The sequence below is a fragment of the Trachemys scripta genome, chromosome 4, assembly GCF_013100865.1.
Source record: "Trachemys scripta elegans isolate TJP31775 chromosome 4, CAS_Tse_1.0, whole genome shotgun sequence".
In the NCBI taxonomy this organism is placed as follows: domain Eukaryota; kingdom Metazoa; phylum Chordata; order Testudines; family Emydidae; genus Trachemys; species Trachemys scripta.
This window is the reverse complement of record NC_048301.1, coordinates 31,842,230-31,914,318: the sequence shown is the minus strand read 5'-3', so window position 1 is coordinate 31,914,318 and position 72,089 is coordinate 31,842,230. Positions and strand designations below refer to the sequence as shown.

At 42.0% G+C, this 72,089-nt stretch overlaps 2 protein-coding genes across 2 annotated transcripts in view; one reads left to right on the top strand and one right to left on the bottom strand.

The window, feature by feature from the left end:
• The first annotated feature begins 31,735 nt into the window (after positions 1-31,735).
• Positions 31,736-50,720, top strand: PSMC1 (proteasome 26S subunit, ATPase 1). Its single transcript, XM_034768922.1, has 11 exons — positions 31,736-31,873; positions 33,855-33,908; positions 35,059-35,155; positions 38,294-38,418; positions 39,168-39,353; positions 39,619-39,747; positions 40,395-40,491; positions 41,776-41,965; positions 44,339-44,490; positions 47,287-47,441; positions 50,404-50,720. Exons 1-11 carry the CDS (start codon positions 31,871-31,873, stop codon positions 50,536-50,538), a joined length of 1,323 nt encoding a protein of 440 aa, XP_034624813.1. The 5' UTR covers positions 31,736-31,870; the 3' UTR covers positions 50,539-50,720.
• Positions 50,721-67,324: 16,604 nt separating this feature from the next.
• The window catches only part of NRDE2 (NRDE-2, necessary for RNA interference, domain containing), an 80,671-nt gene continuing 75,906 nt past the window's right edge, over positions 67,325-72,089 (bottom strand). The window contains 2 exon segments of the mRNA XM_034768103.1: positions 67,325-68,362; positions 69,064-69,135. Coding sequence (XP_034623994.1) covers positions 68,237-68,362; positions 69,064-69,135 — 198 coding nt within the window. The 3' untranslated portion in view covers positions 67,325-68,236.

The following is a 72,089-nucleotide window of genomic DNA, read 5'->3' as shown; positions in this document are numbered from 1 at the left end:
ATGATGGGGTATCCAGGATTTCCAGGTTTGTGGATCTTAGGTAGTAGATAGAATAACCCCGGTCGGGGCTCTAAGGGTATATTGATTTGTTCCTGTGTTAGTGTAGGGAGTGTCCTGAGTAGATGGTGCAGTTTCTTAGTGTATTCCTCAGTGGGATCTGAGGAAAGTGGCCTGTAGAATTTGGTATTGGAGAGTTGTCTGGCAGCCTCCTTCTGGTAGTCAGACCCGTTCATGATGACAACAGCACCTCCTTTATTAGCCTCTTTGATGATAATGTCAGGGTGGTTTCTGAGGCTGTGGATGGCATTGCGTTCTGCACAACTTAGGTTATGAGGCAAGCGATGTTGTTTCTCCACAATTTCTGCCTGTGCACGTCGGCGGAAGCATTCTATGTATAGGTCCAGACTGTCATTTCGACCCTCAGGAGGAGTCCATGTGGAGTTCTTCTTCCTGTGTTGTTGGTGGGAGGGTATCTGTGTATCAGTGCGCTGTTCAGTGTTATCTTGAAAGTATTCTTTGAGTCGGAGACGGCGAAAATAGGCTTCCAGATCACCGCAGAACTATATCATGTTCGTGGGGGTGCTGGGGCAAAAGGAGAGTCCCCGAGATAGGACAGACTCTTCTGCTGGGCTGAGTGTGTAGCTGGATAAATTGACGATATTGCTGGGTGAGTTAGGGGTACCCCTGTTGTGGCCCCATGTGGCAGGTAGGATTTTAGATAGCTTACGGTCCTTTTTCCTTTGTAGAGAGGTAAAGTGTGTAATGTAGATCTCCTGTCTTATTTTAGTAAAGTCCATTTGTGTGGAGGGTTGGTTATTTATGAAAGTCTCCAGGTTGGAGAGCTCTTTCTTGATGTTTTTCTGTTTGCTGTATAGGATGCTGATCAGGTGGTTCCTCAGTTTCTCTGATAATGTATGGCATAATCTCTCACTGTGGTCTATGCAGTATGTAGATAGCAATGGATTTTTCACCTTCAGTCCATTTGGTATGATGTCCATCCATTTGCATTTGGAAAGGAAGATGATATCTGTTTGTATTTGTGCAAGTTTCTTCATGAGGTTGATAGATTTCCATTCCATACGGCTAAATGCAGTGCCTTGCATGGTGTCAAGTATCAGAGGGGTAGCTGTGTTAGTCTGAATCTGTAAAAAGCAACAGAGGGTCCTGTGGCACCTTTGAGACTAACAGAAGTATTGGGAGCATAAGCTTTCGTGGGTAAGAACCTCACTTCTTCAGATGCAAGTAATGGAAATCTCCAGAGGCAGGTATAAATCAATATGGAGATAACGAGGTTAGTGCAATCAGGGAGGGTGAGGTGCTCTGCTAGCAGTTGAGGTGTGAACACCGAGGGAGGAGAAACTGCTTCTGTAGTTGGATAGCCATTCACAGTCTTTGTTTAATCCTGCTAGCAGAGCACCTCACCCTCCCTGATTGTACTAACCTCATTATCTCCATACTGATTTATACCTGCCTCTGGAGATTTCCATTACTTGCATCTGAAGAAGTGAGATTCTTACCCACGAAAGCTTTCTGTCATTAAATGATTGTTGTCTGATCCTCCCATAATTTTCCACAACTGTGAACATTTAAATTGCTAGAAATAAAAAATGATTAAAAATAAACACCGATATCTGTCAAAATTATAATAAAAATCAAATTCTTCCAAGTCTAAACATAACCATCTGTATTGCAATAATCCTGGGAACAAGACCTTGCTGGCCTGTGTGGAGATGGCGGGAGGAGAAAAAGGAGTTAGATTTTTTTTCTTTGGTTAAATAATGTCCATTTTATTGGTTTGACAGCCCCATTTTCTTTGCTTTTTATTATTTCTTCTTACAAGTATTTCTGCTTCAGGTGAGAAGCTGAGGCAACATTTGATACGAGACACAGTCAGAGCAGAGGGATCATAGAAGCCAACCAGAGTAGAGAGATGTATGTATTCACAGGACATTTATTAAGAAATAACTGTACAGTGATTATGAAAGGTCTGCACTCAGACTGGCTAATTATCACTTTCAGTCACTGTACAGAGATTCATGTGCTTTACAGTTATCCAGAAATATGGTGTTGCAAACCAGACACCCACAGCCATCAGAATGCAACAAAATGCTTCAAGGGTGGGAAAACTGCAGTGCATCATGAAATGTGCAGCATCCCTGCATTCTCCTGGGCTGAGAGAATTCTCCTGGCCTGAGACTTATGAGGAGAGGCTGAGGGAACTGGGCTTATTTAGTTTACAGAAGAGAAGAGTGAGGGGGGACTTGATAGCGGCCTTCAACTACCTGAAAAGGGGGAGTCCAAAGAGGATGGAACTAGGTTGTTCTCAGTGGTGGCAGATGACAGAACAAAGAGGTATGGTCTCAAGTTGCAGTGGGGGAGGTCTAGGTTGGATATTAAGAAAAACTATTTCACTAGGAGGGTGGTGAAGCACTGGAATGGGTTACCTAGGGAGGTGTTGGAATCTTAAGGCCCGGTTTGATAAAGCCCTGGCTGGGATGTTTTAGTTGGGGTTGGTTCTGCTTTGAGCAGGGGGTTGGATTAGATGACCTCCTCAGGTCTCTTTCAACCCTAATCTTCTATGATTTTATGATTCTATGAATTCCCACTTCAGTGTAACAATAATGTTCTATTTAATCTCAGTTAAATGTGTTGTTGGGAATTCTACTTTCAAATATTATACAAACTTTGCCATCACATCTCCAATTTAAAAAAAAACAACATTACTTAAAGACCACAATCTCAACAATTCTTCAGAATAAAGAAATGCCAGCAAAGGCGGGATTTTGCAGAACCAAGTATTGGAAATGAAAACGATCTATACTTCTACGAACATATCACATACTCCCCTAAAAGACAGAGATGGAAAAATACCTATTAGATAATCTAACCTACCCCACTGCCAAACCAGGGCTGTTCCTTACAATATATGTTTTAGTACTTTGTTCATTGTAATTTGAAATGTCTCGGAAGTGTGGAAGAATACCCCACGGTCTCATATTTCACACTGTCTGGAATTTTTTTCGAACATTAAGGCTATGTTCCCTTTCTTACTTTCAACCCATTATTCATAATTATACTCCCTTGTATCAAGCAAAATAATCATTCTCCCACCTTAGGGTTTATCCCTTTTAAATATTTGTAGACTGTTATCCTGTTCCTTCCCCTCCATATCACACATATACTCAATTAGACACCACTTAGCTAAGCTATAGCTATTCCTTCTCTTGAGTCCATCCCATTATTGCTTGTTCTTCCAAGCTAAACACTTCCTTCCTCATTGGTGTTTACACTTTATCAAATCCCCTTAGTCATTGTTTAGTCTCCTACTCTGCCATGTATCTAGGACAGTACTAGGATGGCTTCTATTTTCTAATTGTCTCTCACTTATTTCTCTCTTTAGCTGTGCCCTTATTGGTTAGCGAGACATTATGCTTGGGTTGTATTGCTTGCTATATAGATGTATAGCATCCAAACATAATGTCTCTAACCAGTAAAAGCACAACAAAATAATAAGCAAGGGATAATTAGAAAATATAGAACAACTTAGGGCTGTACTAGATATATAGCTAAGTGAGAGACAGTGTAGAATGCAGAGACACATCTGTTCAAGGAGGGGAGGGCAAGACACACACAAAGATATCTTCTGGCAAGCTCAGCCCCGGAATTCTTCTGAAATGAGAATAGGAAGGGCATTTCTCTTCCAACAATTTGGTGAACTTTTAGTGGTAACCATAAAATCAGAGAAGTGCCCCCGCCCCGCCCATAAACTATCATACATACATCAGATGTTATTAAATCCATTTCCCTGCCAGTGCAGGATTTTTCCTTATAATATGTTTTGTCCAGTCTAGTTTTAAAAGCCCTAAGTAATGGATTTCCACCTCTTCCTTTAGAAGACTATTCCTCAGCCTAATAATTGTCACTGTCAGGATATGTTTTCTAATATCCTGCCTATATTTTCCTTCTTCAACTTCAGCCCAGAATTTATAGCTATAACCCCAAGTACCACCCACTGTAATACAAATATTTGTAGATTACTATTCAATCCTCCCCACTACACACACAAACATATACACACACACAAGCTATATGTATTGAACTCTGTTAATCTTTCCTCATAAATCATTTCCTCTAGACCCACATTTTTTGTTGCTCTTCTCTGAGCTCCCACCAATCTGTTAGATGCTGTGTAGAATGTTACTATCTTTCTTTCAAATCCATCTATCTTTCTGATAAAATTCAAGCACTGATGTCATTGGCAGGCATTGTCCAGTGCTCTTCCCATGTGCCACTGCAGGTGTGACCTGAAGTAACCCCTGCTAGTTCTAACTCTAGGTCCTTTCCACAGCATAGACTGAAAACTAGGCTGAACTGGTGATGACTTTTGCAAGGCCTTGATGGGAGGGGATTGTTAGGCTGAGTCATCAAATTCATTTTACTTTTGGCGCTAATGCCAGCCCTCCAGAAGTAAGAGATTTATCAAAAACAACTTAATTAAGTCTGACATTCACAACCAAACCAACAGTTTGTGTTAAACATCCCATTTCAGCTGGAATTCTTCTAGTTTTGCAAATGCTTATGATTCCCCTTTAGGAATTTCCCATTCTGAAATAAAGAACCATTAACAGACTAGGTGGCTTGTTTTTCTGGGTGGCAAAGCCTTTTCCATTTGAGAGTTGACAGGAAAGTATTGATATTACTCTAAAATAACATTCCCAGCTTCACTTTGAATTTAGATGAAATGGAAGCTATCTGTCATAATTGCAGGCATAACACCCTTGTGATGTGATCATGCCACATCTTGTGTGCTAAAGATACTTGGGATGGATCAGTATTTGGATAGGAGACCACAAAGTCAGAGAAGTAAGTTTGAAGGAGAGAGTGATAAAAGACTATGGAGCCTTTCACTATTAGGCTGTTGGTTTAAATGTATCCCAGGTCAACAGTGTCTGAAAGATCTACCAAAAGATTTGCCTGTTTAATGACTTTTGCAAAATGAGTTATGTGATCTCAAGCTGTTTCCCAATGAACAGGAGCCCAAATAATAGAAAAATACCATGGCAGCAGGCATTAAGTGGCATCCTTGTTGGCAGGCTGCGAGAGGCAAAATATTAAACAAATATGGGCACTGAGCTATTCTCTTAGCCACAAGGTAGGTCCCTCCAGGACAGGTTGGGTTTGAGCCACATTGGTGGGGCACACTAGGGAAGCTAGCATTGCCACCAGCCATGTTTTAACTGTTCTGCAGGTAAAGAGGGCAGTTCATTCTGAAAAGCTCAGCACAACACTTTCACAGCTAATAAATTCATATCTGTTTAAAAAAATAGTTTTGAATTTAAAATAACTAAAGATACTTCAATTAAAAGAGATTTGCTATTGGACTGTAGCAATTTTCAGACAACCCAGTGATGGCCTAACCTACTATACTTTGAAAGCTTTCTCTAAATACCCTTGATCTGTGTGCATGCCTGCAGGGACATCAGGGGTCCTGTGCTTAGGGAAGATAATGGGACGTGCGCCAAGTTATTCTTAGAATATATTTTCTAATCTCCACATAGCTGATACTTCTCTCTAACAAAGTTTATTTACGAGGATCTTTTCAGGACAGATTGTTGTGTTCGACAGTCTATAAAACTAATGGGATTATGCCAGTTTAAATATGTTTCTATCGTTCTTGGGACTTTATGCACTGTAACCCTGATACTGAAATACCAGCCATGTGCCTGTTCACATGTACAAGTGTAATCCTTCTGCTAGGTGTTGTCAGCAGCAACAATGGTGGGGTTCAAATAGCTAGGGCACTTTTTTAAACCTTACAAACACCTCCCACTCAAGTCCCAACCCAGAATTTCTGGGATCACTAAATACCTTCCTTAATAGGCAATACTTCCCCACTCACAAACACTGATTATGTGAATGAAACAAATGTAAATTATTGGAGCTGCTCAGTATACCAACCCGCTAGAGCACCAGTAACATGCCAGGTGTACCACAACTCAGAGGCAAGAACTGTAGGCGCTTTAGCAGCTAGGCCTCATAAGTGCTAGCACTGGTGGGTCCCAGTGACCACTCAGACACATGGCTAAGGGAAATGGTATTTTACTAGGGCTGACAGGGAAGGGAAAGGTTTCATATACCCTGAGTACAGAGTCTGAAACAGTTACAGTTTAAAGTGAGCAATAGCAGTAAATGTTTGGGTCCTTGGGGCAGTCCAATCGAGAGTCAGGCCTAGCGCTTGGAGTGCCATCTCCTGCCCAGTCTCAACTGGATATTTCAAGAAATAGGTACTTGCAGGTTTCCAGACCAGACCCGGTTAGTGTCTCATTGGACCTGTTCTGCAGTGGCTCTCTGCCCAGCTGCTGCTGCTTCCCCATAAGTCCCACTCAGACCTGGTCCCAGCAGTCACAGGCTGTTCAACACACATCTCTGCATATGGTTCCCAGGGAAGTTTTTCTGCCTCCAGCTTCCCTGCAGTTCCTGGCTCTCCATGTGTCCTCTGCATCCAGCTTCCCTGCAGATCCTGGTTAGCCATGTGGCCTCTGTATCCAGCTTCTCTGCAGCTCTTGGATAGCCACATGGCCACCACTTCCCAGAGCCTAACCAGAGCCAGGACCTTTCCCCTTACCAGGCCAGGAGGGGGATGCACAGTGGGAAGGGAGCTGGTGGGAGTTGTAGATCCAGCTTAGCAGATCCATCAAACAAAGAAAACTTTCTTAGGTAGAAAGGGAACACAGCATTAACTTAGGAAAACACAGCAACAATATATCTATGATACATAAAACACTCCTCAACACCAACTTTGACAGTAGTCTAATCAGTTCCCCACCTGCTGCTCTTGTCAGGGAATGGACTCAATGATCTACGTGTCATAGGTCTCTTCCATCTCTAACTTCTATGATCTTGTATTCTTCTGGCTCAGTTCCTGCTATTATGTGAGGGGAAATGTACAAATCCTAATAAAATGATCACTAAATAACGTATTATAAACCTACTATTGATGTAATTTAGTGCTTTTAGATGACATAAAGTCAACACCAATGATCTCTAATGATGAGTTGGCACACAATGGCCTGTTGCCAAATACACTGTAATGTCACACGTTGCCATCAAAAGGAACACTATACACAGCTGTCAATTTTGTGTGTTGCAAATAAAATTCGGGTTAAAAATGTTTTTTGTGAGCTATGTGAAATATATGCACATACAATGAAAGGAAATATGATATATAAGGCACCACATTACTGACACGTAAAATAGTAAAACTCTTAAAGTATCTGTATGTATTCCTCAACATACGGATGATTCTTAAGGCTAGAATACTTGCTAAACCTAGCAAAATGATGTATCATAAAGCAAGGTGCTCAATGGATGCTGCTGTCATTTGAAAGTAAATATCAAAACTGCCACTTTTACAACAGGCCTTTGGATCCTACTTCCTTTTGTTTGCTTCATTCATTCCTTGAATGGGAGCTGACTGTGCGTGTGCACTCTCTAAATAGCTGAAAAAACTGTCATAGAAATTATTACAAGTGAGTAGATGATGGCTGATTTGACTAATTTAACAGATTCAATTTGCATTATTCACAGTAAACATAATTATACAGGTATGTCAACCATACCTCCAGATAGCACTGTAATTAGAGGCTGATTGAACAGGCCATACACCATGAAACCGAAGCCACAATTATTCAGTAGCAAATGTGAACATGGCAAGATGCTTGTGCAGAATTAGATTATAATGTCACATGATATGACAGACAGGAGTAATTATATTATAGCCAACCGTTTAATGCAAAACCCCAGTACTTCAGCAAGGGGGAATTAAAAGCAACACATCTTCAGCCTAATTACACAGGAAAGGTTGTCAAGCCAGCAACTCAAGGCATATTAGAGAAGATGAGATTTTTCCATTTGCTGATTGAAGTCTGCTGCAATGACTCCCGTACTTCTCTATATTTACTATGCTACTTTCAGTCATCTCCTCTGGCTGCCCTATCAGCCTCCCCCTGTGTTTGCACTTGAGTCATTCTGTCCACTATGGTAGGGTCAGCCTCTCATTCCACTGACTTCATTGGTTCCACTGCATTGCAGGCCTTCCGCATCCCCATCTAGCTAGGCAGGAACAGACCCATGTATTCCTTTTCCTTTCTCAATCCCCGCCTTCAAGTCACCTTCTCTAGTGAATCCTTCCCATGTATTTCTCCTTGCCAATGTCCTCTGCACACCATCCCATAACTAAAAGTGTGTGTTCTGTCTGATTATTAATATGTAAGCTCTCTCCAACAGGGACCATCTCCTGGGTTTTGTAAAGCATGTGCACTCACAGCACTTGATAAATAATTAATTAAAACAACTCTGACCTTTCATGAGGGAAAACATATAAATCAGTAGCAGCTAATAATTAAATGGAGGACAGAGCACACAGACTTGGAAAACAGTGGCTACTGTAAGAATTGCATATCCCTGACCCGGGAAGAGCAGTAGACAATATCATTTTTACAGTGCAGCTCTATGTGTCTTTAGAATTGCGCTCTCCAGGGGGAAAGGGAGAAGGCTCGTTCAGTATTTCTCTCTTCTCTTGAGTTATTTGTATGTATTTTTGTCAGCTCGACTCAGCCCGACGAAGTAGCTCAGGAGCTAACTTACATTTATCTGCATGTTACTTTAGGGAATGAAGCGGCTCAGTTTGTTAAAGCCAAGCCAGGGGCTCTCTGACTAATGAAGCACTGTGAGCCAATCTCTGAGAAATGCTGAGCACTGGCAACTTTCTCACTGATATCAGGAGGAAATGCAGATGCTTCGGCACACCTCTGGATTTAGCTGCCTGCCATTAGTAACTGTTAAGACAAAAGGTAAGGAACCTGGTATTCCCCACTTAATTTACTAGTCTTGGCAGTTCATTAATCCTGTTCCTCCCCTCCACCCAGACTTAATGAGATGCCACAGGATGCCATATAACTCCCTGAGGGTCAGTCAGTCACCTGCAAGTGGTCTATGTATTAGCTATCATACAGTCACAAATCCCCTACATAATAGGGATCTAGTTGTTACTACAGCTCCAGAGCAACTTATGAAAAGATGGACTTGCATGTTTCCATATGCCTGCAGTGCAACAAAAGGTTACCATAGCAACATAGTTCTTTGCCCACTGCTGAGGTACTACAGAGCCCTCTCTGAAAGAAACACATCAGCCGATAAATCATGCAGAGCTTAGGATTCTGCCAACCAGTACCTTTAAAAAAAGAGCCTTCTGTGGTAAAAAGAAGAGCCTTCTCCCCCTTGAATGGACTGTGGATTTAACTATGATCTCACACTGGTTTTACTTTGGCATAACTCCACTTGAACCCTTAGGGCCTAATTCTGCCCTTATGTATATGGATTCAACTCCCACTGAAGTAATTGGGGTTGATTCTGATCTCTCTTACAGCGGTATAAATGAGAATTACTCTTCACTGAAATTTGGTTGGATAATCTGACCTATGTAATGTCCCTTCCCTACGCATTGGGAGTATTGTAAGAATTAATTAGTGAGTGTATGGTGCTTTGAAATCTTCACATGAAAGCCCCTAAGAGGTGCAAAATATTATTACAATTATTCTGTTGAATATAATTACTTGTTCCAGAATATTCTAAGAAGACCACATAAGATCAGGTGTTTGGGGTATGAGACATATAATAATGAATCATATCTTACTTTCCTATTGCATTTTTCATGTTGAAGGATCCTAAAGACTTTTATAAACTACGGCAAAAAAATTTTTGTTTAAAACCTTACACATGTTTTGGCTGCTTTGGCTACTAGGTATCCAACTGTAGACACCCATTGCACCATGGAGTCTGATTTTCAGTGATGCGCTGAGCACACACAACACCACTGGAGGTCAGTGGCTTTTCAGAAGAGTGAACACCCGCAGAAAGTATGATGCAGAAAGTGTCAAAAGTCAGGAACCCAAAGATTGAGACAACCAAAACTAATGGATATTTTTGACCATTTGAGTCTACATAAATTTATTACAACACCCCACCACGGAAATGCAGCCACCCAGAGGGGTGGAAAGAGGCAGCTATTTAAGAGCATACTACAACGGTCTTCTGCGTACAATAGGAAATGAAAACGCAGATCACTGCATCCAGCTGAAACTTTAGGTGGACAGAATGAAATTACCAATTTGGCAAGCACATGAGAGTGAATACTCTTGCTCCTGCATTTCATCACTGCACCCTTGAAAACTGTGAAAGACACCTATTGAAGCTTAAGGAAGAAATACCCTGATTCTATTTCTTTATGAATAATCTGAATCTTCCTCCTACTGGTCTGGTTGTTGATTTTATTTTAGTCTCTGATCCATATCTCTGAATGTGTATCTACAAGAACACATAAATGACACATTCTTTTTTTCCAAATGATTCATTTGAGATGAACTATGTCCTCTGCCGTTTAGAAATTGTTTATTTTTCAGATGAGTCTGCCTAGTGTCCTTCAGCTATGTTTCCAATAATGTATTTACTTGTGCTTCGGGCTAAACTCTCAAAGAGAGGGAAATGCAGAATACTTTTTCTCAGTGGCTACATTATTTAAAGGGTTACCAGTGCAAGGTACTGTAACCCAAGCAGACATCAAGCCAGCATAAACTTCTAACTAAGGTGGAGGTAGGGCTGTTAAAGAGACTTACAGCCTCTCAGTGAAGAGTGGATTTTGATTAGTATGTATCTTCTGAACCTAAAAGAATGGAATCCATTTAAGTCTGAGCTCATTTAGCTGTTCTTAGTAGCACAGGTACTTTTCTGGATTATAGATGTGAAGATTCTTAAAAGGAGCTTCAGGGATGACAGTAGTCCCAATTTTCACGGACAGGACACTCATCAAGGCCCATTTGTGCATATGCAGCTGTTCTGCCAGCTAGAGCCGGAAGGAAGAAAGGATAGTCTGGTGGTTATGCACTGGACTAGACCTCAGGATCTGGGTTTATTCCTAGTTCTAGATACATTTCCTGGGTAACCTTGAGCAAGTCACATGTAGCTACTTTTTTAGACCACCATCATACTTTAAGGTGGACCCTCCTCCATATATTTAAAATAGGGATCTTGGTGGAAATCTTGCAAACGTTGTCTGTCTTCCACCTCCTTACCTAGTCCCATAACCTCTTGTAGGTTATGGGACACAATCTTGTAAGAATTATACCAGCTAAAATCAAGTGTGCGCTTAATTGAAAGCAAAAGTTATTTCTGCTTGGGGAAGTCTGATTCAAACTACTTATTATTCACCTGTCTTGATGTATCTCCAGATTTTGTAAGGTTGCTGATGAAAGGAAAATAGACTGATTGGAATTCATCCCAAGTGTAAGCAAGTGCCACTGCATTAAAATCAGTTGTTGAACCAGGACAAAATTGGTCCAGTATCTGCATCCAAAGATAATATGGCAAAAGTTTGAATATGAAATAATATAAAACAAAATCTTGGCAAATTCAAAAAACGTTTGAAGATACCTCAGAACCGAGTATGTATAAATAACTCTTGTAGACATGATGCAACAAGTGGCCCAGAAGAAAAATAACTGAATGACTCCATATAGACACAGCCACACAATTAAAAAAGCAGAGGCCATATTCTATCTTCACTTACACACTTGTGTGACTCCATTGACTGCCATGGCATTGCCCAAGTGGATGGGAGGGCAGAGTTTAGCCTAAAGTGTGTAGGCAATACCACCAAAAAAATGTGTGCAGTATCAGTACTATTTGTTACACTGTTTGACAGTTTACGGAGATGCCCTAGAGGTTTAATGAAGACAGCCTGGTTAATGGTTTTCCATTGCTAGTTTAATTTTCCTCTGAGTATTCACAATGTACCAAGTTTTTAAGTATTTATTTACTTAATAAAGTATCTCTTCTCCATGAGGATTCCAAAAATGTAACCCTATCTTCACAGAGATTTTTACAGTAAATACTTCTGCTCCCCAGACAGGGTTTGATGTAGCTAACCATGCATAGCAATGAATATTTATAAAATTTGCATAGCTAAGTAGTCTGCCACTCTCCTAAGTACCTATATAATTGAAAATCTAAATTGCACATTGCTGTATTTGAGTATATAAAACTCCTAGTGCTAAGTCCACAAAAGGGAATGAGGCTTAGCATTGCAACACCTAACTTTAGACACCCTGTCACCTAATGGAATGCATAGCCCCGAGTTAGGCACCCAGACTCCTTATGCAATGCAGGGGGAAATTAGATGCCTAAAAAGGTGTTCCCCAAAAGCCAGCAGGCTGAGCAGGTCACCTTAGCTAGTCAATAGGAAATGCCAAGGAGAGGAGTGGGGCCTAAGCCCAGCCCTTCAAAGAGAATTAGGCGTCTAAGTCCAGGTTAGAGGGAAAAGCCTATCTTTGCTCACAAGTCACAGCCAGAAACCTTTTCCTGGAGTTAGGCATAGGAGGAGATAGTCACTCTCCTGCTTATAACCTTTAGCGCAGTGGTTCATACGCTCATGCAGGACCTAAGAAACCCAAGTCCAAATCCCGCTTCTGCTGGATTTGGACCTATGTCTCCAGCCTCTCAGTTCTAAACACTATGATATTCTAGGGTTGGTTTCTCTCAGTCTTTCCTGTTGACACTGTTCCACTCTATATAAATAGTTCATTGTGTAAAAGAAAGCATGAGAATGACTCTGGCTCAGTGATTACAGTGCTAAGTTAAAATCCCTGCTCCAATGACTGCTTAATTATTTATACAAAGTGGAATGGCTTCAACAGAAGAGCTTCAATCACAGCGTATCCCAGAGCCCAGTTGTTAGGGCACTGCCCTGGAAGATGTGGGTTTAAATAAAACAGAGTAGGAATTTGAACCTGGTCTACCACATCCTGGGTGAGTGCTCTAGCTACTGGGCTAAAAGTTATATGGGTGGTGGCAGCTGTGTTTTGAGCATGCCCAATCTGTTTGGCAGCCTCTGAGAACACCTACTGGATTGGCCTTGCAAGTGAGATAGACATATGAATGCCTAGTTTGAGGATCCTGCCAAGGCTTAGGCTCTGGGTTTCAGGACTTAGGTGGCTGTGTGCATGCTCACTGGAAGATTTTCAGGTGCCTAGTGGACTTTACTGGTGGAAAATTAGATATCTAGGGACTTATAGGGTTAGGCCCCTATAAGGTTAGGGGGCAGCTAAGCCAGGGTTTTGAGGATCTAAATTTTTGACTTAGGAACCTAAAGTGGCAACGAGGCACCTAAATCTTTTTGTGGATCTAGCCCCTAGAATTTAAAATGCAAGTCTGCCAAGGAACTAGAACTATGTGGGTGGAGGGCTTTGCTGAGTACTGTTTTGGATAAGGGTCTAGAGGAGAATGGCGGGGGCGGGGGAGAAACAGAAGAGAGAGAGAGCACAGAAGAAGCACCACAGAAACAGAAGGAGCAAGAAGCTCCAGCCTAGCCTGAGAACAAGCATGGTACAATGATCCTGCGGAAGAGGGCTTTGGTGGCATGCTGGTTGAAAGAGGTTTGGTGCTGTGAGCAGTGAAACTGTCTCTGGCTTGTTTGATTCCTCCTGTGTTTAGGAAAACAGGACTTTGTACATTCTCATAAATAAACAGAGTGGTATCAAAGGTACCTAACTTCTGCATCAATTTCATCTCCTCACTGGAACAACTTGCAAGACCCCAAAATTTTGGCTAGCTGCTTGGGTCTAAAGGCATAACAGCTGCAATAATAAAATAGCTATGGAATGTTATCCAAGTGTGTTTTATTATCCCATAACATGCATATTGTCCTCAGGTGGTTGGGAATCAAGCCATGTAATTACAGCATCCTTCTGTGGCATATAGTTACTTTATACCACCCCACTCCTGACTGATGGCATAAGGAGTGTGTCTAGTGGACAGGAAGGCATGACTTAAGTTCCCTTATGCCCTGGTGATCCCCAGCTGCCAGTGCAGATTTGAACAACCTGAAGGCTGCTCTAATCTACACTGTGGGACTTGTTGGTTGCAGAGTGTCTTCAGAATCAGGGGAGTTTAAAGGGCATCTTTGAAGCCCTGTCATCTCAGTTGTTCCTAGTACTCCTCATCTGCAACACAGAATATGGCCCACACTGTCTTAAAATAATCTAAAAGTATACTAGGTACACTAGCCAGCATAATACATAATCTTGGTGGTTTTAGGCAACAACATACTCAGACAGACTCTAAATAGGAATACAACACTGTGTCAAAGAGGGTTACAGGAGTTACAAATAATGTTTAAAAGTCATGAAAGGTAACATGAAATTTTTAAAAGTCATGCTATTTCTGCTTATACACTCAATTATTCAACTCAAATGTGTTTCTGCTGAGGGACTTTGATGTAGCCAGAGCTGAAACTAACAGGCTCCTGTTCCGCTTGTTAAAATGAACTGCTGTAACATACAATACAGAATGCAGGGGAAAGAGGGAGGGTAGGAGAGTTTCCCTTGTTAAAGATGTAGCATCTGAGTCCTGGTTGTATCCAGTTTTTTTCTACTTGTCATTTTACATAACACTTTTGATCACAGGGACATACTTTTAACATGGTTGTTTATATCATAACAGATTAAAGCTCCAGTCTTGCAAAAAGCTCCATGCAGGTGGACTCCTATATCCATACAAAGCTCCGTGTAGGACTGGGACTTATAAGCCATTGGATACAATTTTTGAACACACCTAAGTGACTTGGGAGCCTAAGTGCAAATGCTATGAGTCCTGCCTTTCTCCTGCAATCCTCCACCTCATTCACTACACATTTTCCAACTTCTGTAACAAATGAGACAGGGATCCGATAGATAGAGCCCTGCAAATCTGCGGGTATCCACTTTACATCCGCAGATATCCACGGACCATTTCTGCAGATACCAGCGCGGGTGCAGATACAAATTTGGTATCTACGCAGCCGCAGGGCTCTGACAGTAAGAGCTGGTGGGCAGCTGTAAGGAACGGCAGTGCGGATCCTCCACCTGCCCTGGGCGGAGGGCCTAGGGGACAGAGACAGCAGCCGGGGGCTGCTCAGGCCCCATACCCACGGCAGGTGGAGGGTCCACCACAGCCCCCCATAACTGCCCGCCCAGCTCTTACCATGGCCGAGCCGTGGCTCTGACTCGCCGCCCTCCCCGGCCAGAGCCCAGTTGGGGAGAGACACACTGGCAGCTGTGGGGAGCCTGGGTCCCTCCACATGCCCTGGGCGGGGGGCTGGGACACTGGGTAGGGGTCCGCCACAGCTCCCCACAGCTGCCAGTGCGACTCTCCCTGACCGGGCTCTGGAGTGGAGAGTGCCTCAGAGCCTCAGTCCGGCCCCCAGCGTAGAGCCCTGCAAATCTATGGATATCCGCAGATAATTTTTACGGATAATGGATTGGATGAGGATACACATTTATATATCCGCGCAGGGCTCTACTGATAGACAAGAGTCTCATTCACTTCAGAGCCCTCATTCATCCTCAGAACTTGTCCATCTTGTGCGCTGAATTTCCATTCTCTTGTCACTTCACGTATCCAGGCAGAGTTTCTTTGTGTGGTGTCCGCCTGTTCCTTGGACTTCTGGAGCCCTGATTTAGAACCTTTAACCCACACTCCCTTCCTGGTTTTTCATTTGTCATTCCGAACATTCAATTGATCCCCATGTTTTTCTGGTCCCTAGCCTCTTCAAGAGAGGAGGGGGCATGCTTTCAGTTTTGTAAGCAGATCCCTCTCACAGCCCCCCCGCCTCCCCCTCCCCCCAATCCCGCTGGTCATGATCTTTTCTTCACTGCATTTGAACAGGCAGCTTCGTCCTTCTTACTGCCTCGGTCAGTCAAGGCTAGTGGGGACATTGAGAGCACATTAGAGGCAGTCTCCTTGCTTTCAGTTCCAGTGTTCAGCCCCAGCCCACAGCAGCACAGAGCTGCATTTGGAGGGAAAGTCCTGCTCTACCCCTATTGCCATGAGTTGGAGCATGCCCAGTGTGGACAGAATCTTTGGAATTCTTAGCTGAGAAGCTCTAGTAAGTTTCTATTGAGCATGTGCAAACTGATTTTTTTCCAAAAGTTTATCACTTGGCCAAATTTGGGCAGATTTTTACAGGGATAGCACAAATCACATCACTGCCAAATTTGAAATCCCTGCTCCAAAGCACAGGGGTCCCAGCCCATTTCAAAGAAATGGTCACCAGAGGTTTTTTAATGGGAAAACAATATATTTTCCCCTACTCATGTTCTCAAAAATGGCTAAGCTGTTTTGCTTGCAATTTTCCCAGCTAAAGTTTGGCAAAGTTATACGCAACTGAAAAAAGTTCTATAATGGGAAGTGCTGGGCAACCTTAACAATAAACATTGCTACAGCCCCAGTTATAATTGTAAACAAATATGGTTCCACACCAGCCCTGGCAGAGCTCAAATTAGGGGAGAATTGTGTGTGTTTGGGTGGGAGGGTGTAATATCAGATGAACACTATGGAGTTAAGACAAACAATCACTTTACCGTATAACAGTAAATGCTATGCAGTGAATCTCATTAATATCATGAAAGTTTTGTATTCTTTTATTCCAAGGGCCCTAAATGTAGGCCTGGCTTGACATGAGTGGAAAGAGGTCTCAGAGGGAATCTCAGAGCTAAAGAAATGAAGAACGGTTGACACTATATGAGAATATGCACAAAATGCAGCTAATGCACAAAGTAGAAGAAAATAAAAAGAACTGGGGGGGAGAATGCTTCTGAACTTTATAGTAAAAATAGCAGAACAGCAAAGAAAAGCAAGATGGAATCCAGAATACAAAAAAGAAACTCAGCAAAACTAACAGAACCAAGCTAAAGTAAATGATTAAAATCCAATGCCCCTCTGCACAGCTGAGCCAGAGGCATATTAATATTTCATAAACACAACTCTTTCCCACACAAAAATGTCAATTCAAAAGAAAATGTGAAATAACAGACAAGGAAACATTAAAGCAAACTGCAAAATATACTCCACATCCTACTTGCTTCTCTGAAACGAGGAAAAATATTCATAAACTCTGTGATCTTTGCTTTAGAACACGGTTTTAGTAAAGGGAAATCATGCCTCACCAATCTATTATAATTCTTTGAAGGAGTCAACAAGCAGGTGGACCAAGGGGATCCAGTGGATATAGTGTACTTAGATTTTCAGAAAGCCTTTGACAAGGTCCCTCACCAAAGGTTCTTACGCAAAGTAAGCTGCCACGGGATAAGAGGGAAGGTGCTCTCATGGATTGGTAACTGGTTAAAAGATAGGAAACAAAGGGTAGGTATAAATGGTCAGTTTTCAGAATGAAGAGAGATAAATAGTGGAGTCCCCCAGGGGTCTGTTCTGGGACCTGTCCTATTCAATATATTCATAAATGATCTGGAAAAAGGGGTAAACAGTGAGGTGGCAAAATTTGCAGATGATACAAAATTACTCAAGATAGTTAAGGCCCAGGCAGACAGCGAAGAGCTACAAAAGGGATCTCTCAAAACTGGATGACTGGACAACAAAATGGCAGATGAAATGTAATGTTGATAAATGCAAAATAATGCACATTGGAAAGCATAATCCCAACTATACATATAACAGGATGGGGTCTAAATTAGCTGTTACCAGTCAAGAAAGATCTTGGAGTTACTGTGGATAGTTTTCTGAAAACATCCACTCAATGTGCAGCGGCAGTTAAAAAAGCGAACAAAATGCTGGGAATAATTAAGAAAGGGATAGATAATAGAACAGAAAATATCATGTTGCCTCTATATAAATCCATGGTATGCCTACATCTTTAATACTATGTGCAGATGTGGTTGCCCCATTCAGGGCCGGCTCTAGGATTTTTGCCACCCAAAGCAAAAACAATTTTGGCCACACACCCCCTTATTTAATTACCCCACCCCTGGCCCCACCTCAACTCCGCCCCTTACCCAAATCCCCAGCCCTGCCTCTTCCCCCCAGGCTCTCAAGCCTAGGAGGGAGGGAGGGGGAGAAGCGGCGCCCCGCCGCGGCCACTCGGAATTTCCCCCTCCCTCCCAGGTTTGCACCAGCTTGTTTTGCTGGTGCCTAGAGCCGGCCTTGGCCCCATTTCAAAAAAGATATATTGGAACTGGAAAAGGTTCAGAAAAGGGCAACCAAAATTATTAGGGGTCTGGAACGGCTTCCGTATGAGAGAGATTAAAGAGATTAAAAAGAGATTAAAAGACTGGGACTTTTCAGCTTGGAAAAGAGACAGCTAAGGGGAGATATGACTGAGGTCTATAAAATCATGACTGGTGTAGAGAAAGTAGATAAGAAAGTATTGTTTACTACTTCTCATAACACAAGAACTAGGGATCACCAAATGAAATTAATAGGCAGCAGGTTTAAAACAAATAAAAGGAAGTATTTCTTCACACAACGCACAGTCAACCTGTGTAACTCCTTGCCAGAGGATGTTGTGAAGGAGAAGACCATAACAGGGTTCAAAAAAGAACTAGATAAATTCATGGAGGATAAGTCCATCAATGGCTATTAGCCAAGAGGGGCAGAAATGGTGTCCCTAGCCTCTGTTTGCCAGAAGCTGGGAATGGGCGACAGGGGATGAATCACTTGATGATTACCTGTTCTGTTCATTCCCTCTGGGGCACCTGGCACTGGCCACTGTTGGAAGACAGGAGACTGGGCCAGATGGACCTTTGGTCTGACCCAGTAGGGTGGTTCTTATGTTCTTAGAAACACAGCAACCCAGATTCAAAGAATGTAAAGAATAGAATCAATGTGCTGAGGAAAATCCACAGAAGTTCAAGTGAATCCAGAGTCTGACAATCTTTAGCAAGTATTGCAAAACCTTCATCTTTGAAAAAGCCTTTCCAGCATAAGTGACACTCACAATATGAATATGCCCTTCTATTCCAAAAGCAATACTAATCTGCCCACTAAAAAAACCAAAACAAACAAAAAAATCCCTACCCCAAGTGGAGTTTTGATCCCAAAAAAGGAAGAAGTGCCAGAAACTCCATGAAGTACACTAAGGACTTTGCTATTGCTATTACATAGACAGTGCTCAGATACTATGGTGATGGCTAGCTGTATAAAACAGATTACATAGATAGATTATATAGACAGAGAGATAGATAGAGTTTAAGGACAGACGAGACCATTGGATCATCTACTCCAGTGGTCTCCAACCTTTTTATGCCCAAGATCACTTTTTGAATTTAAGGGCAACCCAGGATCTACCCCGCCTCTTCCCTGAGGCCCCGCCCCTTCCCCAAAGCTCTGCCCCACTCACTCCATCCCCCCCCTCCGTCACTCGCTCTCCCCCACCCTCACTCACTTTCACCGAGATGGGGTAGAGGGTTGGGGTTCCTGAGGGGATGCGGGCTCTGGGCTGGGGCCGAGGGGTTCACAGTGTGGGAGGGGACTCTGAGCTGAACTTGGGACAGAGGGTTGGGGTGCAGGAGGGGGTACAGGGTGCTGGCTGTGGGAGGGGGTCAGGGCTGGGGCAAGGGGTTGGGATGCAGGAGGGGGTATAGTGTGCTGGCTCTGAGAGGGGGACAGGGCTGGGGCAGAGTGTTGGGGTGCAGGAGGGGGTGCGGGTGCTGACTCCTGGAGGGGGCTCAGAGCTGGGGCTTCAGGTGCAGGAGGGGGTTTGGGGTGCAGGAGGAGCCTGGTGTGCTGGCTCCAGGAGGGGGCTCAGGACTGGTTTGGGGTGCTGGCTCTGGGAGGGGACTCAGGGCTGGGGGTTGGGGTGCAGCCTCCCACCGGGCAGCATTTTCCTCCAGCGGCTCCTGATTGGCGGCACAGCATGGCTGCAACTAAGGCAGGCTCTTTGCCTACCTCAGCCTCATGCCACTCCTGGAAAGGGTCAATGCACCCCTGCGGTCCCTGGGCGGGGGAGGGGCAGCACGTGGCTCCGCATGCTGCCCCCTCTGCAAGCATTGCCCCCGCAGCTCCCATTGGCTACAGCTCCCCATTCCCGGCCAATGGGAGCTGCGGGGGCAGTGCTTACAGGCAGGAGTAGCGTGTGGAGGGAGACCCCTTCCCCCTCACCGCCGGGGATTCGGGGCCATGCTGGCCACTTCCGGGAGTGGCATGGGGCCAGGGCAGGCAGGGAGCCTGTCTTAGCGGCAGCCCCGCTGCAGACGGAGATCATGATCAACTGGGAGATCCTCCAGGATCGACCAGTCTATCACGATCAACCCAGTGGTGACCACTGATCTAGTCAGACCTCCTGTATATCACATGCCATTAAATTTCACCCACTTACTCCTATACTGAGCCCAGTAACTTATGTTTGACTAAAACATATCTTCCAGGAAGGTGTCTCAGTCTTGACTTGAAGACACTAAGAGATGGAGAATCTAACACTTACCTTGGTAGTTTGCTTCAATGGTTAATCACCCCCATTGTTAAAAAATTGTGCCTGATTTTCTAATTTTAATTTGTCTGGCTTCAGACATTGTTTCTTGTTATACTTTTCTCTGCTGGATTAAATAGCCCTTAAGTACTTGGTATTTTCTCCCCATGAAAGTATTTATACAGTGGAATTAAGTCATTTCTAAATCTTCTTTTTGATAAACTAAACAGATTAAGGTCTTTAAATTTCTCACCACAAGAAAGTCAACACTTTTTAATACAGAATCATAGAATCATAGACTTTAAGGTCAGACAGGACCATTATGATCATCTAGTCTGACCTCCTGCACAACGCAGGCTACAGAATATGTTGACACCAGAACTGTACACAGTATTCCAGTATTGGTCTCACCAGAGCAGTATACAGAGGTAAAACCATGTCCTTACTCCTATTCACTACTCCCCTGTTTATACTTCCAAGGATCTCATTAGCCCTTTTTGCCACAGCATGGCATTGGGAGCTCATGTTCAGTTGCTCATCCAGTATGACTGCTAAATCATTTTCAGAGTTGCTGCTTTTAAGAATAGTCCCCTGTTCTGTAGCTATGGCTTGCATCCCTTGTTTTTAGCTGTCTAACTTAACATTTGGCTGTATTACATTGCATTTTATTTGAATGGGCCAATCTTACCAAGCAATCCAAATCACTCTGACTGCCCTGTCCTCATTACTTAATACTCCACCAATCTTTGTGTCATCCACAAATTTTATCCGCAGTGATTTTATATTTACTTCCAGAACTTTGATGAAAAGGTTGAATAGTCAAGACTAATACCCCTGGCTGCACACCCCCACTAGAAACACCTCAATGATAATTCCTAATTAACTATTTTTTGAGATCTGATCGCTAGTTCTTAATCCATTTAACATGTGCTTTATTGATATTGTATAATGTTAATTTTTTAATCAGAATGTTGTCCAGTAGTAAGTCAAATCCCTTATAAAAGTCTAAGTATGTTATTCCATCTACATACACCGGACCCTCACTAGAACGCGGGATTTGGGATCCATGCGCGGTACCGTGTTAGTACGGGGACCGCATTATAGTGGGGACCACGTTAAAATGAATTGCAATTAAAGTAATTAAATTAGGGATCCATGGCCGCGTCCACGTTATATGCGAATTCAAGCAATATCGATGCGTGTTCTAGCGAGGGTCTGGTGTAGTTACCTTTATCAACCAATTTTTTAATCCCATCTAAGAATGAAATCAGGTTTGTTTGACAAGATCTATTTTCCATAAAACCATGTTGACTAGCATTATTTATATTCTTTTGCTTTAATTATTTATCTGCTGAATCCCTTATCAGCCTTCCCATTATTTTGCCTGGGATTGATGTCAAGTTAATCAGCCTAGAGTTACCCGAGTCATCCCGCTTACCCTTTTTCAATATTATTGGTAGTATCACAATCACACAGCCTGTGATTAGGGTGCTTCAGAGGTGCACCCGCCCTCCTGGGCTCCTAGAGACATTGTCTCTCAGGAAGGCATAGTGGCCCTAAATCTGATCTCACACTTGTTCTGCACCAGCATAGCTCCACTGCCTCAGTTGAGGTGCTCCTGATTCTCACCAGTGAGGGAACAGGATCAAGCTTACTTCTTCCAGGGGCCACCAGGGAGCATGGTTGCTGTACCACCCTAGAAAGGTTTGCTGGGTGATGTGTAGGGGGGTGGAGACATTATTTTTATTACATATTATTATATACTACAGTAGCACCTTTGGGCTCCAGCTAAGATTGGGGCTCCATTGTGGTAGACGCTGTACAACCACATAGTATACTCCGGGGGGAATTCTGCAGCACTGTGCACCCACAAAATTCATGTCCCCTGCAGATTTTTTTTCTCCACAGAGAATACATTTTGCTGGAGAGGTGGTGCAGTTATGCCTTTTGCTCACCAGGAGTTGCTGTGGCACCAGAACACAGGTAGCCAGCTCACCGGACAGAGCAGTCAGCAGCCTATAAGAAGAAGGAGAGACTGCGTTCCTCACCGCGCCTTGCCTATGGGGCCAGTGAGGAGGCATGGGATATGGCGGGGACAGACTGGGACAGGGGCTGAATGGGAGTGGGGGTGCAGGTCCACATGGAGTTGGGGGGTGAAGGGCTGAAGAGCAATATGGGACAAGGGGTGGGACGGTGCAGGGATACATGGGGATGAATATGCATCCGAAGAAGTGGGCTGTAGTCCACGAAAGCTTATGCTCTAATAAATTTGTTAGTCTCTAAGGTGCCACAAGTACTCCTGTTCTTTTTGCGGATACAGACTAACACGGCTGCTACTCTGAAACATGGGGATGAAGTACAGGGTGCATGAGGACTGGAGGAGGTGGGTGCAGGAACACCTGGGGACAGATGTGCCTGACTGAATGGGAGAGGCTAGGGGTCAGCCAGGGTCTATATGGGGAGGCTCCCCAACTCCCTAACAATCCCTCCCCCCACAAAAAAATGTTCCACACTTCTCCCACCCACACTCAGTAACCCCCTATGTTCACTCCCAGTCTCCTTCCCAGCAATTACTTCCCTCTCCCTCAGCTCCTCTGTTACCCCTGACTCCCCCAAGCCTTTGCACAACTTCTGAGGGGTGAGGGAAATATGCTTATGTATTATAGTTTAAATGAATTATTACTTAAAGTTCTGTATTAATATGCCTCGTAAGGCATCTATTTGTCAAAAAACATTTCCTGAATCTTTTCTGTTGTCTGCATTGTTACAGACACACTTGTTGACAGGTTATTTGAAATAAATTACCAAAGTAATTGAAACTGGTGTGATTATATTGTGTTATTTTGACAAATAAAATATGCAGAATTTTAAAATATTGTGCCATGCATTTTAAATTTTTTAGCTTAAAATTCTTCCAGAAGTAATAGTAAAAGAAAGTCCCTGCCATTGGTCCATCAATACCTATTAGCCAAGATGGGCAGGAATGGTGTCCCTAGCCTCTGTTTGCCACAAGCTGGGAATGAGTGACAGGGGATGGATCACTTGATGATTACCTGTTCTGTTCATTCCCTCTGGGGCACCTGGCACAGGCCACTGTCGGAAGACAGGATACTGGGCTAGATGGACCTTTGGTCTGACCCAGTATGGGCCATTCTTATGTTCTTATGCCGTGAGCAATTTTGTCACTTCATTTGGGGAATGTAGTGCCAGGAGCAGGGCTGGCTCAAGTAGTCTTTGCACTCCTAGACACTAGGATTCTGCCTGACCTTTATCTAGGTATGTGGGGAAGTCTCCACTTCCCTTCCCTTTGTGCACCAATGCAGGAATAGGCACAACCTTGCTTTTCATCTCTATATGCTTTACTTTCTGCTTTTGCAGAAGGACATAATAAAATTCTCTACCCTACTTCACAGGGATGTTGTGAAAAATGTAGAGCTCTGTATATGTACTAAAAACTAGTATTATTTTGGAGTCCTAGAAAGGTTGCTAACCTGATGATATTTTATATTCGTAAGTACTTCTCAAATCAAATCAGAAGTACAGAACCTCCTGCGCCAATGGAAAGTTTGTCTTTTAAATTAACTAGCTGATCAAAAAGGTAGTTAACAAATACTAGGGCTACCAAAAAGACCCACATCTTACAGGGGTGCTAGAACAATTTTTATAGTGGGGTGCTCAGAGCCATTGAGCCAAAATGTGAACCCTGTATATAATGGAAACCACTTCAAGCCAGGGGGTGCGGCAGCACCCCTAATTCCAGCACCTATGAGTCACCTTAACTTTTTAATTGCAGTAACAAGAATAATTTCCACTCTTCCTCCTGCTGCAGCTACAACCCCTCACAGCTCAGCTCACAGTAAGAGGTTGCAACTGAAAGGTCAGCAGAGTGTCTCTTTTTACCTGGCAGCTTAAACACATTCCATTTATAGCTCTAAGAAAATGTTAAACTTTTAAAGGTTATATTTCTTTCTTGGAGTAGATTAGAGAGAGGAGAGAGAGAGATGAAATCAAGTGCTCATGTTTCTTTGATTCATGTGTTTGCTCTTTCCTTGTTTAGCAGCTTTTCTGGTTACCCTCTGCACAAATGAATTAAAAACAAGGGTCTCATGCCATCATTTATTTTGAAAACACAAATGAAAAGAATGTTACAGCATGAATATCTTAATTAATCATTGGGGGAAAAGCTGTTTTACTCATAAGGTACTACTGTTCGTATTGTTGGAACAGATAAAAGTGTATGAGTATATTTGTTGGTCTCCATCTCAAAACACAGTTGGAAAACGACCAGCAGTAAAAGTGCTTTAGTACCTATTATTGGTACAGGTAGTGCTCAGTAGACTAGCCCAAACATGGTCCCTCAGTAGGTGATTCTTCAATTCACGGTGCTCTACATGATACCAGTTAAAAATATTTTTGTCATCTTCCTCCAGACAGCTGATTAGCTTCTTCCTGCCTCCTTGTACACTGCTCACATATCTTTCAGAAGGAATTTGGACTCCTTTCACAATGCTAATCTCCATATTAAAGCTAAATGACTTTGCAATCTCAGCAAGGATCCTCACATCAGCATTTGCTTCTGTTCTAGGCTCAGGTAAAGATGTTGGTTTTCACCTATAATTTTTTTTTTTTATTTGGGTCCTGGGTATTTTAAAGACCCTGCTTATCTTGGTGCTTTGCTTTAACACCGGCGTTCAGCTCAGATTTTCGAGTTAACAGTCCCTAGATTGACATGTATGTGGGAGATGGTTGCCCTCCAATGATAATTCCCTAATTCTGGAGTTTGATTTTCACATGGTCCAACAGAACTGAATATGTTCTCCTTTCAAGGCTCATCTATTTATTCAGGTTTTTTTAGAGGAGGAGGGTTGAATTTAGAGGGTTGGAGAATTATTTTTTTCAGTTCATTTGGAAGCATTTTTGTTTGCTTGTTTTTGTTTTTATCATTGGGCATTGATATTACGGACTGTTAGTTTTGTAAGTGGTGCAACACTATGTATACCGAATAACAAAAGTATTTCTGGCATGCTTACATGATTTCTATGGGGCTTAGTAGGTTGTTTGACATTTCTTAAACAATAATCACTGTTAGCAATTTGCTGGCAAATGGAATGCCAGTTGTTTGTTCACCACAAGTATAGCCTGGCTAACAAGACCATCCCTGACAGGTGTTTGTCCAACCTGCCCTTAAAAATCTCCAGTAATGGGGATTCCACAACCTCCCTTGGAAGCCTATTCCAGTGCTTAACTGCTCTTATGGTTAGAAAATTTTTCCTAATAGCTAACCTAAATCTCCTTTGCTGCAGATTAAGTCCATTACTTCTTCTTCTACTTTCAATGGACATGAAGAACAATTGATCACAGTCCTCTTTATAACAGCCTTTAATATATTTGAGGACTGTTATCAGGTGCCCCTCAGTCTTCTTTTCTCAAGACTAAACATGCCCAGACTAAACCTTTTATCATTTTTGTTGCCCTCCTCTGGACTCCCTCCAGTTTATCCACATCATTCCTGAAGTGTGGTGCCCAGAATTGGGCACAGCTGAGGTCTCACCAGTGTCGAACAGAGTGGGACAATTACCTCCCTTGTCTTATATACAGTAACTCCTCACTTAAAGTCGTCCCGGTTTTCGTTGTTACCTTGCTGATCAATTAGGGAACATGCTCGTTTAAAGTTGCCCAATGCTCCCTTATAACATTGTTTGGCAGCCGCCTGCTTTGTCCACTGCTTGCACGAAGAGCAGCTCGTTGCAGCTAGCAACGAGGGGGCTTGGAACCAGGGTGGACCGGCAGCAGGGCCGGCGCAACCCATTAGGCGACCTAGGTGGTCGCCTAGGGTGCTAACATTTGGGGGGCAGAGACCGCGGCGGCCGGGTCTTCGGCCGCCCCGGTCGTCGTCGGTATTTTGGGGGCGGGACCTTTCGTCACCTAGGACAGCAAAAAAGCTAGCGGCGCTCCTGACCGGCAGCCCCCCATCAGCTCCCTTATCAGCTCCCCATTCCCCTAAGTTCCTTGTGCGGCAGCTGCCCAGCAGGCTACCAATTGCCAGAAGTTCAGCTGTCCCTCCCGCAACTGTCATGTGCAGCTCCGGCCCTCTGCCTCGGAGCTGCTCCCAGGAGCCTCCTGCTTGCTGTGCAGGGGAGGGGGGAAGTGGGAGGCTAATGTCAGGGTGTCCCCCTCCCCCCACTTACCCCTTCTCCATATAGAGCAGGGTGGACAGGACAGGGCTCAGGAGGGAGAGAGCTTGCTGGCTGCAGCTGCTATCTCAACTTCCTGATCTTTTTAAAGGCAATGTACTTAGAATGGTGTCAGCATCCTTAAAGGGGCAATGCGCATCTCTCTCTCCCATGCACAGGGTGTGTCTCTCTGTCGCTGTCTGCCATGCTGTCTCCTCTCCCTCCATTCATGCTGCCTTGTAGAGTGTGAGGCTACATTAACAACAGTGTGTTAACCCTTGAAGGCTCAGCCGAATGCTACTTGATCATTTAGCAGTAAGGCATTCCCCGGAAAATATCCCACGCTCTGACTTCACCACCTCAACCAAGCTTCACAATCATCATTGCTGTGTACAGTATTAAATTGTTTGTTTAAAACGTATACTGTGTGTATAAATATATGTATAATATAGTTTTTTGTCTGGTGAAAAAAATGTCCCTGGAACCTAACCCCTCCTATTTACATTAATTCTTATGGGGGAAATTGGATTCGCTTAACATCGTTTCACTTAAAGTCGCATTTTTCAGGAACATAACTACAATGTTAAGCAAGGAGTTACTGTACAACATTCCTGTTAATACACCCCAGAACGTTATAAGCCTTTTTAGCAACTGCATCACATTGTTGACTCATATTCAATTTGTAATCCACTATACCCCCCAGATCTTGTTCAGCAATGCTATCACCTAGCCACTTATTCCCCATTTTGTAGTTGTGCATTTGATTTTTCATTCCTAAGTGAAGTACTTTGCACTTGTCTTTATTGAATTTAATCTTGTTGAATTCAGACCAATTCTCCAATTTGTCGAGGTCATTTTGAATTCTAATCCTGCTTTCCAAAGTGCTTGCAACCACTCCATTCCACCAGGTTGGTGTCATCTGCAAATTCCATTATCCAAGTCATTAATGAAAATATAGAATGGTGCTAGACCTAGGACAGACCCCTGTGGAACCCCACTAAATACACCTTCCCAGTTTAACAATGAACCATTGATGACTACTCTTGGAGTATGGTCTTTCAATCAGCTGCACATCTACCTTATACTACTGTAATTTTATCTATTTCTCTAGTTTGCTTATGAGAATGTCATGCGGGACTGTGTCAAATCAAGATATCTCATGTTTACTGCTTCCCTGCTATTCACCAGGCCAGTAAACCTGTCAATGAAGGAAATTAGGTTGGCTTGGCATGATTTGTTCTTGAAAAATCCATGCTGGATATTACTTATTACCTTATAATCCTCTAGGACCAGTGCTTACTAATTGATTGTTTAATAATTTGTTCAAGTATCCTCCCAGGTTTTGAAGTTAGGCTGACTGGTCTATAATTCCCTGGGTCCTCCTTGTTCCCCTGTTCTAAAGATAGGTAGTACGTTTCTCCTTCTGCAGTCCTCTGGGACGTCACCCATCCTCCATGAGTTGTCAAAGATAATTGCTAACAGTTCTGAGATTGCTTCAGTTAGTACCTTAAGTATCCTAGGATGAATCAGGCCCTGCCAACTTGGAATACATCCAATTTATCTAAATATTCTAGTTTAACCAGTTCTTTCCCTATTTTGGCTTGTGATCCTTCCCCTTTGTTGTTAATGGGCTTGAGTACCTGCTCACCATTAACCTTTTTAGTAAAGATTAGCAAAATAGGCATTAAATGACTCAGCCTTCTTGATGTCATCGGTTAGCTATCCTTCCTTGCTAATTAGAGGATCTACATTTTCCTTTGTCTTTTTCTTGCTCCTAATGTGTTTAAAAAACCTCTTGTTATTGCCTTTAATGTCCTTGCTAGGTGTACCTTAGTATTTCTGATTTTGTCCCTACATGCTTGTATTAGTCCTTTGTACTCATCCTTAGCAATCTGTCCATGTTTCCACTTTTTGTAGGATTCCTTTTGATTTTTGGGTCATTAAAGAACTTCTAATGGAGCAATGTTGGCCTCTTCCTATTCTTTCCTTTGCACCAAGATAGGTTGAAGTTGTGCCTTTAATATTGTTTCCTTGAGAAATTGCCTGAACTCCTTTTCCCCTTAGATTTTCTCTCCATGGAACCTGCCTACCAGTTCTCTGTGTTTGTTAAAGTCTGCTTTTTTTAAGTCCATTGACCTTATTCTGTTACTGTCACTTACAATCATGAAATCTATCATTTCATGATCACTTTCGCCTAAATTGCCTTCCACCTTGAGAATTACTATCAATTCCTCCTGATGGTCAGAATAAAGTCTAAAATGGCTGTGCCCTTGGTTACCTCCTCCACTTTCTGAAACAAAAAGTTGTCCCTAATATATTCCAAGAACTTAATGGAAATTTTGTATTTTGCCATATTACTTTTCCAACAGATGTCTGGGTATTTAAAATCCCCCATTACTAGCAGGGCTTATGTTTTGAATACTTCTATTTGTTCTAGAAATGCCTCAGCCACCTCCTTGTCCTGATTTAGTTGTCTGCAGTAGATGCCTACCATGACATCCCTATTTTTTACTCCTTTTATCTTTACCCTACAGACTTTCAACTGGTCTGCCTCTCAGCTCCTTCTTGATCTCCGAACAAATGCATATATTCTTGATGTATAATGCAAAACCTCAACCTGTTTTATCTTGCCTGTCCTTCCTGAACAAGTTATACTTCTCTATACCAATATTCGAGATCTGAGATTTATCCCACCACATCTATGTCATGCCAAATATGACATAATTTAGTTTACAGACTAATACTTCCAGTTCTTCCTTTTTATTTCCCATACTCCTTGCATTTAAAGTCCAATCCTGTTTTCTAGGACAAGACAGACACACACAAGAGGTGAGAGAAAAGAACAAGCAAAGATAGAAAATGAAGCTTCTATCTCTAGAGTTAACTTTCACTTGTAATCTCACTGCTGGAGAGACACAAGCACAACCCACAGCTGGCCACTTTGAGACTTGGCAAACTGTACCAGCATCAGGCTGTTTACGGCATTATTTTTAACTGCCTCTTTGGTTATAGCAGGGGTTTTCAAGCTGGGGGTCAGGATCCCTCAGGGGTCACAAGGTTATTACATGGGGGGTCATGAGCTGTCAACCTCCACCCCCAACCCCGCTTTGCCTCCAGCATTTAAAATGATGTTAAATATATTTAAAAGTGTTTTTAATTTATAGGGGATGGAGGTCACACTCAGAGGCTTGCTATGTGAAAGGGGTCACCAGTAAAAACGTTTGAGAACCACTGGGTTATAGGCTTTCACCAGTGTTGCAAAATGTACAGTCTTGGCCACCTAAGCCAGCCTTTTATTAGACAGAAAGCAAAAGGAGAGGGATAAGAAGGAGAAGAAATAAGCTGGGGAAGAAAAAGGACAGATGGGGGAGGGAGGTATAGCAGGCACTAAAGTCTCACATCCCAGGTGGAGTTTAGGATTCAGCTGGAGCCAGTGGAGGTGGTGATGTCATCTGGGTCTCTCTCTTGGCCCAGCTTCATCAGGACATCTTTCAGGATCAGGACAATGCAGGCCCAATGTTATAATTGTGGATCCCAGGTCCCAGGAGACACTGTGGATAGCAGCTATGATGATGAAGTTTGTGCTTTCTGATCCACCTCGCAGATAGCTGCTGTTGTCAGGTCACCCCCCACCCCCGTTTTTTTAAAAAGGCACCTAAAAGGAAGTGATGGGCAGAATAGCCCATCCCCTCATTATTTTGTTACTCCATCAGGCCTCATTTCCAACACATACATTTTGATTCATTGAGTTCCAGTCCCAAACTTTTCTAGTTTACCAGGCATGGTTTTAAAAGTCTTTGAACTATATTAGTAGGCCTTTTTGTTTGGATTAATTTAGTCTGTCTCCCTTTTGCACTTTTTCCTATTAAAATTTATTGTTATAGGTTATTGTAACACTTTATGAACTTTCACTCACTTCTAGGGTGATCAGATGTCCCAATTTTATTGGGACAGTCCCGATATTTAGGGCTTTGTCTTATATAGGCACCTATTATCCCCCCGCCCCCATCCTGATTTTTCACACTTACTGTCTAGTCACTCTACTCACTTCTTACAATCAAACTCAATTAGGGTAAATTTGTAGGCCCAATTATTACAACAGGGGTTTGAGGAGTTTGTTGTTTTTGAAAGTTAAATTTAAATTAAATTAACGGATATCCCATCTCCTAGAACTGGAAGGGACCTTGGAAGGTCATTGAGTCCAGCCCCCTGCCTTCACTAGCAGGACCAAGTACTGATTTTGCCCCAGATCCCTTAGTGGCCTCCTCAAGGATTGAATTTACAACCCTGGGTTTAGCAGCCAATGCTCAAACCTCCCCCCCAAGTTATGGTGAATTAGCCCTGCTGTAACCAAACCAAACTCTATCATGGTCAAAAGAGTTATGCCTGTTTGCGCCAAGCCTGAATTTGGTTCCTACTAGCTCTTTATCATGGTGAACTTTAATTATACAGAGCCCTCTACAGTTTTCCTTCTGTATAGCTGTCGTCAGAAAGATCCAAGATTCATCCATTTGACACTGTTGCATTTGGAGCCATAGTACTGTTGCAGAATTCTAACAGGAATAAAAATTTGTTCTTCCCAGCACAGAATGATCTGAGATACTTAGAGATGAGATAAAGGAGAACAATCTATAAAGGTTTTTTAGAACAGCTGGTTAAACTTTAGCTTCTCCTAGTTTCTTAGAAGAGAATGGGGTGTATTATTACAATATTTAATCATATCAAGAATTAGTGTTTTTTTAGGTTGGTTCGACTTTTTCTTAGACTCGGATGTGTGTGAGACAAGACAAGCAGCACTTTCAGAGTGGGAATCCGGGTGAGTGATTTTTAATTCTATGGATGTCCGTGAAATCCAAAGAAGATGATAGTAAACTGGGTGGAAGTGGGAGATACCACGGAAAGCAGGCCTAATGCAAAGGGACCCAACGAGGTCAGGAACATCCCTTCAGGAAAGAACAGGGAGTCTCACTCAGACAAGAAGCAGCTGCAGGAAGAGGCCCCACGTGACAGCAGGGACGGCTCTGCCATGGGCACTAGCCTCGAAGCGTCTCCCCACTGACACAGCCCCTGCTGCCGCTGCCAGCTCCGCGAACCTGCCTTACGCCCCCCACGAGCTCAGAACAGCCCCCGCCGCGCGCCCAGCAGCTCTCCGCTCCCCAACCCGCCACCCGTCCAGCGTCACGTGACTCCGCGCGCTGCCCCAATCCGTCCCCAGGGCTGGGCAGAGGCTTCTTGCTCTCCACGCCCCATCCATTTCCTTCCTTCCTCCCCACGCTCAGGCTCCGCCCCCTCGCTCTCTTCGCGGCCGCGCTTGGCCCTTCCTGGGCTCCGTAGCGGCCCCGCCTCTGTCTCTGTCTGTGCCCTCTCGGCCCCCATACGCCGCGGAGCTCCCGTTGGTGGGTGCAGGATGGTGAGTGAGCACCGGGCCCGTGTCTCCGTCACCGGTAACCGGGGGGCTGCAGTCAGGAGACCGAGGGACGGGGGGATATGGAGAGGGGCTGGGCCCCCTGCTTGTAGGGCCCGGCTCCTTCCCCCGCTGGCCCGGCTTATGCGGAGTCATCGCCCATCCCCCGCTGAGGCCTGTGCCCCGCCGGCCCCGGAGCGAGGGGAGCGGCCAGGAGTGGGGGGGGGGAGGAGGAACGGCATTGGGGGGGGTATTTACCGATTTCGGGAGGCAATTTATTTCTAAGCCGTAAAATCATCTCCCGGAAGGGAGCGTCCCCCCGAGCCCTGTCCAGAAGGGGCCGGTCCCCCTCAGGCACAGCCCCTCGTCCTGCGCCGCCGGCCAGCGAAGGGGGCAGATCCCCGCTGCTACAAGGCACAGGCGAAACAAAGGAGGGTGGAAATGGCAAAGCTGCCGCCCATGTTAACAGTCTCCCGTTTTATCCGGTACCCCATGAGGAGACTGAAAAGATTTCTCTTCTGTAGGCCTGCCTGTCTGGTATTTAGCAAAACGGGGAAAAAAACAAACTGGGGCTGGGGCCGGGTCCTGTCCCCTTTCCCACACCCACAATTGGTTTGTTAATCTTCGTTTAAATAATAAAAATACCTAATTTTGACATAATGTTTTTCATCAGTAGATCTCAAAGTGCTCACATCATGTGGTGCTGTGTAGGGCATTGCCCACACGAAGTGTTCAAAAACCACAAGTACCTTAACATTCTTGAGATTTTTAAAATACAATTTTGGGTCGTTTTATCTCCTTTTTAATGTTTGAGTGTTTGGACAATACTTGGGTCACATTTTCAGTTTTCACAACCACAAGGTTGAGAAACCTGTTTGGTTTTTTCGTAATGGCAGCTGAGATGCTCACATAATCACACGACTCTAGTAGCTAGCGCTTTGAGTAAAAACACCTAGAATCTCAAGAGCTGACAATAGTGTATTAAGCCTACAATTAAAATACACAGCTTTATTGTTTCATTGCCTTAACTGATTAGCTAACCCATTTTATAGTCTAACTCATTAACAATGTAAAAAGTCATATAAAAACCTGTGGACTTAACACAGTTTGCCCAGTGAACACCCATGTCTGATAGTGAAGGGTAAGATTATGTCATGGATTCTGTGACTTTCTGAGACCTCTGTGATGTTTTCCAGCCCTGGGATGGTGGGCTGGAGCTGGCAGCCGCCGTGGAGCCCTGCAGCTCTGAGCTGCCACGGGCTGCGGTTTGCAGGAGCCATGAGCACTGGGGGGACCCTTGCAGCTCTCAGCTGCCATGAGCAGCAGGTGCTGGATTCCCCCACCGTGGCAGTGGGGCTGGGGCTCGGGCTCTCATGCGCCTCCCCCTGAGTTTGGGCTTCAGTCCTCCCCCAGTCAGCCCCATTTTGTTACAGTTATTTTTAGTAAAAGTCAGGGACAGGTCACAGGCAATTTAAACCTGTGCCTGAGTTTTACCAAAAATACCCGTGACAAAATCTTAACCTTATTGATAGTACATTCTTTTCACTAGCTTTAATACCAATCCTTGATTTAGTACAGATGAGTACACTAGCTTTATGTGATGAGTTGTATTATTGACAAGGAAATAATTTACAGGCCTTGGAAACAGGGATTGCCATCTTCCTGGCATATCTAGTTCAACTGTGGCCAATACTTTATGCTTCAAAGGAAGGAGATTTAACCATTATGCACCAAGCTAGTGCAATGCTGTATCAGTCCAAAACATAGCCCTTTGGTCAGTCCATATTGCTCCACTCTTCAAATCCCTTCACTAACTCTCCTGCTTGAGAAGATTGATTTATTCTAGGATTTACCAGCAGTTTGTTTAGCCTTATTAAAATGTATCTAATTGCATATTCTTTTTGCAAGATTCTTGCAAGATTCTTAGTATTCCAGATACAAATAGCTTGCTTGCTTTCATTTGGGTGTCATCTTTGTTTTCCTTTAGGGTCAAAGTCAAAGTGGTGGACATGGTCCTGGGGGTGGCAAGAAGGATGACAAGGTAAATAATGAAAAATCAATTGCCCTTTTTTAATAGGGTAAACTGCATGACTAATTCCAAAGTTTTCAGCAATGGATTTTTAAATAATCTTTTGTTCCATGTACTCAAAACTGCCTAAAATTTGCCCATTGCTTATATTTCCTAGCCTCCCCAAATATCTCTTTCATATGCATGTTGTAGAAGAACTCACATGGTTTACTCAGAAAATGGCTTGCTCTGTAAACTGTACAAGAGGCACTAAAAATTACATGGCAGTAATATCCTACTTACAAACAGTGAAATAAAAATAGCTCTTGGTCACAAAGGAGTTGACTTTTCAAAATCTGCAGGCAGATACCTGATTTGTGAGTACCGAGTCAGCACTTGTGCACATCAGCTGCAAGTGCATTTTTAAAAATCCAACTAATATGGCTTTCTTTCTTGTGGCTTAGGAAGAAAAATGAGTCCTTCTGAGCTAGAATTCTGTTTATGCAGGCAATCTTATAAATATACAAATTAACAACCGAATTTAATATATTTGGATGTAGATTAAACTGCAAAGTAAACAAACTGCAAAACCTGACTGCTCCTTTATGTTGTAAAATAACACTGGGATAAGTCTCCACAGTGCAGTGCTGCTGCAACAGAGCAAAGTGTTCTGTTCTGCGTGTGGAAGCTGTGCGCTGTGTGACATAGGATGGCTAGTGTAAACACTTTGCCTTGCTGCAACTTACACCATCACACCAGTGCAGAGAGCAGTAGTGTGATTCTCTAGTGTAGACTAGGCTTGAGAGTCAACCTCCTCTCTCCCTTAAGCCTCACTTTAGAGGCCTCGAAGATTTACAGTTCAGGTTTCAGCCTCCTGTGACATCAGATTCCTAGTTTTCCAAAAACTGGCAAAGTCCTTCATCTGAAAGAGGCAACTCAAGATCGGATATATCTAATGTATAAAGTAAGCAGGAAAATAATTAGTTTTTTTTAAAGCCTCCCTCTTTATATATTATACATCATAAAGGAGGAGTAAAAGGCACAAACCCAGTACATCTTTGCATTGTAATTCACTTTCAAATTGAGTTATTTTTCAGCTTGGCACTGTGATGGATTTCTGTGGCTTGTTCTTGTGATATCTATTCTGATTTTTGTTTTGTGCTTGTCTGATTTGGTTTAAAAGGATAAGAAGAAGAAATATGAACCTCCAGTTCCAACTAGAGTGGGGAAAAAGAAGAAGAAAACAAAGGGACCAGATGCAGCCAGCAAACTCCCACTGGGTAAGTATGTTTATTTCTCCTACAATCTCACAAGGCTCTTATAATATTGTGGGATCTAGGGTTCTGATCCTGCAACAAGCTCCACAAGGGCATATAGTGGTCTGCTTCCACAGATCATACTGCAGGATTAGGCCTAAATCTCAAATGACTAAATTGTAAAACCAAAGGTAACACTGTAAAGATTTTATTAGAAATAATTTCCCTATTGCTTGGTTAAGGTTATTAGAGATTATCTCAGTAATTCTTAATATTTTTTCTGACGAATGCTCTATAGGGCACCCAATTTTTTTTCTTTTTCTTAAATGAGGTCAAAAGTGGGGAAGATCCTGTGAATAATATAGTTGGAGTAGGATTGGAATAAGCAAAAGAGTGACTGACCCTCCTGTGCATTTAGGAGCTGGGAGAAGTGATGTTGAGAGTCTCTTTTGTCTGTATAAACAACAAAAATAAGTCTTTTATTCACCTGAATTATCCATAAACTGTGAAACATTGTCCTTGTGCAGGACCAGTAGGATTTATTCTCTGTAAAATGCACACATATGTTTGAATGGGTTACGTATTCTGTCCAGTAGTAGAACAGTGACACAGATACATGGTATACTAGTGTCCATTTGTCTATCAGGTGTTTTTTTAACTGTTGCAGAGGATCTGAACCGGGATACAGTATTAAATTATGCAATGTTGTGGTTAAGGTGCTTGCTCACAGTCATTAACAATTAGATTTTTGCAATTAGATTTGCTCTGTTACGTGAGGTTAGGAGTTTGTTATAGGTTAGGGGTTTGTTACAGGAATGGGTAGGTGAGATTCTGTGGCCTGCGTTGTGCAGGAGGTCAGACTAGATGATCATAATGGTCCCTTCTGACCTTAAAGTCTATGAGTATGTTTGCTGCTGTTGTAATTCTCTTCACATTCCCAAATGAAACTTGCAGAATGAAACTAAATGAAATTGAGGAGTGGAATGAGGTGGTTGTGGGCTATGAGGCTATTTTTTTTTTTTTCTTTTCAGAGGCCCTTTCTGGATTTAGAAGGCTGTTAAGGGGGAGAACTTTTGTTTTAGCACTTATTGTGTGAAACTTTAGCTGTGAGTAGGACATGTGAATTTGCTTTGTATCTATGGCCTTTTCTATACTAAGTTTTCAACCACTGGTGTAGCATGCTGGTGCAAGCAATAGAGCAAACAGGATTTACTCTGATTCCATGCAATTTGTTGTAGCTGGAATAAGCTGCACTGGTATAAATTGTGCAGTACTTCTATAACTCATGTGTATACTGTGCTTTGCACAGGTGTATCTATGACAGTGGATAAAGCATCAGTTCAAGGAAGACCTGTAAAAAATTCCTCCTGAACTGAGCCTTTTGCTGTGAGATTGTGGCTGGCATTTTTGTTTTCTTTAAGTTCTCCATCAAGTGAAGCACTGGGGGTCTGGAAGGATCATTCAGAATCCGGACTGAATACTGTAGATATGTCTAACATATGAGGCAGGACAAGGGAAAAAGGAAACTGTGGTTCCTGATTTTGTTTATAAACAATGGTGAAATTGTGCATTTAGTAATGCTATTCCAGCTGACTTTTAGTAAAAGGGGGAGGAGGAGAAAGGAGAAAAACATTAAACTCTCTAGAATTGGGTTTTCCAGGGTTTGGGCGTTTAAGATGTATTGCAGCTGTTCTATTGAACTTGCTCTGTTTAAGGGCTGTACTTTTTGATTAGCTAATAGTCAGTTGCTTTGTTAGTTTAAAGTAACCTTTTCTTTACTGTGGTTAATTTATTTCTACCACTGTGGTTTTTGTTCCGGGGTGTCTTAGTGATTCTTCTGTGAATTTTTCTCCTTTTGCTCTTCTGCTCAATATGCAACGGCAATCAAAAAAGCTGTCAGAATGTTAGGAACCATTAAGAAAGGGATAGATAAGAAGACAGAAAATATCATCATGACACTATATAAATCCATGGTACGCTCACACCTTAAATACTGCATGAAGTTCTGGTTGCCTCATCTCAAAAATATATATATTAAAATTGGAAAAGGTACAGAGAAGGGCAGCAAAAATGATTAGGGGTAGGAAACAACTTCCATATGAGAAGAGATTAAAAAGCCTGGGACTTTTCAACTTGGAAAAGAGATGACTAAGTGGGGTATGATAAAGGTCTGTAAAAATGTGAGTGGTGTAGAGAAAATTAATAAGGAAGTATTACGTACTCCTTCATATAACATAAGAACCAGGTATCACCCAATGAAATTATTAGGCAGCAGGTTTAACACAAACAAAAGAAGCTACTACTTCACACAACACACAGTCAAGCTGTGGAATTCATTGCCAGGAGAGGTTGTGAAGGTCAAAACTATAACAGGGTTTAAAAAAGAAATAAGTTCATGGAATCTATTAGCCAAGATGGTCAGGGATACAACCCAATGCTCTGGGTGTCCTTAGTGTCTGAATTCCAGAAGCTGGGAATAGACAATAGGGGATGGATCTCTCTATGATTGCCTGTTCTGTTCATTCCCTCTGAAGCACCTGACATTGGCCACTGTCAAAAGACAGGATACTGGGCTAGATGGACCATTGGTCTGGCCCAGTATGGCCGTTCTTATGCTCCACTGTCTTTAAAGTTGAATAAAGTATTGCTTTACTATGCTGCCTGATGGCTGGAAACCCCACTGGGAAATTACATCCATATACTAGGCCACTGGAGCTTTTTTGTGGTGAGGTATTAGCATGGTAGTGGCTATGGCTGCCAGAGCATAATCTTAGTTTGCAGTGCCTACCTCTGCTTGATGCACTCTTACCTTGTTAGATTCTGGAAGTATTGACTCATCTACTGATGTGCCATTGAAAACCCTGGTAGTGGTTGGGTAGATTTATAGAGAAACACACCTAAAGCCATCACCCCAGAGACTGTTGTGGTAGAAGGTAATTATGACATTTGGAAGAAAATCCGATTAGAAACTTTCATTTAAATAACTAGTATCTTGAAAAGATTTGCTGGTGGATTTCTTAGTTTACAGGCCTTTGGGTAATGATTCAGACTGGCCTGTTAATAAGGATTAGGCCAGCAGTTTCTTGCAATGAATTATTGAATAGCTTATACCATATCTAAATGGGAGTCAGATATACAGTGATTCGACTTCTTTCATTACAGTGACACCTCACACACAATGCAGACTCAAATTGCTGAAATTAGAGAGAATTAAAGATTACCTACTTATGGAGGAAGAATTTATCAGAAATCAGGAACAGATGAAACCTTTAGAAGAAAAGCAAGAGGTAAGTCTGAGGAAATTATTACACTCTTATTAAAACTGAGATACTACTAACCTAGATCTTTAGAAGTAAAATTGTAAACAATGTAAACTAGTTGATGCACAAGACCTGGAAATAAAGTGACTGAAATTTATAAAAACAGATTAAATATTTAATATTTATTTTAATTGTATTTAATAAAGCATAGACGGTACAGTCTCCTTACCGAGTGGCTCCCTAGTTGAAGAACAGAGGGTGGAGGAGTCTACTTTCAGGAATATTGGGGACTGGACTAGTGGGTTGAGTTTCAATACAGTTTATTATAGGTGGGGCATGTGTTTTTGTTTAGTGGGTCTCTGAAGGTGGAACTCTCCAAGGTGGCCAGCCAGCAGAGAAGGGAAGGAATGCACTAGACACATACACATTCTTATAGGGTAAGCTACAGAGGCATAAAGCAACATGAGATTAAACAAGTGGTTTAGCTTCTTAGCTGCCTCAAAAAGAGAGCTCCTATCCTCCTCTGCTGTGGAAGCTACATTCCTCAGGGACTGTGGGATCTATACCGCATCACAAGAAGTAGAAAGGACTTTTTTTTTTTTTTATTCAAATAGTTGTCAAAAGAACTGGGTAATGAATTTCCATTTTTTTCCTCACACAGGCAGTAGTTCTTACTTTAGTATATATGTTTAAAGCAGTACAATACATGTTTTGCCGAAGCTGTTTTTTTTTTTTCTGTGTTTAGTTCTTTGCTTTTGTTTGTTTGTTTCTTGCAGGAAGAGAGATCAAAGGTCGATGATCTGAGAGGAACCCCAATGTCTGTAGGTACCCTGGAGGAGATTATTGATGATAATCACGCTATAGTGTCTACATCAGTGGGATCTGAGCACTATGTCAGTATTTTGTCTTTTGTGGACAAAGATCTTCTAGAACCAGGCTGCTCTGTTTTGCTCAATCATAAGGTAAGTTGTTTCACAATATGAAGATGGAGTGGTGTGCAAGTTCCAATATCCTTTTGAACTAGCCTTTGTTTTTGGATCTGTTATAAGAGTACCATAGTGCAAGATCCAAGAATAAGTGCTTTGTGTGTTTCATGTCACTGTGTGAATGTACAGTACATTTAATCTTGGATTCCTGTGTAGTTTTGTGTTTTATCTTTAGGATCATTCTTCAGTAAAATGCATGCTATTTTACTTATGTTTGGTATTGGTATACCACTTGGACTAGGTTCATGCTGTGATAGGAGTCCTGATGGATGACACAGATCCTTTAGTTACAGTGATGAAAGTGGAGAAGGCCCCTCAGGAGACTTACGCTGACATTGGTGGCCTTGACAACCAGATTCAAGAAATTAAGGTATTTATATTTAGTAATTTATCTAATTAATAAGAAAACTTTTAAGCATCTGTTATCAGGAAGTTACCTAGATGATGGTCCAAAACTTGTGCATGAATTGTCACAATTGCTGTGGAACCCAAGACAGCACTGAGCTTTCTGGGATTTTGTACATTTTAAATCCTCAGCCTTAGCAGTCTTTTACAATTATATCAAGATTTTCAAAAGTGACTAGTGATTTTGGGAGTCCTATTTTGCCTCACTTTTAAAGAGACGTGATTTTCAGAAAGTGCTGATTTCCTTCCCTCTGAAATAGGTACCTTTTAAGGGTGACTCAAGGTGGGCACCCAAAACACTAGTGAAAATGTTGGCCTTAATAATTGATGATTAACACATTGAGGAAACCAGATTTCTCTTGTTGAATAATCCTCAGATTATAGAGGCGTCCTCTAGTGCTCTGTACACAGGATTAGGAGCCATGAATTCCTGAATTCTAAATTAAGCTCTGACATTGACTTGCTATGTGGCCTTTGGCTGTGCACTCATTCAGCCTTAATGTTTTCATTTCTAAAATGGAGACAGTAATACTCAATTACTTCATGTGACTGTTGTGCGGATTAATTAGTCAATATTTGTAAAATACTTTAATACTTGTTCTTATGTTATAGGAGTCTGTGGAGCTTCCTCTCACCCATCCTGAGTATTATGAAGAGATGGGTATAAAGCCTCCCAAAGGAGTAATTCTTTATGGCCCACCTGGCACAGGTATCCTACATAACAGTAACTTTAAGTATGCTCAGTTAATCCCATTTAAAGTATTAAGTGCAGATCCACACAGATACTTAGGCACCTAAGTCCCAATTCTGGCTCCACTGCGATTCACAAAACTCCTGCTGCACCCCATAGCTGCTGGATGAGGTTAGGGCCTGAGTCTTCAGGGTAAAAGTTTCCTCAGTGCTTGAGTTTTTGCCTCTGGGCGTGCACGCTACTGCCTCCCTAAAGGTGTTCCGAAGCTTATCTCCTGCATAAGCCCTAGAGCAGTTCACAAACTGGGGGAAGATAGGTGTCATCCACCTAAGTCACATGTATAGCCAGACCATTCTGGTGGGCATGTTCAGAGGCCACCTCCTGGATTGGGCCCTGTTCAGAGTCTTCCCGGAGGAGGAGGAGGTGCCCACCTTATAACTTTAGCCAGTGGTTAGAGCACTCACCTGGGGTGTCAGAGACCCAGGTTCAATTTCCCCATCTGCTGGAGAAAGGATTTGAATAGGGGTCTCCCACTTCTCAGGAGAGTGCTCCAATCACTGAGCTGTGGAATATTCTGATGTGGGGCTTCCTCAGTTTCTCTGGTTGAAGTTGTGGATAAATACTTGAGTCATTAGAGCATGGGGACTAGACCCTTGATCTCCCATCTCCCAGGTGGATGCCTTAACCCCTGGGCTCAGAGTCATTCTCACTCTGTTTCTCACTGGCCCAACGACTGATCCACTGTTGATAAATACTTAAATAGTCATTGGGCCAGAGAGAGAGACTCTGATTCTGCATTGCAATGGTTACAACGCTCCCCTGGGATGTGGGAGGCTCGGGTATGGTAGCTTTGCACCTGTCATGTCCCGCAAGAAATGCCTTAAGCCACCTAAGCCTTTTGACACAAAGAGGCGGGTCTTCTTTCATGGATCACTAAGCAGAGGTAGGTGCCTGTCTCCAGGATACACCCATCATTGTCTAGCTTAGGTGGAGAGCTGCCTAGAACATTGACTTTTGTGGATCATGTTCTAAGGCTCCTAACCCTCCCCATTCATTGTATAGGAAGCCTGTGTGCCTACCTCAATCATTGAGGATCGCAGTGTTGTTTCTGTGATTTTTCTAGGCACCTAAAAGTTCAGCGCTGTGATGCTCAGCATTGCAATGTCTTAGTCATTGAGTTGTAATTTTAATATAATTAGACTTGGTATATCAGCACTGTTCTGTATTTCATGCATCTTTTTTCTTAAAGTTAATAATTGTTACTGCAAACTCACTGCAGTGTTTCTTTACAATTGATAATAGGTAAAACCTTACTAGCCAAAGCAGTGGCAAACCAGACCTCAGCAACCTTTCTGAGAGTTGTTGGCTCCGAGCTTATACAGAAGTACCTAGGTGATGGTCCAAAACTTGTCCGTGAATTGTTCCGCGTAGCTGAGGAGCATGCTCCATCAATCGTCTTTATTGATGAAATAGATGCCATTGGTACAAAGAGGTAGTGTATTGCATTCATGCTTCCACACTGAATATAATAATAATTTTGTCAAGAACAATAGGGAAGTTATCTGAAACATTTCCGTTTGTGTTGAATTTCTCCTTTCGTCATTGCCATTTTGGTAGGTTAAATCAGGGGCTCTCAAACTGGCAGTCGGGACCCCTCCAGGGGTCGCGAGGTTATTACATGGGGGTCATGAGCTCTCAGCCTCCAGCCCCAAACCCTGCTTTGCCTCCAGCATTTATAATGGTATTAAATATATTTAAAAGTGTATTTAATGGTAAGGGGGGGGGTCGCACTCAGAGGCTTGCTATGTGAAAGGGGTCACCAGTACAAAAGTTTGAGAACCACTGGCTTAAATGATTTTTAATGTGAACAACACTTCCATTTGTTGACAAGTAAAGTTTGAAGTAGTTACTACAAAATTCTCAAAAAAATTATCTCAAAACAGTTTTTGTTGTAAGATATGCCAAAAGTTAGCTGCTAGTGTAGTAGAACCTAACAGTATAGCTAGAGTAATGATGGATTGCTTTAGGCAGAAAGAGATGGCTTGTTTAACAAATAAATTCTTCATGCCTCTAACATTAGCTGAGTACGACATTTGATTACTTTAACTTATTTTTCTATTGTTATTATTTATATAAATCTGTAGATGCTTGTCTATACATTCTGGTATGTAGGGCTGTAGATAAGTTTAAAATAACATTGTTTGGCTGTAGCATGGTAAAAATCCATTGTCAATAACTTTCCATAACTTTTATAGCATTTAATTGTTACGCTGTCCACAGCAGAAGTTAATAAAATTGATCCATGTGAGTGAGCCATTATGTCACTCTGAACTAATGTCAGCTTGCATCCAGGCTGTGCTGTTTTAAAGATGGAGCAAGGTTTAATTGGGACTGACGCACTTCACAGCTTAAGGTGTCCTTAAAGCAGCCCATTATCACCCTAAAAATCAAAGTGTTGGAAATAGCAGTATATATTTGCGCATTTTGGGATGTCTGGAGGTGCCATTTTCATACTTCTGTTTAAAAAAAAACAAAAACCAAACTGTTTCAGTAAAACACACTGCAGGTCTGACTTGAATCAGCACAGGCAAAGAGATTGTTAGAGGGATGCTGTCAAGTCCTAACAGCTGGAAGCTAAAGTCAGCAATGGTCAAATTGGAAGTGACACACATTTTTAACATTGAGGGTAATTAATCATTGGAATAGCTTACCAAGGAATGTGATACATTCATCACTCTACATCTTTACATCAAGACTGGATGTGTTTCTAAACTGTATGTTCTAATTTTTTATTATGGTACTGCCTAGGGGACCAATCAAGCATCAGGCCCCATTGTGCTAGTCCCAGTCTCTGCCCCCAAAAGTTTACAGTGTAAATAGACAAGACTGGAAAATGTAAGGGGCATTATATACCAGCAGAATGATTGTTTGTAAATGTCATGTTAGTTCTTAGATTTAAAAAAACACAGGGAGGGATTTGTTAGGAGGGGATTAGATAAATATAGGGCTCTGGTTCAACCTGAAATTATTGGACTAGATATTGGAATCATGTGAAATTCTGTGGCTTTTTCTATGCAAAGGTCAGACTAGATTATTGTAATACTTTCTGACCATAAAATCTGTGCATATATGAAAAACTGGAAATGAATTAATCAGTTTCTGAGACCGCACCCTTCTAAATAGTATGTTTACAATTTTTTTAAAATTCCTGTTAAAAAAATTGAGGATTTTTCTGCTTCCCTATTTATAAGGGCCTTTTCATTAAGGGACAAACTAACTATGCACACTGATGCACAAAGTAAACACTGGAAAAATAAAAGAATATTTGCTCATCTTTCAGTTTAGTGTTACACCTCTACCCCGATATAACACGAATTCGGATATAATGCGGTAAAGCAGTGCTCTGGGGGGGCGGGGGTTGCGCGCACTCCAGCAGATCAAAGCAAGTTCGATATAACACGGTTTCACCTATAACGTGGTAAGATTTTTTGGCTCCCAGGGACAGCGTTATATGGGGGTAGAGGTATACTTGTAACTGCAGAAGAGCCAACATTTTCAGTCAGAAATGTGACTTTAAAGTTGGGTGTCTCTTTTGAAGGCTGTTTCTCTGTCTTCTGCTTACCTTATTGGACCCAGGTGGTATATAAACTGACCTATTGTGAAAGCTTTTGTATTTGAGGGCATATTTACATTCCTATATAACCTGGGTGTTTTAAGCTCTGACGAAAAAAGCTGTTTATAATCATTGGTAGAGTGTCAGAGCATTTATTTCTGATATGCTGATCATTTTATTATTGGTAAAGAAAAGTATTTTTTGTACAGGGTTTAGTTTAGTTATATTTCTTTCTCTTGCCCATTCTCAAAGATATGACTCAAATTCTGGTGGTGAAAGAGAGATCCAGCGTACGATGCTGGAGTTGCTGAACCAATTAGATGGGTTTGATTCCCGTGGGGATGTGAAAGTTATCATGGCCACAAACAGAATAGAAACATTGGATCCAGCATTAATCAGGCCAGGTAAGAGACTTTTTATTAAGTCACATTTACTCCAAAAAGCTTCTTGTGCCAGGTACTGAATTTCATTTCTGCCTTTCTTTATAGAACATTGTTTGAGACTCTCCATAATCGTTTTATGGCTTAGAAGGAATATTGATTTAGGAATATAAAAAGTCAGTCCTTCTGAACAGGATGTAAAATATGAATCATGATGTATGTGCATGGAGAAAAAGGATAGTTTTCAGTTACAGGAGAAATAGCATTATAAATGCATTATATATAGTTAATCCCAAGGAAGAATATGAAAATTATTTTAAATGTATCATGCTGTGAGGCAGGGAAGTGATATCATCCCCATTTTACAGATGGGGAGCTGACGCAGAATGACTAAGGGCTAGTCATTCACAGAAGGACTTAGGTGCTTAACTGACATTTCAGGTACCTAAATCCCCAAATCAGGTCACAATGGGGTTAACAAAAGCCCTGTTCAGCTGCCCCAGAATGCTGTAGGCACCTAAGTTTTCACAGTAAAAGTTCCCTACATGCCTATATTTTTGCATGTACTCATGTGCAATGCAGTAGCCTTCCTCTAGACGTCCAGATGCCTAAGCCCCCAGAGCAATGTATAAAATAGAAAGAGAGGTGTTCCTCTGCCTAACTTGCCTGTGGGACCCGATCTGGTGCGCGGCTCAGAGCTCACCTACCAGATCAGGCTTCCATAGGTGAGCCCACCCAAAGTACTGGGGAAGTGCTGGAGAGAGGGAGACGTCCCTTTTACCTTTTAGCCCAGGGGCTAGGCTACTTATGCAGGAGACCCCCCTCACCCCCCACTTCAAGTTGCTCCTCCAAGTAAGTGTGAAGGGATTCAAACAGGGATCTGCCACCAGTAGGTTATGAAATAGTCTGTGCGGTTCCCTCTGTCTCACCTCTTGAGGTTGTTCCACCATGAATAAATGATTAGTCACTAGTCTAGAGAGAGAACAAGCATAAGAATGACTCTATAATGGGTGTTAAAGCACTCATTTGGGCCATGGGAGACCCAGTATACAGTCCCCCTGCTCCAATGACTTTTTCTTGTTTATTTATCCACAGTGCAACAGCTACAGTAGGAGCGAATGAGGGAGGCCCACATCAGATTCTCTCATAGTCCAATGGTTGGGCACTCACCTGCGAGGTGGCAGATCCCTGTTTGAATCCTTTCTTCCCCTCAGGCAAAGTGGGGACTTGAACCAGGGGTCTTCCACAGCCCATGTGAGTATCCACTGGGCTAAAAGTTATAAGAGAGGTCCTGGCACCCCCAGCTCCTTGCAAAATGGCATAGGCACCCACTGCTAAGAGAAGATTTGCACTGAGAGTCTCAAGCAGTGGGAGTTGCCTCCCTGCGGCCCAGATTTAGGTGCTGAACTCAGGGGTGGGGATGAGGACAGACCACTTGCCTTGGCATCACCCATTGATGAGGAGCAGCCTAGCATGTTGGCTTTTGTGAATCCCATTCTAAGGCACCTATCTCAGACTTTGAGAATCCCAGTGATTTTCTAGGTGCTGAAAGGGTAGGTGTGATGATGCTTAACCTCACCACACCTAAATTCCTTTGTAAATCTAGCCCACGTTCATGCAGGATGTCTGTCCTAATTGCTATCCTTCCTCTTAGTCTAGAAGCACATTTTCCATTCAGCTATCGAAAAACAGAACACCAGTATTAAATACCAGTACCAGAATTTCTGGGCTGATTTTATTTTTTTCCTCTGAGTATAAACCTGGCTCCTACCATTCTGTCTGCTCTGGAGTATGCTGCTCTTTAATAAAGGTAAAACTATCCAAGCACTTAATTCAGTGCAAACACAATGTGAAGTGCTTGTTTTTGATCACTTGTATTTAATTCACAGATAAAGCTGGTGAACTTTAAGGTTACTTAGAATACTTGTATACAAAGGAACTCCAGTTTGAAAAATAGAAGTCTAAGCATTAAAAGCTTTAAGCCTCACTCATGTTAGCAGGTACCTGTTTTAAATAGGAAAGGGCGAGTGCCAGGATGTTCTCTGTGACAAGTTTTTACTTATTGAACTTGCTTTCCTTCCTTTGCCAGAGCCTGGATGTGGCAACCTTCAGGCTATAATGCAGGAGTGTCCTGTTTGGTTGGAATTTAATAGGGAATGGAGAAGATTGGGCTGGATGATGATGTTTATTTTTAAAGATCTATAGGGTTCAGTCCTTATGTGGGTTTCTTGCCTGGAAAAATATTAAAAATCGGATATAAAAGCTGAGCAGCAACAAAACTTGAGCTGGGCACAGATACTATACTGTAAAGTTGTAAAAACAGCCAACAAGAGATTCTAAGTGTTTGGGAAGTAAGAAGGAAGCTACCCCACATCTGTGAGGTTTACACTTTTCCACTGAAGCTGGTCACTATTTGAGACAAGATAATGGACTAGATGGACTTCCCTCTGATCCAGTTTGTCAATTCTTATGTTCCTCTATTTAAATACGACTAGGCCAGTAGTAGTTCTCTCCCTATTTCATTTAAACATTATGGGACAGTGACTGTCTATTTTGTCTTGCACACAGACCCTACAGTGCAACACTGCATAAACATTAATAAAACGGTCACAGCTTGTTCATATTCTCATGAGCATGGAGCCTCACTTACCTTCTGACCTCAGTTTTTCTTCCAGAATATGGCTGTGGGACATTGCCTCCACACCTCTGCCAATGTGGGGGAAACAGTGACAGCTCATTCTGTACTTCTTCAGGGGACAGAGCACTTCAAACTCCACTGCTTTCAATCGAGAATCACTTAAATGTCTTTCCTACACACAGGGCGTATTGATAGGAAAATTGAGTTCCCCTTACCAGATGAAAAGACCAAGAAGCGCATCTTTCAGATCCACACAAGCAGGATGACTTTGGCAGATGATGTAACTTTAGATGAGCTTATTATGGCTAAAGATGATCTGTCTGGCGCAGATATTAAGGTAAGGGGCACTAGTGCTGACTAAGTTTGTAAACATCAGTTATGATAAATGTGTAATATCTGGGGTGAATTAAGACCTTATGCTATGATCCAAATAAGCAGTCCCCTTCCTCTACTACTGTAAGACAGTCAAACTGTCCTTCAAAGCTTTTACTGTTTTCTCTCCTTTAGCATTGATTAGAGCAGTGATACTCAGGCCTCAGTGGTGCAGAAGCCAAATTGGCAATCACCATCACCCAAAAGAGCCACAATAGTGTGAATTCATTGTTCATTTACTATATGTATGTATTCTTACAGCAAAATGACTGACCAAATATTGATTTTAGCAACTATAACAACATAGTAAAAGCATCCTGATTGGTTAATACAGTAACTTCTCACTTAAAGTTGTCCTGGTTAATGTTGTTACATTGCTGATTAATTAGGGAACATGCTCGTTTAAAGTTCTGTAATGCTCCCTTCTAATGTTGTTTGGCAGTCTCCTGCTTTGTCCACCGCTTGCAGGAAGAGCAGCCCATTGCAGGCTTGGAACCAGGGTGGACCAGCAGCCTTCCTATCAGCTTCCCTGCACAGCAGCTGCCCCGCAGGTTATCAGTTGCTGGCAGTTCAGCTGTTCCTCCCCTCACTGCCATGTGCTGCTCCTGCCCTCTGCCTTGGAGCTGCTCCCTGAGACTCCTGCTTGCTGTGCGGGGAGGAAGAGAGAGGCTGTCAGGATGTGTCCCTCCCCCTGCTGCACCCCATCTTCCATAGAGCGGGGGGGACACACGATGGAAGGAGCTTGTTGGCAGCAGCTGCGGTCTCAGCAAGCTGATCTAATTAACAAGGCAGTGTACTTAAGAGTAGGGTCAGTGTACTTAAAGGGGAAATACGCATCTCTCTCTCTCTCACACACGGTGCGTGTCTATGTTTGCGATGCTGTCTCCCCTCCTCCATTCCTGCTGCCTTGTAGAGTGTGAGAGTTAACCCTTGAGGGCTCAGCCAATTGCTAGTTCATCATTTAGCAGTAAGGCATTCCCTGGAAAATATCCCACCCTCTGACTCCTCCACCTCAACCAAGTTTCACCATCATCATCACTGTTTACCACTATTAAGTTGTTTGTTTAAAACTTAGTGTGTGTGTGTGTGTGTGTGTGTGTGTGTGTGTGTGTGTGTGTGTGTGTGTGTGTGTGTGTGTGTGTGTGTGTGTGTGTGTGTGTGTATATAGTCTTGTCTGGTGAAAAAAAATTTCCCTGGACCCTGACATTCATTCTTATGGGGAAATTGGATTTGCTTAACATTGTTTTGCTTAAAGTTGCATTTTTCAGGAACATAATTACAACGTTAAGTGAGGAGTTACTGTAACTAAAATCATATTAAAACACTATGTGCTACAAAGAGCTGCAGGAGACACATGAAAGAGTCACTTGCAGCTGCCAAGCCTCCGTCTGAGTATCACTGCGTGAGCGGGGACCATCAGTGCCACTCTCTGGCGTCTCCATTTTTTTTTTTTTTTTTTACATCAACAATCTCCTGCATTTGGGTGTCAACAAATACCCTAGTGCCATAAAAACCTCTTCATTTACCAAAACTCTACTTACCACACCATTTCTAATGGCTGAGGAGCATGTTTTTCTAAATGCTGAAAATGCAAATGTTAGCATTGGTTGAGTAGTCTAGTCTAAGGGGCTAGAGTCACAAAGGGACATAGTTCCCTAAATCCCAGAATCAGGACCTAATGGAGTCACAAAACCCCTGCTCAGTTTCTGCCTCTGCGTATCCACAGTGCAGCCTCATTTTATGTGATGTACTAACTGTGGGAAAATAGGCATTCCTCCACCTAACTTGTCTGTGGGCACATGCCAGTAGGCATGCTCAGAGCTTGCCTAGTGGATTAGGTCACCTTAGACAAGCTCCCACAAGAGCTTTCTGGGGACCATCCTTCATAACTCTTAGCCCAAAGCATATTCTGATGTAGGGCTTCTTCCATCTCTCCTGTTGAAGCTGTTCCAATATGGATAAATGAGTCATTGGACCAGTCCTCTTCCTTCAGTGATTATTTTTAGATAATTTATCCAGTGGAACAACTTCAACAGGAGTGATTGAGTGTGCCCCACATCAGACTTCTCATAGCTCAGTGGTTAGGGCACTCTTTTTCCCCCTCAGGCAGAGGGGGTACTTGAAGCAGAGTCTCTTACATTACAGGTGAGTACCCTAACTACTGGGCTGAAAGTTTTCAAGGAGTGCCTCCTCTCGCAAAATCATTGGAGACACTGAACTCTGAGGGTAGGGAAGCTTAGTACATAGCATCTCCCATTGGCTAACGCAGGGGATAACTAGGTGGGCAGCATGCTGGCTTTGTGAATCTAACCCAATATTTCATATCCTATCTGGAGGAGCCACTGTCTTGGGGTTGGTTAGTAGTCCTTAGCTACAATACTATTCATCTAAGGCTTTTGAAGGAGGTCACAGTTACAGGCTTGGTGAAGCTGCTGTACCCAAGTTGTAGATGAGAGAAATTTTACATGGAGATAGTGTAACTTGTCTAAAGCCATACAGAAGGTCAGTTGTAGAGCTGAGACTAGGAGTTCTGGCTCCTTGTAATTTCACCTCTAGAGAGACCCATTTTAAAGTTCTGCTTAGCTGGTAAGTTCACACACTGGCAGCCTCACTTTACTAGATTGTTGTAGATCAAAGAGGTACAGTTATGGACTGTGCTAAATGTATCTGTTGATTTCCTGTTGGCATGCAAGCACTGCGTGGATCGGAAACAGAATTATTTGTTAAATACAGGTGTAGACACTTGAGTTCCAGTCTTGTTAGCTTCATTACTTAATATGGCACATAATGATTAGCATGGTTTTGCCACTGTTCTGTTTGCACTGGCATCCAGAAAATATTTGAAAACTGTGTGTCACAGTAATGCATGTGTGGTTTGAATTAGTTGTCTATAGCTAGCAATTAATATCAGCTTTTCTCTTTCGTAGGCAATTTGCACAGAAGCTGGTTTGATGGCTTTGAGAGAACGCAGAATGAAAGTAACTAATGAAGACTTCAAAAAATCAAAAGAGAATGTTCTCTATAAGAAACAAGAAGGCACCCCAGAGGGGCTTTATCTTTAGATTAACTATGTCCACAGAGGGACTCTTCTCATTTTCAAAATACACGAAATGGCAACAGATGTTTCACAGGCCTCATCAATAGAGCATAATGTCTTAGCCTCTCCAAGCATGATGGATGGACTGTGTTTAGTTGTAAGTCTATAAAATACTTATTTCTAAATAAAACATTTGTTTCAGAAAGATTTTTTTAATTGAATGTCTTTATCAACACTTCAGCCATATGTATTAAATTGCCTAGTTACCTATTAGTGGCTTGATGAATTTTTTCATCAAGCTATTGGCTTATATAGCCATTTCAGAAAATAAGACCTGTAGCCACTGTTCAGTCTCATAACTTACTAACTACTGTGAGCAACTTCATTATAAAATTTCTCTGAATTGGATTTGTCAGTTATATAGTACCTCTTCTGTCTATACATCCTAAATGAATCTCCTATACTTTTGTGTTAACTAGATTTAGGCTTACTACAAGATTAACAATTACATCTAGTCCAGTAACGATGGTATTTTTTATAGGATATTTCAATAATAGTACCCAGGCAGTTATAAAAATGGTTAGGAGTTCTGTTTTTGTTTTTTTTAATAATTCAGACCCTGTTTGTCAGAATCACAGCTGACCAAAACTTTTCATTAAGGACACCTTAGAAAAAGACAGTCTCTAGGTTATGTCAGTTAAAACAGCCTTTTGAAAAGGTCACATTCATGAAGTTAAACGCAACAAAATAATAAAATTAGTCCATACGCTGATGTTTTGGATAAGTTTTAAAAGCTGGTGTTCATATTTAAAACAGAGTTTTAAATACAAGTGTTGCTAAGATAACACAATTGTTATTTTCCTAGATATACAAGTGGTGTGTTTTCAGTTTGAGATCTTGTAAAGTCAAGACTTATGTATTTCACCCTATATAGAAGATTCTGCATTTAAGACTATACTGTTCTAATTTTAAAAAAGTGGTTAAGTATACATTTTATAAATCCTGACATCTGCTGAACAATTGTGACTTCTGAAGTTTTACGAATTTGTTCAAAGCACTCACAGTGCAATCTCCCAGCTCCTGCCCCTATGAGAACAAATTTCATTTCCACTTTATTTTAGTCACAAAGAATCTCATCACTTACTTCAAATTGTTCCTCTCATCCTCTGACCACAACCTGAGTGAAATGCAATGATTTATAATATCCTGATTATCTGGATATTGCTGCATTCCATAAGCATTGTAGTATATTAAGTTCTGTATATATTTTCCCAAAAGTACTGAGAGCTTCCTAACATGTAGCCACAAGAAAACCCAGAAAGAGAGCTGGGGACTCTGTATTTCTGCCATATTTGGTCTACTCTCCCTGCAATCACATTCTGATAATTAGTTCTTATAGTGTTAGGGGGCTCATTCCTTCACCCTCTCACTTCCCTGGTCCTTCTCACATGAACAGACTGTAACAATACCCGAAGTCCCAATGTTTATTGGGGTGAACTTCCAGCAAGCATGAGTCTAGTTTCCTTCCTCAGTGTCCCCCTTCCCAGCTCTGACACCACAGAGCCTTGCCTGTGTCCCTGTTCCCATTCCCCCCCTTAGCGAAACATGATTCCAATTACCCCCCCGCCATTCCCCCCCTTTCTTCCTGGTTGACTGCAGACTATATAGTAAAACTTGAGTTCTGCTTAGCTATACCTTAACCAATCATCTTACAGAAATTTAACCAACCAATCCTAACATATTGTAACATGATTAAACCAATTATATCCCACCACCTTAATTGGTTTACACCAACAAAATTATTATACAGTAGACAGAAACAATCACAGATTATACAGATAAACAATAGGGAAATGGGGACTACAGTGATAGAACAACAAAAATGAAGATTTCACACCCCTGCTATTGATAAGTGAGTTCTTGCCGGACAGGATGCTGTCAAACTAAGCTTCCTTTTACGTCTTCTAGGCTCTTCGCTTTCTCTGGAGGTGATAGGAATACAATCCTGTCCTGATATTCCTAACAGCCCAATAGCACCTTATTTCAATGTGACTAGTTTGGAATGTGAGGATGTGACCGTTCACTCCCTAGCTTATGGCTGCCTCTGCTGCTTAGCCTAAGAACAGGGCCTCAGACTGTCACAGTAAGAGAAAACCGTTACACCAGCAGACGGTGATTTTGGTTCTCTCTTTTATACCTCTATAACTAGCTAAGTGATAAGAATACACCTAAATTCTTAAAGTAGAGGCCTTTTCAGACAGGCCTGAATATCTATATCCTAACACACAACCAGGGAGGTACTTCCCTGTAATATTGAAAATTTGTTGTTAAAATCCCCTGAGCATTGATGTACAAATTAGGGTGTCTAATCTTCCAAGGGTCTCATGTCATTGATCTTTTCCATTATTTATTTAAATGTATACTATGGTAAATGAGCTCTCGACAGACTTAAAAATACAAATCAGAAACATACCCCAGTAATCACTCTCAGAAAACACCAGTTTGGCAGCAAAAAGATTAAAAACTAGTGCAAACTATGGCACTATGTGAATTATTGACAGAGCTCAAATTTAACACAGGTTAAATTTTCACTCTTCTATACAATAGTTAACTTAGTTGATATAGCACTTTTCATTCCAGACACAAACCATAGTCATCACTTACTACAAAAATGAAACCATGCAAAGCAACACTACCCAACAACTTAAGAGATGAATACTGTATCCAATCAAAATTGCAGTGAAAATGTATGTACTTACCTGTCCAGTTAAGGCCGTTGCACAGCAATGGAAAGCACAGTAACTTTGATCTGATAATTTTAAAGATATACTTGACAATGGAAAGCAACAGAAATTCGCAAATTACTCACAAACAGCAATCCCTATGAAAATATCCAGTGCTAAAACAATGATGGCAGCAAAACCAGAGAACTGGTGTTCATGTTAAAACAAGGTGGTTCATTGTCAAAAATCAGAACACGAATTGAATTGATCTATCTCAAGGATCTTGCCATCTAGCCAAAGGTAAAACTTGTTCTTCAGCTGTAAAGAGCAAAAATTAGAGTGTTATTTCCTGCTCCTGTCAATGTGATGCATGCCTAATCCTGTACAATGTTCAGGAAGAATAAATATTTTGTGCTAACCTTTATGTTCTCTTGAGGTAACTGGATTCACTACAGCTTCAAAGTTAGGGCACAGTTGCTTTAACAAAAATGGGCATAATGAAAATGCAGGATGCTGCAGCAAACAATAATTAAAAGTCCTGCTTGCCACGTGTGATCTCTACACCAGAAATATGTGGAAATCTTAAGAGTAGTTTTGGAGATGAGCAACAAAAATGAAGAGGCTGGATTAACCGGCTTGCAAGGAAAGCTAAAAAGTAGTAAATGCAGACCGTTCGACTCAACAATAACTGAGGAGATGAGATGTCATTTTTGGTCCATACTAACAACCTGCCAATTACCATTTGCAGGTAGAATTAAACTTTCTGCACTTTTTGCAATATTTCGATCCTTAGAATATGGAATGTTGCAAATAGAGTAATCTTGCTGCAACTTCTATGTATCAAGTTTAAATGGCACCGTAGGACAAACTTCAAAAAGGGAGAAAAGTTATTTTGTGCAGTGGGATGGGGAATACAGTAATTGCATGAAATGTTAACAAGTAGGTGGAGATCTGGTAGTCTCCCAAGGGAAGTGGTGAAAGCCCCATCACTTGGCACATTTCAAATTAGCTGGGATAGAACACTGGAAAGTGGACTGTAGGGAACAATTTTGTATTGGCCGGGAGCTGAACTTGAATCCAACGAGGTGAAGGGGGCTGCTGACATGGGGGCTGGGCTGGTGCTGTGAATAGGGGTGGGGTCTTTCTTCCTCTCCTCCTTCACATTCCACTCAGCTCCAGGGCAACACCATTCTGAGAGGCTGTGAAACCAGCTCTACAGCTCCTTGAAGCATGAAATATCCCCTGTCCTGAAGCAGAGCACTGTGTGGATGCTGCAGAAAGAAGGCTGAAAAAGAAAGAGTACAGAGAAGCAAGTTGCTTTTTCCCTTTTCCACCCCAGAGATTTTGCTGCTCATCTGGTATGGTGTGACCTGCCAGGTACCCATTCTTGAACCACTTCCAAATCACATCCCACCAGTTGAAAACTACTGGACTTCATGAACATCTCTAACATGTAAGCATCTACATTCTCTTTTCTACTCCCCAGGGGATGGAAATGACCAGGAACTAGAAAAATAGATCACCTAACAAAATAATTACTGTGAATATTTGCTCAGATTTTTAAATGTAGCCACTTTGTGCTCCTTGTGTGTTAACTTCCCAGGGAGCCAAGTTTTACTGATAAAGGATGTTTGTGAAAAGTGTACTTTAAAGTCAAGTGCTTGAGTGTTCACTGAATACCAGGATACAAAATATATAGGAATGACAGAGTAGGCCATGCTGGTAGGGGAGTGGTACTATAAGTTAAAAAAAATCATGGAATCAAATAAGGTGAAAATCTTAAATGAATCAAACTGTGCCACAATCTCTACAGCTAGAAATTCCATGCTTGACTAAAAATATAGCAGCAGGAATATACCATCAAACACCCGACCAGGATGGTTACAGTGAGTGTGAAATGCTTCGGGAGGCTAGAGAAGATACAAATCCAGAAAACGCAATAATAATTAGTAATTTAAACTACCCTCATATTGACTGGGAACATGTCACCTCAGGACAGGATGCAAAAATAAAATTTCTAGATGCCACTGATGACTGCTTGTAGCAGTTAGTCCTGGAACCCACAAGGGGAGAGGCAATTCTTGATTTAGTCCTAAGTGGAGCACAGGATCTGGTCCAAGAGGTGCATATACCTGAACCACTCGGTAATAGTGAGCGTAATTAAGGCTACGATTTAGTCATGGGTATTTTTAGTAAAAATCGTGGACAGATGACGGCAATAAACAAAAATTCACGGCCTGTGACCTGTCCATGACTTATACTATAAATACCCTTGACTAAATCTTGGGGGGAGCTGGGGGCTGCTGCAGGGGGGAAGGGGCACTCCACTGATCAGGCAGTCCCCAGGGCCAACTGCCCAAGGCCGCTTGAACAGTGGCCGGTGTGGCTGTCCCCGGGGCCACCTGAGCAGCTGCTGCAGAAGTCACTGAGGTTGCAGAGAGTCATGGTATCCGTGACTTCCACAATCTCGGTGACAGACGCAGAGCCCTACCCATAATGTAATTAAACTTAGCATCCTCATGGGGGAGGTGGGAATACCAACAACAACAAAACACCACAGTAACATTTGACTTAAAAAAGGGGAATGACACATGAATGAGGATGTTAGACAGAAATTAAAAAGCAGTCACAAGGGTAAAATGCCTGCAAGCAGCACATAGACTATTTAAAAACACCATAATAGAAGCTCAGACTAAATGTATACCCCAATTAAAAAAAAAAGTCAGCAGTCCAAAATAATGCCACCATAGCTAAATAGCAGAGTAATGGAGGCTATTAGAGGCAAAAAGTCATCTTCTAAAATTAAGGCAAATCCTAATGAGGAAAATAGGAAGGGGCATAAACTCTGGCAAGCAAAATCTAAAAGTACAATAAGGGAGACCAAGAAAGAATTTGAGAAGCAACTTTCTAAAGATGCAAAAAGTGGCAGTACATTATTATTATTATTATTATTATTTTTTAAGTACATCAGAAGCAGGAAGCCTACCAAACAGGCAGCGGGCTACCAGATGACAGAGGTGTTAAAGGAGCACTCAGGGAAGACAAGGACATTGCAAAGTAGTTATATCAATTCTTTGCATCGGTGTTCACTACAGAGAACGTGACGGAGATACCCACATCAGAGCTATTCTTTTTACGAGACAAATGTGAAGTACTGTCCCAAATTGATGTGCCAGTAGAAGAGGTTTTAGTACAAACTGATGAACTAAAAAGTAATAAGTCACCAGGACCAGATGGTACTCACCCAAGAGTTCTGACGGAACTCAAACATGCAATTGCAGAACTACTAACTGTAGTATGTAACATAACAAAAGAAGCTAAATGAACTCTTTGCATCAGTCTTCACAGAGAATGTGTGGGAGATTCCCCACACTTGAGACGCTCTTTTTAGGTGAAAAATCTGAGGAACTGACCCAGATTGAGCTGTCAATAGAGGAGGTCTTGGAACAAATTGATTAACAGTAGTAAGTTACCAGAATCAGATGGTATTCACCCTTAGCTCTGAAGGAACTCAAATAAGAAATTGAAGAACTACTAACTGTGGTATGTAACTGGTCACTTAAATCAGCCTCTGTACCAGATGACTGGAGGATAACTAATGTGACACCAATTTTTTAAAAAGACTCCAAAGGCAATCCTGGCAATTCCAGGCCAGTAAGCCTAACTTCAGTACCAGGCAAACTGGCTAAAAATATAGTAAAGAACAGAATTATCTGACACATAGATTAACTCAATTTGTTGGGGAAGAGTCAAAATGGCTTTTTGTAAATAGAAATCATGCCTAGCCAATCTACTAGAATTCTTTGAGGGGGTCAACAAGCATGTGGACAAGGGTGATCCAGTGGATATAGTGTATTTGGACTTTCAGAAAGCCTTTGACAAGCAGGGGCAACTCCAGGCACCAGCGCACCAAGCATGTGCCTGGGGCAGCAAGCCACGGGGGGTGGCCTGCTGGTCGCTGTGGGGGCGGCAGTCAGGGAGCCTTCGGTGGCATGCCTGCGGGAGGTCCGCCAGTCCCACAGCTTCGGCGGCAATTTGGCAGCGGGTACGCTGAAGCCGCAGGACTGGTGGACCTCCCGCAGGTGCGCTGCCGAATCTGCGTTACCAGCGGACCTTCCGCAGGCACGCCGCCGAAAGCCTCCTGACTGCCGTGTTTGTGGCGGCAAAATACATAGAGCCGCCCCTGTTGACAAGGTCCCTCACCAAAGGCTCTTAAACAAAGTAAGTAGTCATGGGATAAGAAGGACAGTCCTGTCATGGATCACTATCTAGTTAAAAGATAGGAAGCAAGGGAAATAAATGCTCAGGAAGATTAGAGAGGCTATTAAAATAAAAAACTCAATAATAATGGGTAATTTCAACTATCCCCATATTGACTGAGTACATGTCACCTCAGGACGGGATGCAGAGATAAAGTTTCTTGACACCTTAAAGGACTGCTTCTTGGAGCAGCTAATCCTGGAACCCACCAGAGGAGAGGTAATTCTTGATTTAGTCCCAAGTGGAGCACAAGATCAGGTCCAAGAGGTGAATATAGCTGGACTGCTTGGTAATAGTGACCATAATATAATTAAATTTAACATCCCTGTGGCAGGGGAAACACCACAGTGCCCAACACTGTAGCATTTATCCAGGCAGACTGCGAAGAGCTACAAAAAAGGATCTCTCAAAACTGGGTGACGGGGCAAGAAAATGGCAGATGAAATTCAATGTTGATAAATGCAAAGTAATGAATATTGGAAAACATAATCCCAACTATACACACAAAATGATGGGTTCCAAATTAGCTGTAATCACCCAAGATAAATCTTGGAGTCACCATGGATCGTTCTGTGAAAACTTCCACTCAGTGCGCAGCAGTAGCTGCAAAGGTTAACAGTTCGTTAGGAACTATTAGGAAAAGGATAAGACAGAAAATAGCATAATGCCACTATACAAATCCATGGAATGCTCACAGCTTGAACACTGCATGCAATTCTGGTTGCCCCATCTCTAAAAGGGGCTAGTGAACTGGAAAAGGTTCAGAGAAGAGCAACAAAGATGATAAAGGGAATGGAACAGCTTCCATAGGAGAGACTAAAAAGATTAGGGCTGTTCATTTTAGAAAACAGATAAAGGGGAAATGATAGAAAAATCATGAATGGTGTGGAACAAGTGAACAGAGATGTGTTATTTATCTTTCCACACAATACACAAACCAGGAGTCACTGTATTAAATTAATGGGCAGCAGATTTAATACAAAACAGATTTAATACAATACTTCTTCACACAACGCACGGTCAACCTGTGGAACTCATTACTCTGCCTTGTGGGGGAGGCCAAAAGTATAACTGGGTTAAAAAAAAAAAAAAGAAAAAAAGAACTGAGTAAGTTCCTGGAAGAGATCAATAGCTATTAGCGTAAATGGTCAGGGACACAACCCCATACTCAGCACAACTCTAAACCTTTGACTACCAGAGGCTGGGAGTGAAGGACAGGGTTGGTTCACTCCATAATTGCCCCGTTCGTACACTCCTCCTGAAGCTCTGCTGCAGGCCACTGTCAGAGGCAGGATACTGGGCAAGATGGACCATGGTCTGACCCAGTATGGCATCTCTTACATTCTTAACTTTGGATTCACATACCCAGGCATTTGTGCCAGAAGTGCTTATTCAGTAACCCAATCTGAGAATAGAACCACCACCAAAAGGCTTACCTGAGACAACAAAACTAAGCACCAAAGATCAACACTGAATATTCACAAAGACAAGTTAGTGATCAGTCCACAGAAGTAAAAATCTTGCATCAGCAGATCTGCCAAACATTTTTAAAAAACAGTTACCTTTGAATATCATCAAATGTATCTGAATATCCTCAGATGCTTCCTGAAGATGTTCTTCAAGCAGAAAGAGAGGCTAAATTTGTCAGTTAATTTATTCATTGTGAATCTCTAACCAGAACACTTAAAGCTCTGCTTAAAAATGCTGAAATACCCACCTATAAAATCTTTTGCTCTGGCTACTGCTACATAAATCTCTGATTAATCCCAATTGTAGCCATTTGTTTTTTCATAATTATTAAATATGTCATAAGTAAAGGTTTAAAAGGCACAGTGCAATTGTCTGAGCAAAGGGCACACTATGGATGGAAATGAGATGGTCGAGTTCAGGATCCTGACAAAAGGAAGAAAGGAGAGCAGCAGAATACGGACCCTGGACTCCCTCAGGGAACTGATGGGCAGGATCCTCTGGAGGCTAATATGAGGGGGAAAGGAGTCCAGGAGAAAAAGCTGAAGTACTCAATGCTTTTTTTTGCCTCAGTCTTCATAGACAAAGTCAGCTCCCAGACTGCTGCACGGGGCAGCACAGTATGGGGAGGTGGTGAGCAGCCCTCAGTGGTAAAAGAACAGGTTAAAGACTATTTAGAAAAGCTGGACACGCACAAGTCCATGGGGCTGGATGCAATGCATCCGAGGGTGCTGAGAAAGATGGCTGATGTAATTGCATAGCCAATGACTGTTATCTTTGAAAACTTGTGACGATCGGGGGAGGTCCTGGACAATTGGAAAAAGGCAAATATATATTTATAAAAGGGAAGAAGGAGAACCCGGGGAACTACAGACCCGTCAGCCTCACCTCAGTCCCCAGAAAAATCATGGAGCAGGTCCTCAAGGAATCCATTTTGAAGCACTTGGAGGAGAGGAAGGTGATCAGGAACAGTAAACATGGATTCACGAAGGGAAAGTCATGCCTGAGCAACCTGTTTGCCTTCTATGATGAGAACTGGCTCTGTGGATATGGAGAAAGCGGTGGACTTGATATACTTTGACTTTAGCAAAGCTTTTGATATGGTCTCCCACAGCATTCTTGCCAGCAAGTTGAGGTAGTATGGACTGGAAGAATGGACTATAAAGTGGATAGAAAACTGGCTAGATCATCAGGCTGAACAGGTAGGGATCAACGGCTCAATGTCTAGTTGGCAGCCGGTATCAAGCAGAGTGCTCCAGGGGTCGGTTTTGTTCAACATCTTCATTAATGATCTGAATGATGGGATGTATTGCACCCTCAGCAAGTTCGCAGATGACACTAAGCTGTGGGGAGAGGTAGATACACTGGAGGGTGGGATAGGGTCCAGAGTGACCTAGTCAAATTGGAGGATGGGGCCAAAACAAATCTGATAAGGTTCAACAAAAACAAGTGCAGAGTCCTGCACTTAGGATGGAAGAATACCGTGCATTGCTACAGGCTGGGGACCGACTGGCTAAGTGGCAGTTCTGCAGCAAAGAACCTGGGGATTACAGTGGACAAGAAATTGGATATGGGTCAATAGTGTGCCCTTGTTGCCAAGAAGGCTAACAGCATAATGGACTGCATTAGTAGGAGCATTGCCAGCAGATCGAGGGAAGTGATTATTACCCTCTATTCAGCACTACTGAGGCCACATCTGGAGTATTGCGTCCAATTTTGGTCCCCCCACTACAGAAAGGATGTGGACAAACTGGAGACAGTCCAGTGGAGGGCAATGAAAATTATTAGGGGGTTGGGACACATGACTTATAAGGAGAGGCTGAGGGAACTGGGTTTATTTAGTCTGCAGAAGAGAAGAGTGAGGGGGGATTTGATAGCAGCCTTCAACTACCTGATGGGCGGGTTCCAAAGAGGATGGAGCTAGACTGTTCTCAGTGGTGGCAGATGACAGAACAAGAAGCAATGGTCTCAAGTTGCAGTGGGGGAGGTCAACGTTGGATAGTAGGAAAAACTATTTCACTAGGAGGGTGGTGAAGCCCTGGAATGGGTTACCTAGAGAGGTGGTGGAATCTCCATCCTTAGAGGTTTTTAAGGCCTTGCTTGAAAAAGCCCTCGCTGGGATGATTTAATAGGGGTTGGTCCTGCTTTGAGCAAGGGGTTGGACGAGATGACCTCCTGAGGTCTCTTCCAACCCTAATCTTCTATGATTCTAAATAACAAGGTACTAGTTGGCTGGATTTGGAGAGAATAAAAAGGAATAACAGAGGCTGACTGAGATGCCTGTATTGTACCCAGAGGGGTTGTAATTGTTCTGTGAACACAAAGAAAAGGTGAACTCAGAAATGTGTTGCTTCAAAGTGATAGCATAACACCTACCTCCCATTCTATGTAATAGGCCACTGTAGCAATATCAACAGTCTCCTTTGTACTATTATTGCTGAGTGTTCTAGAGATTTCTTGAGTGAGTTCTTTTACCTGCATTCAACAAAGAGCCATTTAGTTACAAGTGCATCTTTCCAAGGTGAAACCCATCTTGGTTATTCAACTTTGTGACTAACCAGCTGTCACATAAGAGGTGTCTATGAACTGTTATCCACCTATCCTAAGCCCCTGATACCAAACGTATTACCAATGGCTCTATTAGCACTGCAATGGTAATGGCCCTCGTTTTATTTTTCAAGAGATTCAGAATGGTTTCTCCATTGTCTTCCTCAGAAGACTGAAGTACCACAGAGGAGGATCAGACAATGAGTTACCTCCCTGCTTCCAGGGTTAGCACCAGTGATGAACCTTTCCTCACCCTCCAGCCCCCCCACAGTGCCTGTGCAAATCATCCTACAACAATAGGGAAGATTCTTTGCTAGAGATCTTAAGAGTTCAAATCCTCTTGCTAGTAAAATACAGTAAAACTATTTTAGGCAAAGGGATTTTTAATGACCTCTAAAGTGTCCACGAGTACCAAACCTGCAAAGTGCCTCTTTTCCCTTGAGAAACAAACTCAGCCTTGAAACTGAAGTCTATTTGGATTAAACTGGAAAGCAATAACATCAGAAGTAGCCTGTGAGCCAAACATAAAACTCTAAATGTTTTATTCAAACAAACAATTTGGAGGTCTATTTTTACCTCTCTCCTGCACTAGGAAAACCACCATTAAACTGTAACAGATTCCCTCTACTTGTAAATTATAAAGTATGTTTTGGAAGCCTTAGAGGGATCTCTGATGGCTCCAATGAGCAAGTTAAGCAATGTAAAAAGCAAACTGCTTATGTATTATCTCAAGCTCAACAATGTAAACTGTCAGAAATAGGTCATTAAAGGTGGAGTTGAAACAAAAAAGGGCTGGAGTAAGCAAGTGGCCTTTCCAATGGAGAAGAGACTACTATGGAATATACAATATGGAGCATATACAGAGTCAAGGAGAATGCTTCATGAAACCTTGCCACTAGAGTTGGATGAATATGATAGCAACAAGGTCTGCAAACATTCACTTGAATATTGAATGGCTGTTTGCTTTAACCATGTTTGTACCTTTACTCTCAGCTTGCAGGGATTTGCACAAAAAGGGTTTTGTTCGCATTAACATTTGGGGACTGGCTGTTCTTCGTATGAATTAATCTCCGTACTTACACATGGACAAGAGGATTTGAGTGTGAGAACAAGAGGATTTTCAAATTATTATTCAGAATTTGATATTTCATATTTTCCTGTTTAAAAAACGTCACGCATCCAAACAGGAAGCAAAAATGATGCCATGTGACTTAGGTGATAAATTACACACCACAATTAATGAACAGTGAAGAGCACAAAGTGAACAGTTTGTGACCACATACAGCATATTGGTTGGCATGAACTATTTGGCAAATACTTGACAAACTGTTCCTGATTTCTGCATTATTCACAATGATTCACAAACAGGAAAAGGGGCTGAATTCATTGAATAATTCATTCAGGTCTCTTTCCATGTTCTCTGCTCATAGCATCAAGTGGTGGGAGAGCAAATTGTGCTTACTCCACTTTTTAGCAATGCAAATAACCCAATTTAAACTAGGTTCAATATGCCAGACCTCCTGCTGACTATCATCTTGTAAATGCATGGCATAATCAATAGATGGGGTACAAATCTAAATACACACACAAAGATATATATACACACCTAAATGATATTTCTCCCTCCTTGGTGTTTATACTAACTTATGATCCAAGAACGATGCCTGTGTTTGGGGAGGTGTCAATCTCATTACTTTTTCAAATATTTATGTCAAGCTCAACACCAGATTATGAGTGCCTCATATATAAAGTTACTGTCACAACTCCTACAGTATGTAATGACTCAGCAGCTGTATCATAGTGATAAGCATGGCATAAAAACCTAGACAGATTATACCAATAGTCTGCAGCGCTGATAAAGAGGAGAAAGTAAATGCCATTGTTATGGGAGTCTTCCCCAGACACCAGCTAGCTATTCTCTGCTCACATTGGGGCAGGGTTCATCTGCCATTTACTCACTGCACTCGAACCAGGTGGTTGCATTTAGGATCATCTCCAGTTTTATCTGTGACCCTGGCTCCAGCACTGTGCACACACCAACACGAGTCTGTGTCACACTGAGTAGTTTTAAAGGTGCCATCTTCCTCACATTCAGGGTCATACACATTGTCCACATCTAGTTGGCCACTGGGACGACTCAGACCATTTCTGCTCTTGTAGAGTAGCTCTAAGTGCATCAGGCAACACTTTGGAGTTACTAAAAAAAATATGAGAAAAGCCACAAGGAGAGAGAGTGGTGTAGCGCATAACTGGAAGCTTTGAAGAACAAAATCATCATGGACTAGTCTCTCCTCTCTCAACCTGCATAGCTGGTGCCCAGATACGATGGTAATGAGAGTGGTATAACTATTTAGACAGTGCCACTGACTGTGAAAATAGCAGTATAATTGTTCCATTTGCCTATATAAATCACTGCACTACCATTATCTTCGTATATTCTCCTGTTATTAAACAGCTCAATTAGCCCATAACCAGTTGATGACACTTAAACTGTATGTAGCTGATACTTTTAAATAGCTTCTGCAGAAGGTGGTTCCTCCTGCACAGGAATGAAGCTCTCCCACTTCAGGTGTTCAACAAAAGGAACGACAATCCAAGTGTAACACTAACACGCCCAGTGATTCGTCTGCAGCAGGGATCAAACTGAGCATTGCCTGATCTTAATGGAGGAGCCTCTACTTCCTGAGCTACAAGACATGTCTGTCAGCAGAGGCTGTAGCAGGCTCAATCTCTAGCTGGCCTAGCCACGACTAGAGGAGGATAGAGTGCCACACCAAGCAGGCATGGCTTCCACAAGTATGGCTAAAGGAGGGCTGCAGTATGACACACCCAAAAGGATCACCATGTAGCATCGCAGGAATAGCCAGGAAAAGTCCTAATGGGGACTAAAGAAGCAGCAAACTGAGTCTTTTCACATGGAAGGAAGAAAAGCCCCACTACACAAATGAAGAACCAAAACAACCAGGTCACTAGTTTAGCAGATCTCATATGTATTTGTATTACCACACTGAGATCACAGACTAGTTAACTGTACAGTATATATATGTGATACAAGGTGTGTGAGGTAATATCTTTTATGGAACAGTTTCTGTTGGTGAAAGAGACAAGCTTTTGAGCTACACAGAGCTCTTCTTCTGTGTAGCTCGAAAGCTTGTCTCTTTCACCAACAGAAACTGGTCCCATAAAAGATATGATCTCACCCATCTTTTCTCTCTCATATTCTGGGACCAAAACGACTTACAACATTGCAATGTACAATGTATATGTAAGTGACAGGAATTCCCTCCTCCCCCAAAATGACTTACAGTGGTTGCAATTTACAGTGAGGTTGTCATAGCCCAGAAAGACAGCTCCACATGTCCTACAACTGTTCAAGTGACAAGTCACATACTCATTGTATGGCAGGAGGCATCTTCGTACACATCAGTCACAGTTTCCATGGCAGGCAATGCATCTGGGCAATCATCTAAAAGAGGGGTTTGCTTTCATTAAACACTATCTTTGACTTTCTTGGTCACTGCCATTTCCTAATTAACTACCCCAAATATATAATTGGAGAATCTCAGTCATACTGACAGCCTTGGAGACTGATATCTTTGTATTTACAGGCCAGGTACTATAGAATATGATTAAAATTCAAAAGACAGCAAACAAAAATATACAGCAATAACACCATAGATCCATAGATCTCAAAGTGCTTTACAAAGAAGGTCAGGATCATTATCCCTGTGAGGCTCAGTCAGGGAAGTCACTTCCCCTAGGTCACAGAAAACCAGCAGCAGAGCTAATAATTGAACAGTGTGCTCCTGATTCCCAGTCCAGTGCACTATCTCTTAGGATACACTGCCTCCCAGATCTTGTTAGCTGAAAGTTCAAAGCCCAGCCTCTGAATTTCCACTCTATAGAATATAACTGGTTTGGGTTCATCTGGTCTCAGGCAAAGATTTAGAGAAACAGATATTTTGGTAAAAAAAAAAAACAGACTTCCCATGCAAACAATCAGTGTTGAGGAGACCTTGATATGAAATCCACACAATCCAGAATCACAGATGGCAAAGCAAACTTCATCCAGGAAAGTTCTGCTAGGTTCCCTTCTTTATCAGTAATCTCAAAGGAAATATAAAACCATTGCTACTAAAGATGACACTAAAATTGGTGAAATGGTAACAAAGGACGGGAGTTTTACAAAGCAATCTGGATCACATAATAAGATGGGCTCACTTGAACATGTGTTTTAATACAACCAAACTACAAGGGACACAGAACGTAGGTCACACTTACAGAATTGGGAACTGTATCTTGGAAAGCAGTGACTCTGAAATAGATTTAGGGTCATGGTGCCTAGCCAACTGAACATGAACTACCAGGTTGAAACTGGGTTAAGAGAGCTAACTCAGATATATAAGCAGGGGAAATATCATGTATGAATAAGGAATGGCATTACATCTGCATACAGCATTGTACAGGAAGTTCATGGAATTGGGGGCCAGCCAGCCACTACTGCTGCTCTTATTCTTCAGGTGCGGAGAAAAGGGTCTGGGGAAATGGACCTGCACCCACCACCCTCAACCTGCTTACACTTCTCTGAGGGTGGAGTGGAGTTAATGACTTGCTCTTTGCATGAGAAATGAGACCCATGAAACCACACAAACGTTCTAGCTCTGGTGCTGGGAGAGGTGGGGGCACGGTAAAGTGAGCTAGGAGAGAAAATGGACAAGCGTGAGCAAGAGGATCAATGTAGGGAGAGAGGTGGAGAATAATATAGAGCAGGAGCTCCATGGACTTCCCCATCCCGTGGGAGAAAAAGCAAAGCAATGTAGCAAAGCAAAAACAGACCTCCAAGGGTGGGCAGAGCCTAGGCATGCCAGATCCTCTTCTAAACCCCTACCATTGGCCACATCTCAAAGGGGAACAGAGAATGAGTGATTCAATTTTTGACCCATCAAAGAAACAAAGAAGTTAAGTCTGACCTCTTTTTCTTCACCTACCACCCAGCAACAAGCTGCTAGCTCTAATTTGAGTGTTCCTGCCATCTCTCAGAACTCACATGAAACTGGGGTTTTAGAAGTAATGGGTTTTTTAAAAAGAAAAATATCATTGAATCCATTAATTTTGAAACAAAAAGGTGGCCATACTTACACTTAATCAGAGCGATAATATGAGACTAAATTTACTACGTAAAGCAATTTTAGATCTTCAGTAAAAGCTGCTACAGAAGTATTATAAAATTTAAGAACATGGTCAAACATCTGCAAATGCCCTACTATATTCAAAATAAGTACACAAGATGGATAAATGAATTACAGTGCATATTAAAATGGACTTAACAGCCTGTGCTGCAATGCTAACAGATCTCATCAGCTGACCAGGGTTGGGCTGGACAGGAGCCCTCCGTGGTATATCTTATTGCTGCAGAGGTAAGTATAAGTGATTGAGTAGCTCGCATTCTTCCTTCAGAGTCAATACAAAACCAATACCCCATATGATATTGAAGGGCTCTACTGTTGGAGATAGTTTCTTTCACAGATGAAAACTCGGATCCTCATCACTTCCAGTCTTAACAACAAGGATGCGAAATCCAGTGTCTTGTTCATATTTTAGCACTTTCTATATAACTAAATTCCCTATTTATTTTCACCTGAACATAGTAACACTACACATTTGTTTATGGTGGGAAGTGGAAAAAACATGCAATGTACTGTTAAACAGTTGTCATATTCTATCTTATATCAGTGGCGAGTAGTCTGTAAAGTACAGAATTGCTATAAACAGTTTAATATCCTGAGTATTCACCTTAGGAAGGAGCACCTCAAAACAGAATTACCATTTATTTCTCTCATGACAATTACCCAGTGTATGTTGGGAGTACAGGGAAGTTAATTATAATAGCTTGCATATTTAAAACAAAACAAAAACTTGCTGCTAGAAAAGATCTAGATATTAAAAATAAAGATGAATACATTTTCCTCACCAAAATTAACATTTAAAAAATAAAAAATCCAAGTTCCACTAGATTAAAATATTTAAGTATGTTTTAATAAATATTTTCATTAGAATTGTCATATCATTACACATGCAAAGACAAAACTGATACCTTGTCAAACAAGTTTTGGCATTTAACAGTTTATCTACTGAGCTAACTGTTTGGATATTTTTTCAAGAGTTTTACTTATCTTCTTGTTTTGTACAGAGAGCAAGATACTGGAACATATGTGGATATTTATAAATTTGTCTTGCTTGGTGTGCATGTATATAGCCTGTTGACAGCAGCAGATTGTAAAGGGTACATTTGGCAGATGTTTACTTCTTGTGCTGCCTAGCAAATTGTAGTAGGCATGTCTTGACATTCCACTGAATTCAAGGGAATGGCTGTATTAAACTGTAGCATACGAGTTGTAGGTGGGGTCCAATAGCCAATTAATTATTGGTAAGTATCATTTTGCGGATTTTGCTGTACTTTCCAGAAAAACAGATGTATTTACATGTGTAAAGCAGCCCACTACAAGATGAGGAACAAATTCTAGGATATTTACAGCTAGTACTGTGGCATAGTAATAGTAAAGTTTTTAACAAATTATTCTTAGTAAGAAAAACATGTGCATAATCCATTGAAGTCCCAGTCAAAGATAATAGTTGAAGACAAACTTTTGGACATCAACATTCCCTTTTTCGCTTGTTTTTTCTTTTTCTTTTTTGTTGATGTTGTTGTTCTTTCACCATCTTCTTTTAATCTTCCAGTAGCAATTCCAGTTCTTCTATAGGTACCCTTACTCTCAATTCTTTTTCAGTCATTAGATCTAGGGTCTCTTGCAGTTGATCTGGAAAATACTCTATTGCATCCATATACAGCACCTATGAATACAATTTAAAAAAAAAAACATTTACTCAGCCATCTTTCAAGAAAGAGGGACTAGACAGAAAGGAGTACATACAACTAGCAGATGCAACCAGCATTTCAGCATACATAGAAGAAAGAATCAAGATAGGGTGGCAATCCTGTAGTCAGGGGTATGGACTATAAATGACTAGGTCTCTTCTGTTTCTAAAACTATATTTCTTTTATTCAGCAACCAAATGTAGGGTCTGAAATGTGCTGAAGTTCTTGAAGCTCCTTTTAATTTCAATGGGAGTCATAGGTGCTCGCCAATTTATTTTCTGCTATTCTCTGAATTCCTTCTAATTTGTCTTTTACATATTTCTGCTACTGAAGTGCTCAGAATTAAACACGGAACTCAAAACACCATCTCTCCAGGGTCACAGGGAGGGGGATCGTCTCCATGCTTTATACAATATGATTCCTCAACTTATGAAACTGAAAACTCCACTGGCCACTTTATTTATTTATTGTTTGCCCTGCAAATTCACCTCTCATTTGTAGTCAATCTTTAGTATCTTTTGACAGTAAGAGTTCCCTCAGTTTTCATTCTTTTTCCACATATGTATCATGGCTAATTACATCCTAAACTTTTCAAATGTATTTCTAAATATAAAAATCTTCATTCCTTGATGACCAACTTAAATTTAAAAAACAAAACAAAAACAAAAACACTTACCTTTGCCCAGGGACAGTTCTGAAGGGCTCTATAAAACAGTCCTTTGCTCCTTTCTTTATTTCCTAGAGAAAACTGTGAGGGGGGAAAAAATCCATATTTCAAATAAATTGTGGCTGCTGAAGTGATATTTTATGTCTTCTTAGAAGCAGAGAAACTGCCACGCAAAAGTTCAGACAGAGTTTCCCTGGTGAGGAGTCCTTTATGAACAGATTGTATAATAGGCATATATGTAATATGGTATATTATATTAATGGACTATGATATGAGCAATGCTTTTATGAGTTAGGAGTTGGCCCTTCATAACTCACAAGTGGCAGAGTGAAACAGAAACACATCAAAGAATGACAGAAAGAACCTGTTTGACTTCATTTGCAGGACAGCACTACTCTAATACCGCAGTCAAATGTTAGCATTAAGCAACTCCTAGCATGGAAGACCAGGGCTCCAAGGCAAGTACATTAGCAACTGAGCTATACTATCTTTTCCTGCTAATCTCTAAATACTCTGTCATCTTAACTTTTCTCTTTCCTTAAAAAAATAGAATATCTAATTGTTCCATTTCCAGAGTTTCCTCAATTCTAAATTTGCTAAGAAGTGCCCTCCATTTGTCCATACAATGTTAGTATACTGCAATTTGTACGCAAGTAATAATATTTACATGCACAACAATATTTGCATTTTATAAAGGGGTTACATGGGCAAATTCTATCACCTGCCTACAAAAGCGATAAGCCCACAAAAAATGTGTGTAGGAATGATAGTGCACATAGTTTCTCTCACACAGCAGGAGAAAGGGTTGAGGTCTTCTTGAAAATGTAGACCCTTTTGTTTGCAAAAATTAACTTCGCATCTGTGATAAATTTGGCAGGTCTAGCTATACAATTTATAAATTCTGTGTGAGATTATGAGCTCTCTATCTTTAGCAGACTGCAAACTCCATTTTGAATATCTGGGGGTAGATGTTTCCTCTGTTGTACTTTTGCCTCCATAATGGACAAAAATCCCACAGGGGAGTGATACAGGGCTGACAATAAAGGTTCATTAACTTGGGATGATCCTCTATTCAAATATAAATATAACTGACAACAGATTGACAAACCACTTCTGGCTGGGCGCCTGAAGAGGGCACCTGGCGACAAAGTCACCCGATAAGGATTTGAGGTGACCTGACAGAGACTAGACTGTGATTAAAAGGACAGGAGTTGAGTGATTTGAGATCTTTAGCCACTTTCACCAAGTATCCACACCTACTGTAAGAGCCAACAAAAAACCTTGCTGGAACTATTAAGAGCAAATTGGCCCAGTTTTATAGCACATTATCTTTACTGAAGAATCTTATCTGCTATTTACAAGAGCCATTTATAAAGCTTTCATCACGTCAATTCCAAGAGGTTATGTCATGTCTACATTCTCTATCTAGATAAGGAGCATGAAGAACTCCTCAATCAGTATGAAGAAAGTCGTGATCCAGACATCACCACACATGTTGAGACAGCTTGAATATTTCTAGAAGAGAGGAGACCAGGTTAACATAGAACTAAACACCCTGAGATCCAGCCAAAGCCAGGGCATTAATCAGAAAACTTGGTGCTGCTCAGCAACCTCCAGGATAGTGCTAACACCCACTCTCTCCAAACAACATTGCTACCCACCTGATAAATGTTGCAAAGGCAGATAAGGACAAAAAGTTTGAAGGAGAGATGAAGAAATAATGACGGCACTAGAAACAGCATATACCTAAAACTGAAGACTTCAGCCTTTTGCCACAGATGAAACAGAAAGGGCGATCAGAACACTGAAAACACATGAAGCTACGGGCTTGGTAATATCTCAGCTGAATTCCTGAAGAGCCTGGGAAAAACTAGCAAACACTGAGTAACCATTTTGCTATCAAGAGTCATCTAGAAGAGACATCTAGAATTAGATGCAAGAGTCATCTAGAAGAATAAAAAGCCTAAGATCTTGCACAGGACCAAAGGTAATAAACAGTCTTGCCAAAACCTGAGAAAGGCAATTGAGTTGCAGCATATTACCACAACCTGATCTCTTTGTTAAGATTTGTGTACAAATTACCTGAAAGGCTTATCATTCAGAGAATTGCTCCCACCCCTTATCCTGAGTATAGATCAAGCAGGTTTCAGACCAAACCACAGTACCTGTGGTCAAGTGCTGGCACTCACTGCCTACATCAATGGCTTCAGACCAGGCAGAAGACAGGTGCAGTATTCCTAGACCTTGCTGCTGCATATAACACGATCTGCCATATAGTCTTAAGGTGCAAAATGTTATTGGCCCTACCATGACGGGCTGTCAGAGGTGTGGAACTGCTGCTGAGAGACCACCAAAACAATGGTATACCTCAGGCTCAGTTCTAGCATTGACACTTTTCAGCCTCTTCACAAATGACCTTCCCTACACCACAGCCAGGTCTTTTATCTACGCAGACAACATCTGTCTGGCAGTGCAGGACCAGGATTTCAGTCACCTAGACAAAGTCTTCCATGCAGATATGAGAAAATTGGCCCACTACTGTAAAAAAATGGAGACTCAAAGTAAGTGTCAAAGACCGTTTCCAGCTGTTTGCATCTAAACCATACACAAGGCCAACGAACAGCTCAACATCTTCCTGAATGGACTCAGACTGGACAACGACCTAATGTCTGTGTATCTAGATGTCACACTGGGCCACACCTGGACATGCACGGAACACCTTACCAAGACCTCACTGCAAATAAAGACAAGAAACATCCTGATCGGCCAGTTATCTGGTTCAAACAAGGGAGCCAATGCGAAGTCACTAAAAAGTTCTGGGCTTTCCTTGTGCTATTCTGTAGAAGAATATTGCTACCCAATGTGGCTTAGCCCCTCTCACATAGGACTAGTGGATATGCAGCTGAATTAAACTATGTATATAACTGGTACCATGAGACCAACCAACCTGGCCTGGCTGCCAGTCCTGCCCCTTCTGACATCAGTTGACAAGTCACCTTACAGAATCTGGGTCCATCACTGTTTACAGAGTGATC

Coding starts and splice junctions, on each gene's coding strand:
- PSMC1 (XM_034768922.1), top strand. Junction 41,966..44,338: donor GATGCCATTGGTACAAAGAG/GTAGTGTATTGC, acceptor CCATTCTCAAAG/ATATGACTCAAATTCTGGTG. Junction 47,442..50,403: donor TGTCTGGCGCAGATATTAAG/GTAAGGGGCACT, acceptor TCTCTTTCGTAG/GCAATTTGCACAGAAGCTGG.